The following is a 72,089-nucleotide window of genomic DNA, read 5'->3' as shown; positions in this document are numbered from 1 at the left end:
CATTGACAAATCATGGCCATAAGGTTTCCTTAAGAATTGTGTTGATCCTCTAGTGTGTGTAATTCTACCTCATATATTAATAATAGCAATAAACAATATCTTAATACGTGGTTTTAAGGGGAAGTTTTTTAAGTTACGGCATAGCTTAATTAGCTTCCACGTAAAAAATACACACTGATGGAATAAAAGGAACATTCATACATATCAACCAGGGAAAAGTCACCATAGATCAGGAAACATTTAAATCATTGAGAACATTTGCAGGGTTTAACTCCCTCGTGAAATGCTAATAAAATCAAATGCAAAGTAAAGAGACGAAATTTAAAAAAAGAACTGCCCGAGAGCAGAAATATTCATGCGCAAAATGCATATTTAAGTGAAAAAAAAGAATAGCAAGATACTGAGAACGAAGACATAAATGTGTCACGACAAGCGACCCTCAGATAACCTTATGAATATACAAATTTCGTGTATATCGCTAGGAAAAAGGAAGGTGCACCCCACCCTATTTCCGCCTACCCTTAAGGAGACTCTCCTCTTGGAGCCCAATTCAAGCTCCCTCCTGTTCGCGGTTCGTTTATATTTATCTTTCAGTAATCAAAAAAAGCGGAAGGCGCGAATAAAAGGTTTATGTTATATGCTGATGACCTCAATGAGTATATGCATTATCATTGAGAATGAAGAATTTTACGACTGCGGCTGTGCAAAACTATTTTGATACTTAAAATAATGTGTGAACTAGATAAATTAATATTAAAAATGCATAAGAAATTAATTTTAGTAGCATCACCAATTTAGAAGTTGAAAACATTTCAGTTCATATTCAAATGCCGTCCGTATTTAATAGATTTCAATGCAGAAGAATGCGAGTTTTTTGAAAAAATACAAAAAACTCAATTAAAAGAAACGAGATTCTGCTTCGCATTGAAACTCAAATACATATTTCACATTTTTGTTTTCAAAGATAATGCCGATCAAATCAGTAGTCCTCCATGCTTCTGTTTGTGGCCATTTTATTTAATGACCTCTTCAATGAACGAAATGAAAAGTAGAAGATTACCATCACTAGAAGACGCAGCGCTTTCTAGTGAAACAAATCAATTTACATCGTTTGATTTTTGTAAAAGTGCCACTTATTAACTGTAAAAGTGTATTAAGAATTATGTGTTCTAATACCATGCCTGTATGCCATCACCATTGCATAGTACTGCCAAAATTATCCCATAATACATATTAAAAAATTTAACAGTCACATTTGACCGATTATTACTACTTCTGACAGTTTCTCTCTCGTTTTATCATTTTTAATAGACTGCTTCATTCTCAATAAATATTTTTAGGTGAAATTGTGTTCAATTATATTTTCATCTCCACGTTGCAGATAATCACGTCATTTTAAAACACGCCATGATGTCTACCCATCATACATATTCATCCATACTTTAAAGGGTATTGTTCATAGAAAAAAACCTTATTACTAAGTTTAAGGAAAGACTCGAGAAAGGAAAGGAAGCGATACTAATGGTCGCCATGGGAAAGTTCGTAGTAATTTTATCTTTCCTCAACTTATTCGAAATAATCCCACCATAAATGTTGACAAACGGGATATAAGGGATTTTAATCTGTTTTAAATCGTACAAAAAATTAAGATAAATACATGTTATTAGCCTTCTCTTTATTATTTTTCTGGTGGATTATATGAATATATTCTGTCAATTATACTATAAATAGAAACAGTTAAATTTCCAGGAATACATTAGAAACAGTCTAATATAAACAAAATAAAAACTCCTCGGATAAAGTATAATGCCGAGATTATGGCTAAATTTGGAACTGTGAGTGAATTTTTGTCATTCCCAAATGCTACCAAGCTTTAACATGCATCAATAACATTGGAAACTGAAAAAATATTAAAAAATATAAAAAAATGCATGAAAATATTATTTAAAAGCTAAAGAAGTCATACCGATACCTAGGAAGAAAACAAAAATGACCAATTTAAATGTTGATCAATGCTTAACATTTGAAAAAGTGTATTATATTAAAACCTTATCTGGGACACCTTTTGTCTTAGTTGTTGATTTATTGTTATTCCTTAGTTGTAAATCCACTTATACAAAGTTCATCGCTGCACTGACTGAGAAAAGGCTTTCTTCTGGCTAGCATACATTTATGCTATGAAGTTTATGCAAATATATACTATGCGAGAAACCAATAAAGAAATTTGCCGGCATACGATCAAAATTTGAGCCTAAATGATGAATAGTTATTTAGTGTGAGTAGCCTAAAAGGCTATCAAGATATGCCACGAAAGGCATGTCCCTAAAATACTTATCTTTACCATAGTAATGAATTTACCATATTTGGACACGTGGTAGGAAATTAAAGTAAATCCGCGGAGGGTTAGGAAGCTTGAGGCTGAAGAGGGACATGTTCAAACCCTCCCATGTTGTGCAAATTAACAGTCCGCATTTATTTACCGAACTTTATTCCCCAACGAGGCCACAGAAATGTAATCTAAACTGGGACAACTCCGGCCTCCCGCCTACGGTTGAATAAGGGGATTAGCGCAGAGTTCTCGAACATATACACGTGTTGGTATGTATATATATATATATATATATATATATATATATATATATATACATACATATTCTATCTATATATGTAACTTTTGAAAATATATATACATGTATGTATGAATGTATATATATATATATATATATATATATATATATATATATATATATATATATATATATATATACAATTGTCGGAATGCATGTATGTATGCATATATATATAGAGGTTCATCCATAGATAATACAGATTTCCTATTGTACAAGCTCTCACCTCCTAAAAAATCCCGAGCGCCAAATTGAGTTCAGCAGTGATTTTCGTGTTTCCCAAATTAATTCATCAAAGAGGAAATTCTACTTTTGGACATTTCCACGTACTTTCTTATTGTCATGGGCGTGATTTAATCTTACTGTTGACCTCTCTCATCGTCCAGTATGCCTAAACGCTTAAAGAGTTATACCTTTTTTTAAGTGGCTCAAGGATGAGTTTCCCTTCAAATTATCTCACGATTCCTCATTTTTCTGTAACTTGCATTACTTTCATTTAGTATTAATCTATAGAACCTTTTTTTATTTAAACAAATCATTCATAATTTTTGTTTGATTTAAATGTGTATAATTCTTTCATAATGGGAAATTAGTGAATTGTTTTCTCGGGATCATTTAGAAAAACCATTTAATAAGACTGGAAGCGCAAGCAGAGGTATTTAAAAAATATTCAGATGGGTACAGTAGAAAAATGTAGAAGGAATAAAAATGAGAATGGAGAATTTATCAAAGCACTTCAACTGTTAGCATGAGAATTACGAGTACTCTGGGAACAGTGGAATATTTCTGGGCCACATGTGAGTGAATGTTGAGAACACCTTTGTTGCCCAGTGTTTAAGTAGTGTTGCTGCACCCTGCATATGCACCCCTAAAACCTACACAATGGGCGTTTGGAAAGTTAAACAACACTTAGATTTAAATATAAATCTTTCTTAAGAAAAAAATTGACGTTAAATAATAATTACAATTCTTTTTATGATTGATTGCAATCTTTCAATACACGAGCTCTGTTCAAAAAGTATCGCAAATTTTGAATTTTCGCGGGCTACGTATATTTAATTTTCGATTTTTTTATGGTGTTATGTTGTTACTTATATCTCTCACTAATTCCGAAAGGTTGGGCTATTTGAAATGTTCAGTTAGTTGTTGACAGCTGTTTTGCTTGGACGTGTTTTGGCTCGTCTTCGATTTTTGCTTGTTTCAAAATATGGATCAAAGAATCTGTATCAAATTTTGTGTGAAAAACGAAATTATGTGCGCGGACGCATTCCGAATGTTCACTGTGGCATATAGAGAAGCTACCTTGGACCGAATCAACGTTTATCGGTGGTACAAAATGTTCTCTGAGAGCCGAGAAGATGTGAACGACGAAGAGCGTGCCGGACGCCCGAGCACGTCAGCAACAAACTAAAAGATTGATGAAGTGAAGGGAGTGCGGCGATGGACGGTGCGTTGTATGTATAGTGTGTACCTAGCCCATGTGTGATGGTAAATGAGAGGTTAATGATCTTTAAGTGTCATTGTATGTAAGAGCATTTTGACTCATATCTGTTCTTCTTCTGTAGGTATTTATGTATATTGTACATCAGACTTGGCCGTTGCCACCGGGACAAGTGCCTAATTGCAACGAGATTATTAAATAATAATAAAAAATATAGCATATTCGTCCATAAGCAATTCAGGGCAACATTAATGAATTATGTGTAAATATTTTCAAAGAATTCCGCGATCTGTTTGGGTCATCATTACTCAGTTAATTAAAACTGATTGGTGGAGAAGTGTTACTGTACATACAATATATTGTTGATTTTTTTCGAATTCAAATAATATATTCATTCCTGTAGTAGTATATATTAAAATTGATTTAAAAATAAACGAGGTGAAAATACTATTGTGGTTTCTCTTCGATTCTTAAGTCTTTTTGGTGTCAATGCTAACTATCATTTCATCTCCTAAAACTATTTTAGATCTGTCGCCTCTTCGTGTATTCTCCAATATATCCCACTCGTCCCAAATTCCAAATTTCCCATCCCTTCGATAACAAGCGTCCGATTACACACCCTCGTGGATAAATCGGAGTTTGATGGATCGCAAAGGGAGATTTTTCCAGGCCAAGCGCTCGTCGGGGAAATTTAAGACTTCGTAAATGGTGACATACGCGTGAATGGTTCAAGGAAAAACACCCGAGTTGCAGAGAAAAATTTCCAGGGAAGTTATACAACTACCGTAATTTATGTTTGCATTAAAGAAGCAGGATGCCTTCTTCCTACCGACTAACCGTCATTCTTATCTGTACGCAAACATGACATGACGCGAAAAACAAGAAAAATGAACGTATGATTCGTTCGTAAACTAAGCAAACTGGGTTTCCTATTTTTACAGAGGCGAGCGAGTCGGGGAATATTCGTATAAACATACTTGTAGATCTATTGAAACTGACAACCAGATGTTTTCTCACGATGATAAACTGGGTACATCTGGGTACATTGATTAATTTCAAAATTCCAATCTCCTGATTTCTCAATTAATATTCCAACGAAGTTTTCATGTGCATTATTAGAGACTACCAAAAGACACTCCCAAGCATATCAACCTAAAATTTCTACACGGAATGTATTTGGATACACATCTGTTATTCATCAAAATATAGCAATATATGATCATGTAAACTGCAGACTTTCACACAAAATTCACTAATAAATCACGACCCAGCTTTCAATCTGAAAATATAATATAATAATCAGGTAATATCTTGCCTAAATAACGAGAGAATAGTGCCATCTGCCGGCTTCCTTATTTTCCAGAAAATCATGGTGTCTCCTACAAAGAGTCTAAGGATGCTGGTAACACGGGAGCTCAGTTTATTAATGAATAGCAAGAAGAACAGAGCATACGTATACATCTATCTACACGTATAGTAATTCGCTGCGGCACTCCTGAAGTTACGTCTACCTCTAATGACCTTAACCCATCGACAACTATTTTTTGTGCGGTTATTTGAAAATTACGTAATTCAATTGGCAACATTCTTTTTGATAACATTGTGTCATAATTTGTGTATCAATTTCTTGCGACAAATAATGCCAAAAGCTTTCTTGGAATTTAAAAATTGAACGTAAAAAAAACAGGATATTAGACCTATCGCTCATAAGGTGGTCTTAATCTTGGAAAAAAATACTGATACAATTGACCGTATTCTAGGTGAAGTATATTTTGTGTTGAGCTAATGAAATCGTGGTTTATCCAACGATAAATTTTAATGTCATTGATATAGAAAATGTATCCACCAAAGTGCTACCAAAATAACATACCAGTGTCATAATACAGAGGATGTTATGAATACAAAATCCGCTTCTGTGCATTCGATATGCGTTTCACTAAATTTTACACTTTTAAGTAATAAAGTTTATGGACAAACGGATAGCTCAGCTACTGCTCCAACGATTTCCCCGTTGCTAGGACATATAAAATATGAATAATCAAACAAAATTAATTATGAAACCAATTTATTAAAATCCGTTGCATAATCGTTCGTATAAAACAATGATATTTTTGTTTTATGGAAGGTCTTGGGTTTTAAGTTGGGTATTTTCCTTTACAAAAGTTTGAACATATCCATCCCATAATTTCGTTTTGCTATGAAATATATTCAGGTAGAACTTTATAATTGTTCGATTTTTTTAGATATCCTTTGTAAGAGTTTTACACGTTTTCTCAACAAACCGTAATTCTACTAATAATGAAGACACGATGCCGGCAGTTTCTAATAACGTTTTGTCCTTTAAAATTTGGTCATCATTTCTGAGATTTATTCTTATCAATTGTCTTTCAAAGTGCTATTAACTAACTAAAGTAAATCAGCAGGATAAAGTATTGTTCAAAATATTTGTTTCGACGAATGTAATCACAAAATACAGAAAAAATAATGTCACGCTCGCGAGACGAATGTGATGATGCCTATTTTGAACAAAAGAAAATTTGAATATTTTCCGGAACAATTTTCAACAAAGCAGTAATTTTTAAAATTACCTTATAAACGGAAATAGTATTTATTTCAAGGTTAATGTGCTACATTTTATAATGTCAAGTTGGAATTAGAGTTTCCATATAGTTTGGATTTTAAAGATTTTCTGTAATTGTGCATGTGTATATTTCATTTGTAAAAGTCTGCAGCAAATAAAATGCATAGCGCAATTGAAATATTTCAAATCCTTAATATCTCTAATGAAGTACCTAAGAACTATTTTTTCAAGCTTCCGACCATAGCCTTCATGGATATTTTAATGATTCTCTTATAACACTTTGAAGGCATAATTCTACGTTAATTTTGCCACTCGAGGAAAATTTTCCTTTGCGCTGTCTCGAACTCATCCTTCCATTTTTTCCTAGGGTTGAGATATGGCCGGTTAAAAAGGTAAATTAATGGGGATCACTTCAGAAAATATCGAACTGTATTATCCCAGAGAACTATTTAAGGACTTATTTTAAAACTTAACGTGTTTTGTCTCGTAAATGTCTTTTGATTCGTAAAAAGAGTGGTCCCGCGATGTATCTTTTCATTTTCTTCATCTTCACCGTTAGAAGTTAACCTTTTGACCGTTTGCTTCACTCGACTTGCACGTTCCCATGAGGTTTGCCCTATTGATGCTCATCCGAACCTATGTTTGAAGGGATTAAGAGCGATAGGAGAGGATTGACACATGGGAAGACTAATTTAGATTCAGTAACGGCAGGAGCTTTCGGCTGTGAGGGCTCAAATGAATGAGGTCATCCGAAACTGTCATCACTCGGAGAATGTCGTCCGGGCTACACGTAATCGATGGCCTTGAATAGAATTCGACATTCTGGCCCCTGGATTATCTGGCCAATAAGTCGGATCGTATGTTATTTGGAAATGAGTTCCGCATTACGTCGATTTGGCTAATTCCAAGCTTTATGTAGGTCGGAAAACAAGCTGTCTCGCATTACATGCTTGTTTTGGAAACCCCAGCTCTCCCCCACAAAAAAGCTCCTGCGGTAATCAGCTAGTTGCGATGATAGGTACGTGTATATTTAGTACATGTACTACTAGCCTAAGAGGCCGCATTAGATAACAGGCAGATTAGGACTTTTTTCCGTTAGGGCATTCCGATCTTGACTCAAAAATCGTATGGGAACGTAAATAGGGAACTTTGCATGGGAAGCACATCACCAAACAAATGGGAAATACTCGTACCTTCGGGCATTTACAGTGGATTTTAGCTTTTTCATAAATGTTATCTCGTTACCTATTTTGTAATTTCATTTATTCTCCTTTGTTTTAAATAATTTATTATTTTTATATGCTCTCTTCGCTGTACTGAATGTAAGATTGCGTTATGTAAGAGAGGCAGGATAACTACCGTTGCACTGTTGTGTACACTGTGTCCATCTGAAGTCTTAACCGAAATAATATCATTAATATTATTAAATAAATTCTCTTTTTGCACTTTACTATCTTATCAGTTTATTAAAATTTTCCTGGGTCTCCCTTTTCATTTTTTCCTCTAAAAATACAACACAATTGATTACACCACGGCGTTTAATTTAAACGTATATTTAAATAAGCATAATATGAAGAACAATTTCTGCCAAATAGCTATAACGATAATTTACCTCTTCTCGTAAGAGTTATGTCTTGAAATATATTTGCAGGGAAAATTTGATTAGAATTACAACCGAACCGCGTTTCTTTCTGCGTCCATCCTCTCTTAATTTTGGCAGAACTAAATTGTATAAAATTGGGCGTAAAGGAAAACAAACGATCAGTTCTATGCATGGTACGCGAAAGAGAGAGGTGAGTAGGCTGAAATTCGGGGAGGCCGGGGTAAGTGGATGCCGAAGATGCTTAGAGGCAATGAGGCTTTTAAGACGGCAGTAGAAGGGAGAATGCTACGGAAGAGGGGCAGAGGAAAAGAATAGACTTTTTGCATAAAATTAAGGGGGGGTAGAAAGTACGCACGGCTTAAAAATGAGTTCTTGCAATATGAACGTGGTGTGAGGACAAAGGATATTTTTTACAGTGTTAATTAAGGTTTAAAATTGCAAAAGTGTGTAGAGTCAGGGTCCTTTAAGATAAACGTCCGAAACTGGTTGATCATTGCTTGTAACTAAATATTATAAAATTCCATAAAAGACCTTGCGTTAGACTCATCTCCTAAAATAAATGCAACAGTAGAATGTTTATCCTCGGGAAAAGCGGACTAGGAAAATGGCATTTATGAATGATAATCCTATTCCTGGGGCGTGCCTACGAACATGGATATGAATAAAGCTACTTTTGTTGTTAATTATATTTGACGAATTCTCAATAAAAGTAAAACATATTTAATATTCACTGAAAACCTTAAAAATAAAGTCTTATATTGATTTTTAGTTGCCCCAATGCACTGTCGATTCTATTTCGTTGGCGTTTCGGCTTTAAAGACAGAATTAGGATTTTATTTATCACACTGAGGGCTGAACGATGGGAGAATTTTATTACAAAAAACTAGCTTTTTCTGCACTCTGAAAGTATAAACAATACAATAACGTTCAATTTTCTTCGTCGGCGGTGGTCTTAGATTGAATGAGCCGAAGAGTTATCACTAGGCGTAGCCGTTGTAGTTCGTAGCGGTACCAGAGTTTGCGGGCAAACGACCCGGGGCAGAGGTGGCGGTTGGGTGAATCGGACGAGAGGATCGCACTTCTGCGGGGGTCACCAAATCAGCGCTGGCCCGGAGTAGAGGCTCCGTAGTAGGGACACTCAGAATTTGAGTCTGGCAAAGGTGGATGAATGACGCATCCCACAGCGATGAAGGTTTGAAACCTGATCACAACAAAGGAATTGAGAAGGCGTAGAGCCTAATCAAGTAGCGTCGAAGAGTCTCTGATAAATACCCGTGAGCTTAAGTCTCAACAAAGGAGTCGATAAAGCATCATCTTAAATTCAAACGTCCAGAAACCTGAGTGATTTGTAATTTCATGAGAATTATATTTTTTCTTTCATCTCCAACTTTACCGTAAAAATCGATTGAAAAAATTGTATCAGCCAGTATCTTCACCCCTAAAAGTACTCACGCTATCTATTTTACTTATTGTTAATTTTTATTTTGGAGCAAAAAATTAAATTTCAGGAAGTCATTCTGAACAATAAATTTAGCTTGGCGATTTTTATTAATATTTGGAGATCTTCTATTACGATATCGAATATAATTGCATGGTAAAATGTATCGTTTTACTTATGCCATTTTTATTTTTATTTACCAAGCCAAACTGTGAAGTTATTTTTCTCATACTTCTTGCAATGGCGAAGGCAATGCACTGGGACGTAGATGGGAATTACCGTGACTACTAATTACTTCACAAGGATTCAAATGATTTTCAGATAACCAATAAATCAACAATTAGGTTTTTAATTTGTACGAATTGATTTCTTATTTTCGAAGGCGTAACTGATTTACCATTAGGAAATAAGAATAGAGAAATGCAGATATTCGGATTGAAATAATTATTTCGGCGTTTTTTCGATGTTTGCGACGATTTTGTTCTTGTAATACTGTTAATTTTTCGCTTCTCCTCCTCGTCAATATTTATTACCGTTCCTTTTTCTACTCACAGTATGTATTGGATTTATCGAGGGTATCAAAGGCTCAGTGTCCTTTAGATACAATCAAAGAAAGCTCATGTGAAACGATAAGTTATATTTATTCAAATATAAATAATTCTTTGAAAGGAATTTGAGTGAAATTTATAGTAATTAACGAGTTAATAATAGTTACTTTTTATTATTTCGCTTCGTAGACAGAATGCCTTTCAAAATTATCGGCAACAAATGACATTTTGAAACTTAAATGAAGCAATTTAATGATAGTTAGTTACCTTAATGGCCCATAAATAAAAATTTTCATAATAATTAACATATAATAGTATTCCTATTTTAGTTTCACTAAACTATTTAAGTAGTGGCAAAATATTCTCAATTATGTGCACCATAGTAGTTGATGAAGTGAATTCTTTCATACCTGCTAAAGTATGATTGTTTATTCATGAGTAGTGAGTGCATAGTTCCAAGATTTTCAAGGTTACCTGAGAACATCAACGTACATTTTCTCACACGTTTTCACGTGTTATTGATGAATCCTTTACTCAAATATTAACCTTACGATTTCTCCGATTAGCTGAACAAAAGGTTATCGCTATCGCATGGTGTTCCATTTAAATTTATTTAAATTAAATGCTTAATTGGCATTCAAAGTATTTAAGTTAAGGCATTGAAAATATTAGCTCTATTATTTACTCCCTTATTGTCAATAAGGTCCAAACATTGTAATAGAACTCAATTTTAGTGCCTGCATAAATGATATCGGCTATGTAGGCTATGATGTTAATTGAATCTCATAATAATTTTCATTATTTAAGCTGTGTATACTGGAGCTAGCTCACTGTGTTTCTTGTTGATGAAGTCGCCCTCATAAATCTTATTTCAACCTAGTAGTAGTTTGTTTGCCGGTTCAAAGTAATATGGAGCAGAGAAAAGAAACGGAACACAATTGCCGCAGTGCGCGAAGACTGTCTCTTTACATTGACGAATTGTTGGAGTAAATGAAATTCCGAGGAAAGAGGATCAATCCATTCCCACAAAAGGGGAGGGGGAATAAATTATAGGATTATACCCTGAAGCAGAAAGGAGAACTCTTTGTTGACCACTCAGAAAATCCCGAAAATTGAATACACGGGAGGGAAATACGCAGCGTATGTAGATGACATTTACAAGAGAAATGAAACTAGCTTGATTGGGTCTCCATTACGCCAGGAATTGAAAGGTAGCATTGCGTCACAGGAAGCATCCAATACAAAGCTAAAAACTATACAGCAGTAAATATTAATCCGGGAATCCGCGGATGTTGGTGGTCAGGATTTCAGAAATAGGGGGAATTGTAAAGACATTAGCCGCCTCCTAAATAAAGAGCCCGAAACGAATTCGAGATATTAATTTATTTAAAGCTTTCTAAGCAATTCGTTCAGGAGGGATTCAATTTCAACCTGAATAAATATACACATGTAAATGAAAGGATTCAATCCTTGACTAGTGGACAGAGTAGATGCGTGGGAAAACACCATCTTCCGCAGCACCATTTCCCGTTTTATCGATAAATTTAACCCTGATTAACCGAAATGTTCATGTCATTATTTTTAGAACAATAGAAATTTTGAAATACTAAATACGATATCAAAGCCGATGGATTTGATTACTAACTCATACTAACTATAAATTTCAGGATAAATCACAGTGTCTTTAAATAGTTCTGTCATATTTCAGTACATATCTCAGGATCGCTAAAACTCAGATTACGTTTTCAAGAAGTTCTCTCGGGTTTCCCACCGGGTCAGGTTGTAGTGCACCGACGTTTCGAAGGCTGACTCTGCCATCCTCTTCAGGGTGAAGTATTGAGCATGAAAAAGTCCTGGTATTTATACACTCCGCCGGGGCTCAGGTGTGCCCTGATTGGCCGGCAGCGTTAGTGTGCTCCGCTACGGCCAATCGGGTGCGTTCCCTTGCATTCTCAATTTTCTTTAGCACTGGCTTCCATGTTTTACTGATTTGGAAGCCGTTGTCTCTATTGAAAAGTTTGGTGTCTAATCTGATTTCAACGGCTTCTTTCACCACGCGATCCCAATAGCCGTTGGCGTGGCATAGCCTCTTCGTGCCGGTAAAGTTAATTCTGTGGTCGTTGTTCAGGCAATGTTCGGCGACCGCAGATTTCTCTGGGTATAATAATCTGATGCACCTCTCGTGTTCTTTCAAGCGTGTTTCTATGGTGCGGCCGGTCTCCCCAATGTATGCTTGGCCGCACTCGCAAGGAATCCGGTACACTCCTGAGGTCTTCAATCCCCGTTTGTCTTTCGCTGTGTCAAGGACTGATTGCAGCTTTCTTATTGGTTTGTGGATCGTTTCCACCTTGTATTTCCTTAATATCCTAGAGATTTTATTGGATATCGTAGAGATAAACGGGATGCAGGCTCTCGCAACAGGTTTTTCTGCCTCTTCTCTCCGGCCTTCAGGATTCGTGAAGGCCCTTTTAAGGGCCATGTTGATTTCCCGGGTTCCATATCCATTCTGCTGGAATGTCTTCCTTAGGTGTTTTATTTCCGCCTCCAGGTGCTCTTGGTCCGACACTGAAGTGGCTCGGTGCACGAGTGTGGAGATTACTCCTCTCTTTTGTGCGGGATGATGATGACTTCTCCCGTTCAGGTATAGGTCGGTGTGGGTCGGTTTTCGATAGACTTGATGGCCTAAGCTGCCGTCCCTTTTCCTCTCGATCAGAATATCGAGGAAGGGCAGGCGTTTATTCTTCTCAGTCTCCATGGTGAACTGGATGTTCGGGTGGACACTATTCATATGGCCGAGGAATTCGGTGAGTGCTTCCGTTCCGTGTGGCCACACGATGAAGGTGTCATCCACATATCTGAAGAAGTATTTTGGCCTTAAGGGTGCTGTTCTAAGTGCTCTCTCTTTGAAGTCCTCCATGTAGAAGTTCGCAATTGCCGGTGACAATGGAGAACCCATGGGGACTCCCTCCACCTGCTCATAAAATTTGCCATTGTAGAGGACAATCCTCCATTACTCAGCTTGAAATCCTTCATTACTCAGATTACGGTTTGAAATACAAGCAGTATAAAACCACCTTCAATCCAGGAACTGAATTTAACACGGCTACATTTCCTACTCTAAAAATCGAAGTCTTCAGCATGGGATACCGGTTTTTGACCGGGCTCTGGATGTTACACGGTGGTTCTGCAACAGTTTCACTCTTTTTAGTATTTTTTTAGCATTAAAAATAATGAATACCCTTTAAGATTTCTGGAAATATTTTAAGGTTCCTATTTGTCGGCTCATTAGGGAAAGGGATGTAGTATCAAAAGGCTTATGTTCTTACAATGATTACACCGCCAGGTTCCGGGGAAAAATCCGAGGACCATAAACCCTGAAGTTGATTGCTCTCCTTTCTTTGATTTTGTGCTTAAGGCGAGCACACACGTAAGGGTATGTCGACGGAAGGGATAAGACAAGGAATTTTTTTATCCGACAAATGTGGGGACGTTGAGGAGAAGTTGCGAGGGAAAGGGACGAAGATTTTAAAGCAGGCTTGTCATGTTATGGAACGAACCCCTTTCTCTAAATGTGGAATAACCTTTGTAGGATGAAAATGAGAGAGGAGGCGCAGAACACACAATTGTATTTTCATGGCGTGCACCATCAAACAACTTTAACTCGCTACAATATATATTTCAATGAATAATAGGCAAAAATGCACTAAGGAACGTTTTGACAATACAAGGAAATGGTACGTAGTAGAAAGCGGGTAGAAATGAATCAAGGAAAAGAAAAGTGCTTCGTAGTATTGAAAAATTTACGACCAAAACATCGACTGATTAAAAACATTTAATTTTTAAAGCCGGGATCAAATTGAAAGTGCATCTCCAGCAAATTAAAAACAATTTCATTTAAAAAAATTACGAATTTTAATACAAAAGAAAAATGTTTGGAATTGTTGGTCACATAACTATTGAAGAGATTTAATTGAAAAAAACAATTAGGCAGAAAGAACCAGCCAAAGCTTGGCGCAAGTTAAACGTTTCGATGGCTATAGGAAGATGAAAACTCTGAGCGGAAATGGTACTCAGAAAATCGATTCTGAAACAAGGATAGAAAATAAAATCCTACTATAATGGTGTGGTGCAATATAATTAGCCATAAGCGAGAATATTTACGAAACCTCCGGGGCTGAGGAAATTGCGATTAGTAAATGTTCTGCTCTCTTCGAAAGATTTTAAAAATAGCATCAAAATTTCGGCATGATTACGAAAAGTGAACGGTAGAATGGGTAGAAATAATTGAAGGGGAAATATGCGCGAGGACGGAGAGAAGCGGGCGTGGGCTGAATTGATGCGCTTCGCCGGGAAGAGAATGACACGGCAGGGACGCCTAAACCGTCGACGGGGGTGAACGGAATTAGACATTGGCACATCAATCATTATGGAAAATTTTTTCAGGTGATCATAATTTAGCAGGAATTTTTTCGGTTCAGAGTATTTCGCACATTATCCCCTCACGCTTCCTATCATTGTTCCCAGGGAATGTGGGCGAGGAAAAGAATTCCTTTAGCTGGTCGTCAGGCTAATCCATTTTCTCTAATAACTATATTTGTTTTATTGGGCAATTTCCTTTTCCCTAAGTTTTAATCAAGTATTAAACTTTCCAGAGTCGCACCCATTATACTAAGAGAGCCTAATATTTGAGATGATATTTATCTAATGCACAATAAAAATTCTCATTTAATTTGAGGGAAATAGTTTTTATCGATTCAACTCCAATGATTAAATTACAAATGGACAACAGGGTGAAAGCCCAAGCTATTAAGTTCGTTAAAAATTATTAAAACTTTTCCTAATGCTATGAGTAACTTGTATAACAAAGAATTTATATGGTGTATGCATGGTAATAATAGGTGAACCTTATTATTATTTTTAATAAGTTTTCGTCAATTTAAATAAAACTAAGACTCGATCGATTTAAACAAATTTAAGACAAAAATACGTCCTCGTTTTTATCTTCAAAACATGTTTTCATCGTTTGCAATGTAGAATTTCAGAACATTTGGATATCCTGATACGGTGAAGAATAAACGAGAAGCCAAAACATTGTTGATAGGACATTTATCCATTGGCTCAATGCTTTCGTCGGAAATAGTCAGTATTTTCAGGTTGATGAAATACGTTCCGTATTTGTCTGTAGAAACACTAAATCTCGCAGATAATCTCTAACGGTATAAGCGTTGTGCAAGGATTTTTCATTCTCTACCTACATACATCTTTTTGAAGTTATATTACTATGATGAAGTTTTCTCGGTTCTTCCACCGGGTGGATACTGGGACCGCGCCAGTGGTTACTGGGACCGCATCATCAAGGAATCTATGGAAATTAGAATAGCAGGACGGAATTTCAACAGGGATTCCGTCTATTCCCTCAGCCACACTAATGGAGGTGAGAAGAGAAAGGAACAGAGCACAACGACCCGGTGACCAATCAGGAAGCTCCCTTTCGTCGGACCAATCAGAGGTCACCTGAACCCGAGCGCGCATGTATATAAGACGGCCAAAAACGTCGCCAGTCCTTTACGGAAATAAAACCTTTTAAACGTAAAAAAAACGTCGCCAGCCAATCCTAAAACAGGGTTTCCGCATTGTTATTGTTATTTACATAAAATTTTATATATTCCTGTATTACTGTTACGGAGTACGGTGTACGGAAATAAAAAGCTATGAAATTGAAACTGAAAAACGAGTGGCAATCATCATCCCTGAAGACGATGCACAAGTCGGGCATCGAAACGTCGGCCAACATGGAACCCCTGACCTGGTGGAATATCCGAGAAAACTTCATCAAGCAAATACGCCGGGAAAGCACCAGATCTTACTTCTATAGTACTATCTTGAATATTCCAAAAAAGGGAGTTCATAAGGATATTTATAATGAAAACGGATGCATTTTGAACACTAATGGACTTTCATGTAAAATTAAAACCGATTCCTATCACATTAATAATTAATAATTTAAAGAGCACCGGGAATTCTAGATGCTTCATTAAAGGCATAATAGACCATTTTTATTATGAGGGCAAAAGTAATACTATTTTGTTGATTTATGTACAAACTTCATCAATTTGAAAAATGAAACATTATTACATGTAACTCTAACAGTAAGTTGAATAACTTGCTCATCTTTGTACAAAATGCAAAAAACAATGGTTTAAGTATTTTTAAATTTAATAATCCCGATCTATAAAGAGATATATTTGCGTAAGAAGAACTTTAAAATGTATAGGAACTATTTGTTTTAATTCAGCAACGGAGAAAATGCACTTACTATCCGCATAACTTGGGAATTTTATCAATAAATATAAAAGAATATTTCCATAAAATGTCGAAATGTATGATGTTATGAGATATGAGGTCCATAAGGTAGCACAATATATTCGTAACTCTTAAAACCAGATCATTATGCAAACATAATCGATACTCTATATTTGTTTGTCTCATATTTGAACTTCGGTAAAAATCACTTATTGCATTTGAGCGCCTAAATGCCAAAGCGCCTATCGCCAATTTAACTGCAACGCTTCCTGGAACCGCCATACGAGGTTACTGCAGCGAACACGATTCCTCCATAACACTACCTAGGAAAAGCTCAGAACTTGCTTGAGAAGAAATTTCTTATCCCCTCTTCTGGGCCCTAATTCCCAGGACCCCTCCTGCGGTTTCGTTATTCGGGAGGCCATTTCATGTGGAGGGGGAGTGAAGAGCGAGAGAAACCACACGCTACCCAAATGGACCGGATGCTCGAAGTCGTGGGGGACGGGGAAGTGGCCGGTCGGTCACCAGGCTCGGTTGAGGGACCGAATGTGGCGCCGGAGAGAGAGTTGAATCTGGTTGAAGAACTCACCGAAGGTGCGCGGTTTTGAGAGGGAATGGGAGAAGTCGTGAGGGTTCTCTTTGGCCGGAGGTCTGACGGGAAATAATATAGGGTGAGTGCGAGATTGATTTGCTGGAGCACACATTCAGGAAAGGGAAAAGACTTCACTGTGGTCACCCATCCTTGGGATAAAGTGTATGAAGTGAGAGGATCTGTGATGAGGAGTTAGTGGGATGGTTTAGAAGATGTTCGCCGTATGCGGGAGGGAAACATCAAATACATGAATAAAAAGTCACACGCACATATATACGTACACACATACGCATGTGTGTGTGTATATATATATATATATATATATATATATATATATATATATATATATATATAATATATATATATATATAGTAATATATGATAAAACTAAATAAGGCCGTGGGGGTGGATAACATTCCCGCGGAACTATTGAAATGTTTAGGAAAATGTGGGAGGAAGAGGCTCATATGGGCTCATATGGGCTCATTCGTAGTATTTATGAGGAAGGTATCTGGCCGGAAGACTTTCTGAGATCAGTGTTAGTTCCTATTCCGAAAAAGGTAAAGGCTACATCATGTGAGGACTACAACACAATAAGTTTGATATCCCACGCAGTCAAAGTTGTTCTCAGAATCATCAGAAAAAGGATAGAGAGTAGGGAATGATTACTTAGGGGATGATCAGTTTGGGTTTAGGAAGGGGAGAGGTACGCGTGATACCATTGCAGTAATGAGATTATTAATCGAGAGGAATATAGAACACAACCAGGAGGTATTTTCATGTTTCGTAGATTTCGAAAAAGCGTTTGATAGAGTGAATTGGGAAAACCTAATGAGTATATTGCAGAAAATAGGAATTGATTGGGGGGACAGGACGCTAATCCACAACCTGTGCTTATCTCAAACTGATCAGGTGCGAGTGGGGAATGGAGAGTCTGGACGGGCAGTGTTAGGAAGAGGTATAAGACAGGGTTGCCCAGTATCACCGTTGCTGTTCAACGTATATGAGGAGGACATGATTAAGGAGGCATGGGAGGAACAGGAGGCAGGAATGAAAGTGAGCGGGGAATACGTAAAATCAGTTAGGTTTGCTGATGACCAAGCTTTAGTTTGTCAGTCAACCAAGGGGTTCCAAGCATTGCTGAGTGCATTGGAAATTCAGTGCGACAGGTATGGGATGAGAATCAATATTAATGAAACAAGGTTTATGCCATTTACGAGTCTTTTCTTAACATCCTTACTCAACGTCCCCGTCATTAACTCCTTCCTCCTTGTAAAAGCCTCTTTGCCTAGCGCAATTCTTCTCCTTACGTCCCTACTACTTTGACCGTGTTGGTCCAAAACACTGCCGAGATACGTAAACTGTTCTACCTGCTCTAGTTTTGGCCCTCCTATTTTAATGTTAAATATTTGTTTATGTCTTCCTCCCACATTTTCCTAAGCATTTTAAAAGTTCCACGGGAATGTTATCTACCCCCACGGCCTTATTTAGTTTCATCTCCCTTAATGCCCTTTCTATCTCATTGTGTAGTATGCCTGGACCTAAGCTGTCTTCCTCTACGTCATTTTCTTTTTCAATGTCTAACTTTGTTGGTCTGAGTTCTTTACTATACAGTTCTTCTATATACTCCTTCCATCTCTCTTGGATCTTTCCTGCGTCAACTATTATTTTACCCGCCTTATCTCTAACTGTTAGCATAGCTCTTCCTTTCTTACTTCCCGATAAAGATTTAAATTTGCTGTAGAGGGCACCGATTTCACCCTTCCGCTGCAGACTCTCCATATCCTCGCACTGCGTCTTCCACCATGCTTCTTTTGCTTTATTTGTTGCCCGCCTAAATTTATTGTCTAATTCTTTGTACTTCATTTTGCCTAATTCTGTATTTATATTCTTCCATTTTCGCCGGTCATCCATCTTTGTAATCATCTCATCCGTGACCCATGGTTTCCTAGTCCTTTTAGCGTTAACGGTTCCAATAGTGTCTTTTGCGGCTTTAGACAACCCTTTCTTGATCCTTTCCCATTTTTCTTCGATAGTGATAAGCCCTTTACCATCCTCCATGATTTTCTCTACCGCCTGTTTGTATTCCTTCCTTTTCAACCCATTTAATGCTTCTACATTCCATTTTCTAATTCGCCGCCCCTGCCTTATCTTTTTGAAACGTACGCTACATTTCATAACAACTAAATTGTGGTCTGAGTCCGCATCCGCTCCCGGGAAGCTGTGGGAATTTATCACACTGTTCCTAAACCTGTGTCTAACCAGGATATAATCTAGCTGATATCTTCCTGAGTCACCTGGCATTTTCCATGTATACCTGCGTCTTTTGTGGTGTCTAAACCAAGTGTTGGTGATGACTAACCCCTGTCTTCTGCAGAACTCAACTGCTTTTTCCCCGCGGTTATTCCTCGTGCCTAAACCGTAGTCCCCTACCTCATCACCATCTCTTCCTTCGCCTACCGTCGCATTCCAAACTCTACCTGCTCTATGTTGACTACGCTTCTTCCTACCTCTTCATTTAATACTATGGCAACCCCTCGTTGCCTCTCGTCCCCACCGCTGTATATTATTCTATACTTATTACTCCAGTAATCCCCGCTATCTTTCCATCTCACCTCGCATAGACCTAAAATATCTATATTTCCCCTTTCCATCTCTCGCTTAACATTCTCCAATTTCCCTGTCCTCATCATTGTCCTAACATTCCACGTTCCTATTCTAACTAATTTGGTATTCTTCTCCTGCGTCTTCTGTCCTGCTGCTGCTGGTTTTCCCTTGCAAGGGTTTCGTGGGATGACGACCGCGGAAGCCTTGCCTCCCCCGCTGCCGGGCACGACACACGGCCGATTGAGCCGAGTTCCGTAGTTGCCAGGACTCAAAATCTCTGTTTTGTCCATCATGTAAATCTTGGGAATGATAATTGAGGTGGTTTCCCGTTGCCTTCCTCAATAGTGTTTTTAACGTGACACCATCACTTACTGGCCGCCCCACTGGGGTCAGACGCCATTGCAGCCGCCTCACTGAGGAACAGACGCTGCGTGGACTAACTTTCGTCTGGCTCCTAACCTTCGACCTATCTGGCATGGGTGACCCTACCAGGAGCAATTTTTATTACTCCCGCCAGCACAGCTCTAGGGGTCATCGGAACGCACAAGCCCTTCCACCACGTCAAGGTTGTAGTCTGGGGAGGGATATATATAATATATATATATATATAAATTTGACGGCAACAAATAATATAGACACGCATAAAAAGATCACTCACATTATTTCTTGACCATTTCGACGGAATGTTTTCAGCATTCAGCAAGATTTACCATATAAATTTGATGTTAGGTATGGAAAACATGGAAGATAAAAAAACTTCAAGGAGCAAGAAAAGTTATGATCCTTATTGATAGATAACTTTCATGTTCAACGACATGCAAAATACCGATAGCAGAATTATAATCGTATGTAATAACTCTTAAAATGAGTTATTAATTATTATTTAACTATATCAATAAAAATTTATCAGAAATAATTTTCCAAAGAAACTGCGGGAGATGCCGCAACAGTCCCAAAATTTCAGAGTTTAAGAGGACGCCTCGGTAGCTTAAGTGGCTAAAGCACTCGACCGGATATTGAGGGATCTGGGGGCGAGTCCCAGTCAAGGCGAATGATTTTTACGCTCTGAAATTGTTGCAGAAATAATTTTCATAAACTTTTAAAGGGAGAATTATATAAATTTTTGACAAAATGTGGTCAAATATTGTGGCATCTCCGTTTATAAAGTAGCGATTGGGTATTTGATTATTTTTGTGCCAATATAATATGTTCAGTATGTATAATATGCACAAATAATGTGAATAAAACGTAATACACTCTGAGGCAAGAAATAGTGTTAAATCATTGCCGCGTGTTCTTTAACACTATTAAGGTGAAGTAACAGGTCTGCTGCAAAGGTAGTGGATTTATATTTTCTCGTATAGACAGACGGACGGGCGGGCGGCGGTTTCAATGGCTGGTTTCGAGAGCTGGTCTCAGGAAAGACTGGAGGCCGGTGCCAGTTGACGCCCAGCCGTTGCGGAATCCGGATCATTCATTCGCGAAACCTCTGGATGGAACAGCGCTACATCACTAAATTTTGCGTGAAATTGGGCATGAGACTCGTAGCATGCTCAAGGCAGCTTATGGCGATAACGCTATGGGCCGATAGGATGTTTTTGATTGGCAAAACTTTTTTCGGGAGGGTAGAGAAAATGTTGAAGACATCGAAATTGCAGGACGCCCTTCGACTTCAAAAAATGAATAAAACCTTACAAAAATTGAACAGGGATCGCAGATTAAGTACTTGTATGTATGGCAACCCTAAGAGTGATATGCATCGACCTGTGACCGAAAATATGGACATGAGAAAGGTATGTGCGAAGTTTGTGTCGCGAGTGCTCTCGGACAAACAAAAGGAAACTCGCTCGCGAATCTGCGAAGAGCTTCTCGACCATGTAAGAGAGGATCTAAATTTTTTAGACAAGGTCCCACTAGACTTCTTTCTCTTCTCCGTCTCAAATCCATGCGGAAAAGACGTCACCACCGCTCGGTGGAATCGTTACAACAGGCCGTGACGAGAAGCTTATCAGCATTCCGGATGCCGCCTTCCAGAAGACGTACGAGGCGTGGAAAATCCGCTGGAAACGGTGTGTGAACGCACAAGGGAGCTACTTCGAAGAATTTTGATTTAATGTATCAATTCTGGCGATAAATGTTTTTAATCGACTCAGACGTACTATTTTTGGGACAGACCTTGTATGAATGATTAACCTCAATGACCATAAAATGGTCAGCTAGGTTAATAAATACCGATTCAATCAGCCGTATCCAAAGAGTAATATGGCTTAGGAATATTCTTGAAATAATTCGTTTAAATATTATGGAAAAAATTTAAAATCACCAAGTGGAGCATGAAATTATTTTATTTTACTTGAATTGACTATCAGAGGGTATGGCTCTTGAAAATTTGTTGATTTAATACTTTATTGTGCAACTATTTTTTATAATTTATGGCTTATAATAATGTTTATGTCAATGGCACTGTCACTTAAAATGAAAACTGTTGTACTCTCCATTTTCCATTATTTTTTTAATTTCTGGTTAACGTCACCTTTTTCTTTATCACGTGCGGGTGAAATGGATGACTACCATTTTGATTTCAGAATCATAATTCCAGGGTGGAAAACCCACGTTGCCTTAATTCATGCATTCTTATGAAATGTATTCCATTAATTTATTCGTCCATGGACATTCTGTAGATAATATCTCCTGTTAAAACAACTTAAATACGTGATTTTTATTGAAAGGTGATTATTATTCAAGTTTTTCGTATTCTTATCATCTGTCCCTTGTAGCTGTAAAGAGAAATCAATGATGTATACTCCACCACATTATGAAAGAAATGCATGAAGTAGCAAAGCGTTTTCACCCATTTACCTAAGAAATGAAGTATAACCTGTAACTGTTACATTTCAGTTTATTTCGTGGGATTAAGTTTTCGTTAGTTTTTCTCTTACTTCAAATACAGGTTTATCTTGCTTGTTCCCTAAAAATCACAAGAAATCGCAAAACCTTTTAAATTTGAAATCAAGTTTGTTTCCTTTGCTTTTTCATTTCGTCTAAAATATAATATACCACATTAGTCAACACGAAGGTGAGTTTTGACCAGTGAGGGTAAAATATATCTTTTTATTAAACCCTAATCCTTACGAAGTTCGCACATTCACGGCGCGGTATCCATTTTCATGCGCCTCCGCTCCGGGCCTTCCGACGAGATACCTAGCAACGTTAAAATCATACCCCTTGAATTTAAAAAGGCATTGCCCAAAGTTATAAGCGGGTATTTGATTCCGGGGCCCTCAATTCATCCAAGGGCTCTCCCCACTAGACTACCAAGCCGCAGTGTACGACACACGTTTTTTTTCAACGCTCCTGGCTGCGTCATATCAGCTCGCTGTGAAGATATTGTCTTTTATTCTACCACCAAACGCGATGGGGTAAAATAGTTTTTTTTTAAATTTAAGCCCGTTCTCGCTCGCCAGCTCGCTGGTTTTTGTCACAGTACCTCGGGTGTCCAATTATCCTCACTGGTTTTCATTCGAACGCCCGGCCGGAGAGTAACTCTGGGAAATGGGGCCAGTGTGGTAGTGTGTGTATTCCCCGTCGATCCGGCAAGGCCACACAGCGGAGAGCCCCCATCTGAACAGCAGACACCTGCTGGCACTCGCTCATTTCAAAGCCATATTGCCCTGGTTCTCCCGAGGCGTGTTAAAGAAAATTCTGCCAACACAAATTCATAAATACGCAATAGGCGAAGCAAGATGGGACTGCTGAAATGTGGTGTTGGGAAGCCAGAAAGGGTACTAGGGCGTTAGGATTTACTAGCACAGCGTACAGTTAACATTGCTCATTTCAGAAATATCTCTTTGTAATTTGAACGCATAGTCACAACAAGCGTAGTAATCAATCTGGAATTTGGCTTTAAAGGTGAGGTTCAAGCTTCACAAAGACTATACCCAATATGGAGTGTTAAGTTCTGGGTGACGTGGAGACTAGTTCTGGGCAATATTTTGTTTCCCGGGGATCTGGTACCCACAGAATCACACAGCTTTGGTGTTTATTCCCGAAGGCGTCATCGGGACTCGAATCTGGGACCTCAGGTCAACCGAATTGAATTGTCTACCAACTAGAACGATTAGCATAGCAGTTATCATTAGGTTGGGCGTTTGGGCGTTATTATTAGTGCATTTGCGCCTATTTGTTTGTTTTTTATGAGATTTTGATGTGTTATTAAACGAAAAAAGTTAATATATGATTGATAAGCCGAACTATTTGACTTCGTCAATAGATATCCATGTCATTTATGTTGGAGGGAGATATACAGTATTATAAGTATTTCCCTACAATAATAAAATATATCACTCTATGCAATTCATGAGCGCATACCCCAAATTTATGCTGTCTGCTGAAATTAATAAGTAAGTTATATGTCACTACAACATCAGACTCGGTAGCCCTACCATTCCCTTGATTTCCGATAGTGGTAACCTTAATGTGCTGGCCTATTTTTGCTCATACGAGTATTAGTCAGAATGCCGCAAGCGATACCAAAGTCTCGCTTCTGTTTATCCAGATTCTAGTATTATAAATGAGCTAGAAAAGCCGCCGAAGAATCTACCTCGACGCTGAAGACCGCCGCTAGGAGTTTAATATAAAATTAAAGAGGAATATAAAATTTACGAGAACGCAAAAACTCATCATGCCATGGGCAGGAGTAAATGGAGTAACATACAGGTACGTCGAAGTCGATACAATGTCATATTGCACCGCTCATGACGAAAATAGAGAAGAGATATTTCCAAGAGTAGGTAAGATTCAATTCGTCAACGCTTCCTTCTGATTTTGTGAGTGGGCAGAAGGGGTATTATTTTGGAATGATGACCCCTTTATATCTTACCTGTGTATGCAACAGCTGATTTCTCATTATGAACGGACATGCCAATGTGACGAGAGGGGCTTCATTTATTCCTTAAACATGCAGTTGACTGGCATGATTAATTCATTCCATTAATAATAGCATATGGCCTTACATTGAGCCTCCTTGACTAAACCTAAGTTTTTCGTCATTTGCTCGCCGCCATGTGTCCTTCCAGAGACAAAGCGGTTTTTCCCAATCTGTTCGATTTTTCGCACAGCAGTTCGTAAGCCGGGCCTCGAATTTTCACGGTAAATTCGACGAGGGGCCCAGCAAATATGAGATTTCATGTCGCCGCTGTTTTTGTAATGCTTTGATTTCCTAAAATTCGTAGTAGAAGTAGTATTTAGGGGAGCGACCGACAGATGAGGTCATTAGAGCTCTAAAATTCGCTTAAGACCCGACGGTTTCATCAAGGCGGACTCGTTTGCGCAACGAATGTGGTTTCAAAATTTTAGTCCGCCGTGAACTCGACGCCAATGTCATTTTTTTATGATGAGAAACAGGCAAAATGTAAGGGTAAGAGGACGATGGGAGCTTGTGTTTATCTGTGGGTCTGAAATCGTTCCACAAGTAGATATATTATGGCCTTCAAAGCCCCCGTAGGTTTTTCTGTCAGCTAAGCAGCCGACCGAAGTTGCAAAATTACACCTTTCCAGCACTCGGCAAGGAACGTTAGCACATGCAGTAAACAAAGAACCACTTGGAGCATCATAGATCCGGAATCAGAGTGAGAGGCGAGGGCAAACTCTACAGTAATACCATACGGCTTTATTCAGCGGAGGGAGTATGATCCCCAGGGATTTCAAATGGAGCGCAGCGCGATGTACTTTTCTTCCTAAGCCCACTACCAGGATCTTTTTCACCGGGATCTTAACGGGACCCTTGTATTTGGATAACGTCTCAGTGCAATTCGCCGTGGGACGGCATACGGCAATAATTTTAATTGTTTTGTTTTTACTCCACACTTGGGAGCCCACCGTTACATCTTGCTGGCGGATTATGTGGCGAGGATTTAAAGATAACTTTGGGTAGTATGTCATAGCAGAGATAAACCCATTATTTCTTACTACGTGAAAGCACGTAATACGCCACCTTGTGTGTCTATGAAAATCGTCAGAGTTAGAAAATACATGTCGTGATTTCAGCAAAAGATAACACAATCCTAGGGACAATTAACTCTAATAGTCACTTCAGTAATTATTATACTGCTATTTGACGCAATTTTAAGTTGACATTATTACATTATAAACAAATAAATGCCTGGAATTCATCGCCTTAAGATGTCCACATACGAATAGGATAGCTGAAATTGCTGGCGATTGTGAAATTACTGAGAAATGATTTCTGCGCCAAAATCTATTTTTTATATTTAATGCTATTTATTCTCTCCTTTTTCTTTTAATCTCATTTTATAAAAAAACTTCAGGAAAAAAGGAACAAAGTGCTGAATGTATAGCTTTCTTACGGTCTTAATTTTGAAAATGTGAAAATATTTGTAAAATAATCTTTTTTCCAATTTATTCAACTTGATAGAGAGTAAATACATATCTTGGGCTTTATTAATGTGAGACTTGAGAGAAAATACTCATCTATTTTCTGTAAACTACTGTAAGTGTTCATATTGTCGATTTTTATTGATGCTGGGTTTTTAATTGCTCCAAAAAGCTTTTAATTTCTAATCGAATTGGTTACAATTGCTTCATGCAATTAAATTTGATTTATCCCACTTGAGGAGGAATGATATATCAGTTATGCGAATTTGTTACGAAAATGTATGCATACAAATTTATTCTTGCTAATGGTTTTGATGCAGTGGAGTTTTAAAACCACACCAAGTTATGCTTACACAAAAACAAGTAATATGTAACTGATGAATTAATTGAAACTGAAGAAAATTTAAATTTAATCTAATGGCCAAAACATTCATTATAATTGATTCTCGAGCATTAATTTTTCATCCATTAAGACTGATACACTCATCATCTTGAGATGATTATTAGTCACTAAGAGTCTTGTGGATGTTAGAGGAACGTGGATTCTCATACGTCATGAACGCATGCCATTTATTTCATCGGGATACCCAAGCCTGCATGAATTTTGTTACTTTGCATCTGCTTCAGACCTGAGTGATATTTTTGCGGAGATATAGCATCGCACCAAATAATTGCTATTTGAATAGTGCAGGAACCTTCAGCGAATCGTTGGGACGGAATTGGTTGCAAAATCAGAAAATGGTGTGGATTAGAGCGGCTAACACATCATAAAAGAAAATATGATCACTAATTTTATGCTAAATCCACAGAGAATATCAATCAGGAGATAACATTCTACCATCTTAAGGGTGTAAATATCACTTCTTTTCCTCGGTTGACATCGGCACAGAGGCATGATATGAACATCACACCAGTTTCCGAATTAGTAGAAACTTTTAACACACAATAATTAGTAAATGTACAATATCCCATGCTAGTAATATGTTAGCTTGTCATAAAAATATATTATAGTCTTTTTGGCAATTTTTCAATTCACGCTGCATAATTAAATGGGCACAGCAAAGAATCGTAAATTCAGTTATCGCTTACCTATTCATTAATAGAAGTTGCTTTAAGAGACCGAACTTGAAAAAATCAACAAATATTTAACTGTTATAAATTTCAAACCTCAATTAATTTAACATCTATTCTACCACCGTGACTGTTGAAATTTATTCAGGAGTGGAATGACAGTTTTTTAATAATCATAAAAACAAAACTCGATTCTTATCCATGCATTAGCACACGGCAATTATTGGCTCAATCAGAGACCCGTATGTTGAAAATTAAACCTACTATTTCATATTTAAAATAATTATGCCTGGTTCATCGTCCATACGTTAAAACCTGACTTGATTGATGAGCGTCATAGGCTCTTGAAGCGAGAGTTTAGGAAATATTATAATAAATTATAAGCGATAGAACAAAATTGCCTCTAACATGAATTAAGAAGTAAATTGTTCGAAAAATAAGGAAATTAATTCTGATTAAGCATAATTGAAAGAAAAAAATAAATCTGGCAGAATAATGGCATTTGAAGTGAACTGATTTGAAAATATAGAGGGGCAGTAACACATTTTCGCATTTTACAAATGAAAATGGAAAATGATTACTAGGACCGGGAACGTATAATGGAAGTCCATTTTTTCACATCAGCTTAATATCCATTTTGGCTATGGTTCCTAAACTGTTTCCCTCCTAAACGGTTATAAAATAAAAATTCTTCTTTAAGGACAAATATAAAAAAGTGTTTCCTTTGACTTTAGAATTCTCTAGAATTATTACCTCACAGTGAAAACATTTCGAAGTGTAAGACTCGTTCGCCTTGACCGGGATTCCTGTCAAGGTGTACGATTTTTACCATTTGTAATTACTGCATTGTACTTCGCATTAGCGAATGACTCCGTTTAAAGTTACAGTCGCGGCGTCTGTCGAAGTTTCTTTGAGTTTATTATTTCACGACTAAAATTCTCATGACTCACTTAATAAGATTAAATTTTGCTTCTGAGAATGAAATCATCTTTTGTTTCTCTAGTTCTTGCTAGTAGTATCATCTACTTGTTTCACTCATGTAGAGTTTAACTGAGTTTGCAGCTGCTTAATTTTTTTAGTGTTCATCCTTCGGAGGATATTGGAGACTAAAAGGATTAAATGCCAGAGCACGTGCAGGCGAATATAGGCAGAAAGGACCTTTCTTTTCAAAGATCGCGTGCTAAGTGTAGTGTAGCAAATATCTCTCCATTCATTCTATCTATGAAATCTAAATATTTTAAAGTGATTAAAATAAGTAAATGAGCTACTTCTCAAAGAAAAGGCGGTTTCATTAGTTTTCTTGTAAAGGCTGGGATAATTAGATAAGTTAGTGATTATGGGACATACAACATTTGTTGCAGTCTCATAACGCGCATAGATGTATCATAAATTTTGAGAAGGCGTCCCAGAGTTTGAATTACGTAGAATTAGAAAATATACTGCAGAGAAATAGGAGTTGATTGAAGTTACAGGCGACTTTTCCGCAACCTACACGAGTCTCCAGATTGCTCAGGAGCGAGAGATAGATGGAGAATTGGGATGGGAAGTGTAAAGAAGAGAAGTGAGACAGGGGTGTCCAACATCACCGGTGCTCTTCGACTCATACGTAGAAGTGCTAAAAGAGACATATGAATATCCGGAGATAGGAATGAAATTCTGTGAAAAATTCATAAAATCAGATTTAAGGATGATAAAGCTTTATTGATCGAGTCAGCCAAGGCGTTACACACCTTAATTTGTGCATTAGAATGTAATTTAGTGTGTAAGGTATGGGTTGGTAATCAATGCAAACAATACAAAAGTTTTGCAGTTTTCGAGAAAGAGGAAATTTGCTTTAAACTTTAAAATATAGCATAAAATAGAGAAGGTGGAATATTTTAGCAATTACGGAAGTGTTATGGACTAAAATAGTCAAAGTGTTGGGGACATACGAAGAAGAATTCCGTTAGGCATAGAATATTTCAAAGTAGGAGGGATTCATTGACAGGAACGTCGAGTAAGGATGTTAAGAAAAAGCATGTTTAAATTCGATCTGGAAGTTAGTTATGTTCGGCACAAAAGCATTGCCATTGAAGAAGGATGATATGCGTAGATTAGTGGCTTTTGAAATCTGGATGTGGAAAAGGCTGAAGTTGGAAGGTAAGGAAAATAAATGAAGTTCAAGGCATGATGGGGGATGGGGATTGTTGGAAGAAATCAAAAGGAGTCAAGAAAGATGGATATTGAGAAATTTTATTGAAGATTTGGTAGTGAAGATCGACTTTGGAGTAAAGAACTTCAAGTAGACGAGGAAGAAAATGTAGGGGTAGAATAGGCATTTTGGACAATAAGAATGGAGGAAGGAAGTATGCGTATTTGAAGAGGGACTTAATGGTAACGTCGGGTTTTCAGTTGTTTTCATTAAGAGGGGCATGGAAATGTAACGTAACCTTACAGATTTGGATGAACACAAACTATACCATTATCTCAGTATCTCTTACATCCACTTGTCCTGCCCTCTTCAAATATCTTCTTACAACCTCCTCTCCCATATCAAACCTACAGGTTTCCCTTTAGGTCCACTTTATTATTTCCATTCTTTTACCTACTAATAGCTCCAAAGCTTCCAATGGACAGTCATTATCTTGTCGCAACACCCAACAAAAAGTTTCCCAACCATACAAAATACGCTATTAAAGCTTCAATATTGAAGTTTTCACCAGTTTTTTCCTTCAATAATTAACCATAGAGCCATCGAATCTCTTTTCTCTGCAAACCTTTTTAGCTAAATAAAAAATAAGCAATGAAAAATCAAAATTTACAGGATTCAAGTGCAATTCAAGTTCATCCCGTATGTTAGAGAAATGCAATGGCGGTTTTGTAATAATTATTAGACTGATGATATTCCATAAAATAAAGGAAAGATAGCCTGTATTGATGAAACAAAATATTCATAACCCTATGGCCTTCGGCAGGCAACGACTGTATTTCGTAGAAGATCAATGATGCGTGTTCAAAGTGTTTGGCTAACGATCGTTGTGCATGCTACGAGACAAACGGAAACCAAAAAAGAAAAACGACGTAGTTCACCCGCATTGGAAGGTAGGTGAAAAGGCGGAGGGCGAGTGAGTGCGTATAATCCAGTGAATGGCCCATTTCGGTGTGTGTACATCGTCCCGAATTCCGAAGGGTTGAAAGATAGAAGGCTTCAGTTGGCGCAGCGCGGAGACAGTGTGTGAGAGCGAGCGAGCGAGCCGGGAAGGAGCATGAATAAAGCATTGGTCCCCGAAGGACATGAGACGGCTGCCCCGAGGCCACCCATCCTCTTCCCAGCTATTAATTCCGGCGGGGAAAGTAGTATGAGGACGTTAAGGGGAGATGAAAGATGACGGCGAGCGCGTCGAGGGAGCCATGAGGTTAAAGCGGAATTCGGAGAGGGTTGGATTGCGGGATTCACGTTGAAAAAAAATGGGATATAAAAGGGAGGGAAGAACGTGAGGCGCAGCGCTGATTGATGAGGGGCATGACGCGCCGAATGAAACATGGTACCACCCCGTCCAGTCCCCATTGCATTCAATTTTCTCCGAGACATCGGATAATTAAAACATATTACACCTCCCAAGCAGTGACTGCTTCATCATGAATACATAATTGAATGACCCAGTGCAAGAAATGGCTTTGCACAAACAGTGGGCGTTGACAGTTCCCTCCGGGGGGAAAATTTTTGAACAAAGGTAATCGGTAATGACATAAGTAGCATACAGTTTTTAGGTGAAAGGTATGAAAAACATAACAGGATTACTCGCCTCTCGTAAGTTGCGAAATTATATGTCTTATACACGTATATATATGTGTTAGGATTGGACATAAATGAAAGTGAGTAATGCACAAATTTAGTTGAGAGGAAAACGACGAAGATAATTGCAATAAAGAAAACACCATACCGTGAGCTAAATCCACTGCAGTAGTTGTACGGCAACTGTGCGCCAACAAGATTCCCAAAAATCAAATGTATTTAAGAGAAGCGTAATGTAGAATCACGATGCACAAAATCATTTTCGATAGCTATTCAAATGCAAAAATAACGATGGGCTTCAAGAAGAAAACCATAGTTGATACCTAATCCTCTGAAACAATTATGAACATTTAAAATGTTTTAGGAGATAATGCTGACGGTTTAGTCCAGCAGATACCTGGAGAGGCCACCTAGATAATGATGAAATGTAAAACAGAAGATGTCAAAAAAAGGCTAAACTGAATTGAAAATTGGAGTAGGGGTTACAAAATATTAAATGCTTCGATCGAAAGGATGCGTATTTGGAATAAAATTGCAAAGAATAAATAATAATAAAAATGTGATTTGTTCTGGGATGCTCGCTCCCGTCCTTTATCATCAAAGTCTGCTTAGATTAAGGAATAAAATAAATGAAAAACAATGCCGTCAGACTATGGAACGGCCAAGAAACATTGCTATTTAGCGTTCTGCAAAAGACTTTTCAGAAGGTATAGGGTAACGGATCGGAGTTGGATGCGCAAGAATCTAGAAAGTAATTCTTGATAACCTCATCATATAAAAATAAAGTCTGAGGTAGAATAATATAACAGCAAAAATAATATAAAAACTGGAGAAATTAAAGTAAAATAAAATGAGAGAATTTTGAAAACAGAATTTATTTCAGATCTAGTAATCAATGTCAGTTAGTCATCATGAAATCATGACTTTCGCCAAAGAGACTGGAAATATTCAGTTTAATATTTTTGTCTGAGGAACAAGAATGAAGGAGGAACTGCCTCTCACAATTTCAGAAAGAAATTGGAGTCATATCCTTGTAATTGGTTTTAACTATACTTAAGCCTGAATGCACGAATTTCCATTTATACAAATATATTCATATTTATCCATATATTTCTATATATATCCATCCATATTCATATCCATATTTTCATCCATATCCATATATTCAACCATATTTTCATCCATATCCATATTTCTATATATCCATCTATATATTTCTTCTTCTCTCAAAATAATACATTTAAAATTCTTTGGCGTCAGTTTGAGGAACTTATGTATATTCTTCAAAGTGGAAATATTCCTGCATTGTCTATTTAAATATTTGTCTTTCGAACTAAATTTCGACACCGACTGTTATAATGGAGGGATAAAAACCTTGGAATTGACATTAAGTGCCAAAACTTAGGTTGCTTGATAAAACTTCAATTTTACTATACAAGATCATATTTTAAAAACACAACTTTTAAAGCAAAATTTTGAGAGAAAGGACAAGGTAACTAGGCGATCTTGTGGGTGATTCTGCTGGTATATCTTGAACTACTTCGAATTTATTGGTGGCTTCGTAAAAAACTTGTTAGGGTCCGATAACTTTTGGAAAGTAATTTAGTAATATTTTTTGTGATTGTAATCAAATTATGAGGAACCAAATGGGTTCTTTTTGCGTTTATATAACCAAATATGACATCAGCATATGTTATTTGGGTATAATGCTAGTGATTTCTCCAGTGATATCATTTAATTAAATTAACTCTATGTTTTAATTAGGAGTTGGTACTGCGTCTGGATCAGTAGTAAGCTCCAAACGGCAAGGAAAAGTGTGTAAGCTGGCGATCTCCAAAAGTCTTAAGATTTTCATCCATTATCTTTAAACAGTGATTATATTTTAAGTAACACGTTTACTGGAAAGAGCAATACATCCTAAGCTACTTCAAGCAGTCAGACTACTTGTTACTTCAAGAGCCAACAAACTAAGTAGACTATACTAATGCAAGAAGACATCTTTCATCTTTGTTCACCTCAGTCCTTAGGAATCCTGACGAAGAGGAGTCGGATAGCTATTTCAAGCATTTTTTATTTTAGTGTTGATATAACGTTAGTTTGAAATTGAAAGGTTAATATCAAATTATTTCTTAAATGCATTCGTTTGATAAGAGAAGGATATTTAAAAAAACAAATAAATGATTTTGTTTCTTTGGTGAATTAAGCCTTAAAAATAAAACCTTGTTTAAAATCGTGTGGATAACATTTTCGTTCACGAAGATACCTTTTTGGTTTAAGGTTTTCGGGGAACCCCGGAAAAATCCGCATTTGCTCAAGGATTGCAACTATTTGCGACGGACTTATTCATCGCCAATGGCGTGCTACTTAAGATATTGAATTAAAGATTAGACTAGACTATCACCATTTAATTTCTCTAAATGACACTTTAACGACATTATAGGATTTATATAAACATTCAAATTTAAAAATATGAGCCAAACAATAATTTAAAACAATAATTCATAAAAAGTAATAATACCTTGTTACGATAAATGAAAATAAGGGGACAGTTTTCACAAAAAGGTAACTCATGAGACAGAATGTCATAAATGGAAAGGTATTCTACATATTTGAATACCTGCAAAGTAAAAATTTTAAATACACATCTGCATGTAGAATAAGGCGCGGGAGTTATAACAACAAATAGTTTATTCTCAAGTATCTGAAAGTAGGTTCAGGAGTATATAGCCTACTAAATATTATCTCCTAGTTATTGTTTTAAACCAGGCAAAACAATAAATTTAATAAGAAATCCAATCATCTTTAGCAAGGCAAAGGACGAATCTAACTGTAATTAAGTAAAGGATATAGCTAAATTTAAGCCCTTCGCTCAGTGTCAAGACATCAGTACTTGCAGCCCTATACAATTCCTATTTAACCTCAATCATATGTAGATAGAGGATTCTTGTATATTCAGACTTATTGGCTCGAAGTAATCGACGAAAAACTTGTTTCCTGCATATAATCCTATGCATGGGATAGTGAGGAGGGTGTATTTGTCCCTTTAGTATCCTGAAGCCATTCCATATTTTTCCTCGTCTTGATAATGGTCCTTATTAATCTCGCGACCGCTAAACACGCAGCAGTAACACAGCAGTCATGCTCTTATGTTCAGCCGTAGACAAATACGCGTTTGGAAGTAAACCTACATGAGACTATTTGAGAAACTTCTCGTGGCATTTTGAGGGTTCAGCGGAATTTCCTGCTTGACGGCACAAAACTACCTCATGTGTTTCCGTACTGAAACTTATCAACTTCAAAATATTGTTTTGCTTTGAATAAATTACTCGTTTATAACACCACCTTCTAAGTCCGTCCCTTATTTTTGTCTAATGCCTTTTTTGTCACTCATCCAGGTTCCTCTTACCTTTCTTAAAATTTCTCTCTACTTCTCCAGTATATACGAACAAATAATTCCACAGGCACTGAAACTCTTATGGCACGCCCAAAAAATAGGATTAATTAAGCTTTTGCTATGCAATTATTTTGTTAGGATATTTAAGAGTAGAATGCACGAATATTAAAATTAATCATTTAATCCTCTCACAGCCTGTTTTATTCATCTCATTTTATTCCGTGCGCAGGAAACATTTAGACTGTCTTTGGTGCAGCGCTTTGTTTTTATCATTAATACGAGATCTTGTTAACAAGAAGAGAGTTACAGGCGTAATAAGGATTAGTTATTACATAAGAAATGATTAAAACCAATATCATTATTCCATCTTATTTGAAGTTACTTTATCTTTAAGCACGTATTGAAATGATCCACTATTTGGTCAAGAGTAATATAGTTATCGTTATTTGGTTTATCTCCGCTAGAGCTAAAAGGTTTGTATAAAAAGTATCGTGAAAATCCTGAAGTGTGCGTGAAGTACTGAATTTAGACCATCGGTTAAGCGTGCTCATGATCGCAGATATTATTGGCATTATTAAATGACGGTGGACGCCGTTATTATTGAAAATATGGCAATATTCTGCGCTAAACTCGTCCCAAAGGTCTTCATGTAGAGTCCAAAGGCCAAATGTAGAGTCGAGTGTCTGCTTCCAGGGACCTTCTATAACGCGACGCGATGATTCCCCAATAACTTGGTACCAGCAGACTATTTCCTATTCCCAAAGGTGAAATCCTCCCGCAAAGGATACCACCATGGAACACTTACCTAAGTGCCTTCAAAGAAGCTTGCATGTGTACCCTTAAGGACCTTCCAAAATCCGCCAACTATGGAGTCTCCGAGTCGAGGAAAAACCGCTATCGAAAGCGTGTCGATGCTCAAGGGATGTACTTTGAAGAATTTTGAGGCATTGTAGCAATCTCTGAAGTAAATCTAGTTTTCCAAAAATATTTCCGATACTTTTTATACAAACCATGTATGCACAGTCTCAATGATTTAATTGTAATCATTAAAAACGCTAAAATTAACGAGTACAGTGAATGGTGAGAGAAATAATGAAAATTGTTGAATAATTATTAATTATTCTCCATGATTATTATGCAACAAAAACTCCAATCTGAAAGATATAGTATGTAAGCATTAATTCTATGAACTCCACTTCTATGAACTCAGAAAGCTCTGAATACGTGAAATTATACCCTTAAGAACATTTTTTTTAATTACGAACAGATTAATAGAATTTTACGCAATTGGTTTTCTTGTGAAACCAAGTGTAAATATTCCTGAAAACCAAAACATATCACTGCTCCATTAAAAAATTATAATGGCAGGAATTCCATACCAAAGAAAAAATTAAATATGCAGAATGAACGATCGTATAGCCTCTTATTCAGTGATTATTTTTAACAATTAACGGGGATGGACTTATGCTTTCAAGCTCTACGTAAAACCCCGAATAGACGAACCTACCTCACCACACCGGGATTTAACGTTTGAGAACTCTACCCCACCTCCTTAAAGGTGAGCAAAATGAGAGTGGATATTTGGAATTATTTCAGGAAGCAAGAGTCTTTGTACCTGGCTCAATATTCCAAGAACATGGATGCATATTCAAATACACCAAGCCGAATACAAACCGAAGAGAAAGGAGCGGAAACTCCTAGTGTACCATGCAAATAGTTCACCGCTTTCAATTTAAGCGCGGATTTCGGGAAACAAAGAATAACGACAAAGGGAAAAGAAATAAAACTCGAGGGATAGTCTTCATCTGTTTGGGACCCCTTTTACATCACAGCATCTACGAGCCTCGTAGTAATAGTCGGTACGTAGGGCGAGTGGGAGGAGGTTGTGTGCTTCCAATTTCCAGGTTGCCTCTCTTACAGTTATATCATCTGGAGATCTTTGACGGGAAAGGATTTAGGACATATGTGTACCAGAAATAAATTTTATGACGATAGGGAGTTTGCCAATAGCCAATAAAAATGAAATATATATGAAGAAATGGAATGAATATGCTCTTTTGAGATATTTATATTTCCGCGTGTTTTTTCATGAAGTTTCAAAGCATTTTTATAGTAAAATTGTGTCTTGAATGTCAATTCACTTCAATGAAAATGTATTGTGATTTTTTATGAATTTCCTAGGTTTTCAGCATATTTTTAAAAATACCAACGATAGTTATCAATCCGAAGGTTGGCCTAATGCGAGAGGATAAAAACTCACCTAATGGTCAGTTATTTCCCCTCTGAATCTGTGATTAGTTGACAGAAAGATCTAGAACCTAAAAAGTCAAACGTCTTTGGTGAAGCTGAGTGTATCCTTTGGTATCCACCAGAATCAACCATTAGCCCTCTGGATCGTATCGCTTTACACATTCCATATTTTTAGTTAACTACCACATCCCATGTTTTTAGTGGTATGGATCAATCCACAATACTCGTGTGGTTCCGTCATATGGATAAGATTTAAAAACGATGTATGATTATCGCCATTGAAAATCCATCCCCAATTGCTGCTCAGGATGCAAGCTTGGAAACACATATCAAAATGTCTGATTTGTCAAACCACACCGATCTCTCCAATCAAAGCAGCTGACTACTCTTTCGTCGTTCAATGGAGCCCATAATTACATACAGCAAAATATATCATTATTATTAAGTACACATCAATAGTCAATATTTTCCTCATAAGAATAGGAAATTAGGTGATAGCATGAACTCATCGAGTGAACGCAAACAAATAAATAGCCATGAAGTTCATCATTCAAATAAAAACTCAAATAAAAAGTGAATATTTCAACAGTCTCTAAATAAGCGGTACAATATTCCTGAGACATGATACTCTGAAACTCATCCGTTATTTAGCGGGATTACCTAAAATACTAGCTTACTTGGCGCTTGATTTGAATTCGAAATTTATTCGTCCCCGTTGTTTATCGAAAGAATTTATTAAATGATTTGCACATGACGAGTCTACGTATTTCACTGCGCATTAAACATGGAACTTCTGGTGAGAACGACTATCATGCTAGAGTAAGGCCGTGAAGTGTTTAGAATTTCGGGAATTATTCACGCTGTCTCTCATACCATAGAAACCAATGGCACCAAATTCTGTTCATCTACCCAGGATTAGGATAAATAATTTTAAGGAAGTCATTCTATTCATTCAGTGCTCTCTTAACTCATTATACTATACGTAAATTTAAATAAATAGTGCCTTTCTATTTCTACAATATTTTCTTCCCATTCCTATCCATGTTTATATTTAATTTTTATTGCAACTACTTAATAAATATCTGGTTGCCTTTCTCCTTACTGGCATGATAATAATTGCATGAAGTTTAAGTTTACATATTTCATAACCTATAGGTCTTCTGATATATTCAACTATTTTTGGTGTAGTTTCGACGGTCCGATGCTACGGGATAGCGTTTTGCTTTCTCCTCCCGCTAGCATTAGAAATGGATGCCCATTCCACGACCCAAGGAAACGCGCCGGGTAAATAAAAGAAGTGGAAACGGAACGAAGGTCAGGAGAATGAATGGGCCATTGGGGACCGAGATAGGAATAAAAAGTCCTCGAGGCTCCCCGGGAATGCTCGGGTTATATGTTCTCCTTAAAGCTTCCCTTTGTCCCTCCCTCGCTTCTCTTCTCCCCATTGGTTCATCTCCATCTCCCTTCCACCGTGATCTTTTCCCATTCCTGATCCAAAAATCCTCACAGATATGTGGGTTTGTTCCTGATATTTCTTCAGGTCTTCCCTTCTCACTCCTCTGCTCTGTTTTTGGTTAATTCTTTTAATGGCGTCATTTCCATCATTCCTCGAACCCTTAAGAGGAATGAATATGCCCCGCCCTCCTAACGAGCGTGATTCCGCGTAATGCAGAGAGCGAATGGCTTTTTCAAGATGGAAAATATTAAGCTTTGAAGATGGACGAACTTTAAGGCACATTTCTGGAACCGGGTGCCGTACAGGAGTTTCGCGACCGCCAGGAGGCTTGATAGAGATAACGATCAAATTTGTTTTTCTTTCCTTATATCCGTATCGCATTAAATATTTGAAGTAGGCCTTTTTATGCAATCGTATGATATAACCATCCCACGTAGGCAGGACTGGATCCGACAAAACCCGTAATTCGACTCCAAAAACCGAATAAAGGAGCCCATAATTAAAGAAGATTTTTTTAATAAAATATTTTAGTAAATCAGAAAAAATATATTTTTGCACGTATTATTAATCCCTCCCATGGACTACAACCTTCACGTGGTGGAAGTGTTTTTGCGTTTTGATGACCACTAGAGCTGTGCTCGCTGGAGTAATAATAAATGCTCCTGGTAGATAGGTCGAAGGATAGGAGCCAGACGAAAGGTAATCTACGCAGTGTTTGTTCCTCAGTGAGGCGGCTGCAATGGCGTCTGATCGCAGTGGGGCGGCCAGTAAGTAATGGTGTCACGTTGAAAACACTATTGAGGAAGGCAACGGGAAACCACTTCAGTTATCATTCCCGAGATTTGAATGATAGATACTACAGAGAATATGAGTCCTGGCAACTACGGGGCTCGACCCAATCGGCCATATTCAGATATACATGCCACCGAGGAATCATAAGGAGAGAGAAGTCGATAGGATACACGTTCAATTAGAGGACATAATCGCGTGTGGTCCTGCAGGGAAACATTGGATATTGATGGGGAATTGAAATACGATGATAGACGGAGAAAGAGATGGCGATGAGGTGATGCAGACTACGATTTCGGCACGAGGAATGACCGCGGGGAGAAAACAGTTGAGTTCTGCAGGAGATAGGGGTTAGTAATCACCAACACTTGGTTTAGACACCACAAAAGGCGCAGGTATACATGGAGAATTCCAGGTGACTCAGAAAGGTATCAGTTAGATAATATTTTGGTTAGACACAGGTTTAAGAAAAGTGTGATAAAGTCGCACAGCGTTCCGGTAGCCGATGCGGACTCTGACCACAATTTAGTCGTTATGAAATGTAGCATCCGTTTCAAAAACATAAGTCAGGGGCGACGGACTAGAGAATCGAACGTAGAAGCATTAAATGGTTTGACAAAAGGAAGGAGTACCTGCAGGCTGCAGAGAAAATAATGGTGGATGGTTAAGAGCTGAGTACTATCGAAGAAAAATGGGAATGTATGGATAACGGATGAGATGATTACAAAGATGGATGAGAAGAGAAAATGGCAGAATGTAAACACAGGGTTAGGCAAAATGAAGTCCAAAGAGGTTAGTAATAAATTGAAGCGACCAACAAATAAACAAAAGAAGCATGGTGGAACACGCCGTGCGAAGATATTGAAAGTTTGCAGAGGAAGGGAGAAATTGGTACGCTGTACAGCAAAGTTAAATCACTATCGGGAAGTAAGAAGGGAAGATCTATGCTAACGGTTAGAGATGGGATGGGTAAGATAATTATTGACACAGAAAAGATCCTAGAGAGATGAAAGGAATATATAGAAAAACTGTATGGTAAAGAACTTAGGCCAACAAAGTTAGACATAGAAAAGGAACATGACGTAGAGAAAGATAGCTTAGGTCCAGGCATACTTGACGATGAGATAGAAAGGCCATGAAGGGAGATGAAACTGAATAAGGCCGTGGGGGTGGGTAGTATTCCTGCGGAACTACTGAAATGTTTAGGAAAATGTAGGAGGAAGAGGCTGTATGGACTGATTCGTAGTATTTATGAGGAAGGAATCTGGCCGGAAGACTTTGTGAGATCAGTTTTAGTTCCTATTCCGAAAAAGGTAAAGGCTACGTCATGTGAGGACTACAGAACGATAGGTTTCACGCAGAGCAAAAACTAGAGCAGGTAGAACAGTTTACGTATCTTGGAAGTAAAATTTGTTCTCTCAGGCGTAACTTTATGGAATTTGCATAACATATTGAAATGAAATGAAATAATTGACTTTGTGATAAATTGTGTGGAATTACTAAGTCAATTATTTCATTTCATTTCAATATCTTGGAAGTGTTTTGGACCCAATAGGAGGGCAAAAACTAGAGCAGGTAGAATAGTTTACGTATCTCGGTAGTGTTTTGGACCAACACCGTCAAAGTAGTAGTGACGTAAGGAGAAGAATTGCGCTGGGCAAAGAGGCTTTCACAAGGAAGAGGGAGTTGATGACGGGGACGTTGAGTAAGGATGTTAAGAAAAGACTCGTAAAAACTTTGATATGGAGCGTAGCTATGTGCGGCGCGTAAACGTAGTCATTGAAGCAGGAGGATAGACGTAGATTGGAGGCTTTTGAAATGTGGGTGTGGAGAAGAATGGAGAAGTTGAAATGGACCGAAAGGAAAACAAATGAGGAGGTACTTGGTATGGTGGGCGAGGAGAGGGGTTTGTTGGGACAAATCCAAAGGAGGCTGGAAAAATGGATGAAGGGTCTACTGATCGGCAGTGAGGGTACCCTGAAAAACTGCTAAACAGTAAAATCCTCAAACCGTCAACCCAATACACTCCCCTCCCCAAACCAAACCGCCCAAAATGGCCTAATCTTATCACCACTTTCTTCCCCGGAACACACAAAATTAAACATCTAATCCGTGACCTCTTCCCAATTATCAATAACACTCAGTCCACATCACTTTTATTCCCACACTGTCCCTCTGTTTCGTTTAAACGCCCGTCGAACCTGCGAGACATCTTTAAGTCCACAAATCCAACTTCAAGCACCCCCGTCTCTCCCCCGCCCCTATCCGCACCATGCAACCGCCCACGCTGCAAATGCTGTCATCTTTTAAGACCCTCCCCCTCACTCAGTACCAACTCCCAACCACTCACCACCTGTACCTCCAAAAATATTATATAATGCCTCTCCTGTAACTTCTGCCCTGCCTTCTACGTGGGCGAATGCACGACCGCACTTTCCCTCCGCATGAATAACCACCGATATTCCACCAAATCTCACACATTTCTTAATTATCCCATCCCTACTCACACCGCTTCCCACAACCAATCTTTTGACGACTGCTTCTCTGTTTCGGTGATTGAAATCCTCCCCAAATCTGCGAGTATAATAGAGGGGAGAACCCGCGAGATGGCGCATATCTGGGTGGCCCAATCGTTCAAACCGCCCGGGCTGAACCAAGCCCACTGAATACATCAATTGGCTGCCTACATATCGCCCCCACCCCCTTGTTCATTTCCTATTGGTCCCTTTACCTCTCCTTCCCCCACCTCTCCCCCGCACATCCTCTCCGCTCTTCCCCGAGAACGCCATTCTGAAGACGACAGCCGTGCTGTCGAAACGTAAAATAACAAATTGTGAGTGTCCTTTCTTTGTGTCTCTATATTCTAAAAATCTTCATCTGTGTTTTTATATATTTGTGTGTCGCCGAAGAGCGTTCCATTTCGAAGATATTTTATATATATATTGGAGAGTTATGTCCATCCAAAAACCTACTATAACCGGTAGATTACCTTATAATATAATATTTTTAATAGTATTATCCCACCGGCTAAGGTTGGTATTCGGTGAATACAACCCACACTGCGGTAGATTGATTGATATTGATTGATACAGATACATGCTCACCTATGAAAAAAACTACTTGACTTCAAAAATTATAATAAACCACTTTTCAATTCTGCATACTTCCTTCCTTCGCTCACTCCATCCTTAATGTTTAAGCCATTCTTTCCTCAGCCTCGTTTGCTTAGCTGTAACCCCTCTGTTCACCTTATATTGCCAATCAAAACATTCTGCATCCATCTTCCCTGTCTCCTTTGGACTTTTCCCAACAATCCTTCTCTCTTCCTCCACTGTGCCTAGCACTTCGTAGTTTGTTTTCCTTTATGCCCATTTCACCTTTTCCATTCTAATGCACACTCACATTTCAAAAGCCTTTACTACATGCTTATCACCTTGCTTCAACTGCCATGTTTCCGCGCCGCACAAAACTACACTCCAAATCAAAGTTTTAGCATGAGCATAGTGTATCAATTAGAGGTATAATGGCTTGTGTTTAATATATTTCCTAAGAGATTCCAATCCTTAACCGAGTGAATGGCCTCAATGATTCTTTTTAAACCCTTCATTATATTACATCAATTACCCGAAGGCTCATTTTATTTAATTGATTCCGAATTTCATTTGCTTTCACTACTTCCATTAAGGCTAACAGAGTATCATAAGTCTTTAGTAGTTGTCTTCTTAATATTTCTCAATCAACTGCAGTTAATGGACATCCCATCATCACTGAGAGGCTAAGCTGATATTAAATAAATTCGGCGTTTGCAGTTATCATAATGGTGAGTTAATATCTCTGTAATCGCAAAGCCCTTATTTCTGCCGGAAAATTTTCAAATATTTCTTACACTGTTCCCTGTTCCATGAGATTAATGAATCAAAAAATTACAGACAATAACGAAATGTATAAACTGATATGAGATACTTTGAACAATTTTTCATGGAATATTCAAACTTGGATTTGAAACCTGGATCTTTTCATTGATCTCAAATACAACCTCTCTTTTGCGCAGTTGTTTTTAGGATAATTTAACAGAGTAAAATTCTACATGATAAAAATTTAATTTTTTTTCCAATACGAAATGGCATACAAGTTTAAAATTGTTACTAACTTTTAATGAGTTTTATTATCTATGACAAATATTTCGATTCTTTCAAACAAAAACCTATTTTGTTAGGTTCTCATCAAAATGAAATACAGATAATGCTATAGCTGAATACTCCTTTTCCGGCCCATTATCCCTGGTTTCTGCACGCTTTAACTCACGATCATGATGTTTCCTTCTCCGCTTGGCATGTAAGAAAAAGGATTGGGTTAGTCAATGAAGGTTTAAGAAGGAGGAGGCAGTATGACAGGGACGTTGATTGAGGACTTTAAGAAAAGGCTCGTTAAAAATTTGATTTCGCGCGTGCTTTTGTACGACTCGGAAACTTGGTCGTTGAAGCAAGAATATAGGTATAGGGGCATATTGGATGCTCTTGAAAGGTTGTTAGTGAAGAAGGATGGAAAAGGTGAAATGAAACTAAAGGAAAGCCAACGAGGAAGTCCCAAGCATACCGAAGGAGGAGAGGGGATTTTTGGAAGAAATCAAGAGGAGTCAGGAAAAACGGATACAGGGCATTTTAATTGATGATGTTGAGGACTGTGGTACGAAGGGAGAATGTTAGGCAAGCAAGGGATAGTTAGAAATAGGATAGGGATATTCGACGGAATGAAGGGAGGAAGGAAGTATTCGTAACTGAAGAAGGACTCGATGCAGTGTTGAGTATTGTGTTGAGTTTTATTAGGAGAGGCTTAAAAATGTATCGTTGTGCATTTTATAGTACATAGGTGCCAATCCAAAGCGTATCTTTAACAGTAAAATAGCATTGATAATAACACAGAACTCAGATCGGCATCATCATCACGAGTCATCAATCTCGGGGTTGCTTAGATGCACCACTTCGCCCCATTATCCTATCAGGTAACCTATTTAGGGACAAACCTTCCTCGCCTCTCACTAGCTCTCGGAGTGACTCATTCGGGCTCTCATAGGACGGAGTTCGTGCGCTCCACCGCTGTAAACATAATGCAACAAAACTGAAATTGTGCTCGGAATCAGGCAATGCAAAGCCGAAGCTCTTGGCTCCTAAAGATGTAAAAACGTCACGTGTTTGCAAAAACATGATAAAATGCAGATAGAACGCATAATTTCAAAGGAAATTTCTAATTTTAGAGTTTGACGGAGATACAGAAATTTGTAAGTACGAGGGTCATCCGGAAAGTAGTACCCGTTCGTGCCGCATGAAGTGCTGACGACGCGAGTAGCCGCTGGACGAGGTCAGATAGCTTCAGTGGCTTGTCTGCCTTCTCTGAGCCAAGTTGCGTGACGCTAGCATTGCCTGTGTTGTTTCTGTGATTGTTTACAATGTTTAAAAAAATTGAGAACGCCGCCAGTTGTGAAGTGAGGGCAGTGATTAAATTCCTCAATGCAAGAAACGTTCGCCCATGTGATATTCATCGCCAATTAAAGGAGGTGTATGGAGACAATGTAATGGACGAGTCGTCTGTTCGGCGGTGGTGTCGCAACTTCAACATGGGGAGGGGGAACACACACGACGATGAGCGTTCGGGGAGACCGTCTGTCATTACAGACCAACTGGTGAGCTCAGTTGACGAATTCGTGAGGAACGATCGGCGCGTCACAATTGATGACATCTGTGAGCATTTTCCCAATGTTTCTCGAACAATTGTTCATGAAATTGTTAAACACCATCTGCATTATGCAAAAATTTGTGCAAGATGGGTCCCTCGCGTATCTCAATGAGCTGGCGGCGAAGGACTATGCAGCAGGAATACAGAAACTTGTCACACGTTATGACAAATGCCTTAATTTGCTTGGAGATTATGTTGAGAAGTAGTTTAAAGTATCCTCTTTCAAATAAAATTTTTTATGTTTGTTAATATTTACTTTTGTGTCTTTATTTCACGAACGGGTACTACTTTCCGGATGACCCTCGTAAAAGTAACCAGACAATAGAATCTGGCACAAGCAAAGTTTCAGAGGTATCAAAACAGCACACAGTGATAATGAGGAGCATAAAAAAACCAGGGTTCCAAAAATCAATCTTCACCTTTCTTACAGGAAACTGAATAAAATTTATTTTAAACGTCTCAATTGTAGCATCATAGTGTTCCTATGTTTACTGCATCAAATATGGCATGTGATATGATCGGCTGAAATTGCGGTCTATTTCTGTTCTTAGAATAGCATTAAGATCAGTGATAAAGGGGCCATGCAGAATAAAAATATTCATACATGACGCTACATTTGAGGTCTTATGTGAAAATGGCAGTGGAACGCAGACTTTGATGAGATAACTTTACGATAGAGCATGCGTAAAAGACTTGACATGCCGTACGGATGAATATAGCGTCGTTTAAGCTAAAAAGCCCTACGCCCAACCAGGAACAACGGTTCAAAGGTGGGCAGCCAGCTGATCGCGTATCCCGGAGGAATTCGGCGGGTTTATGCTGGGCCCAGGTATCTTCCCTAAACCTACGTATCGCAGCGTTATTACCGTTGGCTTATTGCTGCGTAACGGAACGTAATGAAAGTTGGATGAAGGTCAATTTCAATAAGGGAGTGGGAGTAACTAGACTCACTGACTCCGAAAGGTGACAGAGAAAATCACCAAGCTTAAAGAAAATACAAAAGCCTGAGTACAGTTAAGGGAAGAGGCCAACCTCAGCGTTTAAATAAGCTAAGAATGGCCGTTTTAAGAGTTCTACAGTTAAAGTAAAATCATTTTATCTTTAAGTTATGTCCGAATAATTTCCATCATTTGACTAATGTAACTTCTCCGACAGGAAATTATATTATAATAACATACCTATAAGTAAGATGGGAGCATGCCTCGGGCAGAGCCACCCGCTTTCGCGCATTCTATAGCTGGTTTCTTTGAGAAATAAAAATGAAGCTGAGTAAACATCTTAGATAGAGCTGAAACACATTAAAATAGCTCAGGGGAACGAGAAGGTGCGATGCAGTGTTAAACTGGTTGTTTTGCGTTCATACTGCGGTCAACAACATAGTCATATAGTTTAAAGTATTATTCATAAAAATAAAATTTAACTAAACTCGTCAAATAAAATCGAGAAAATTCTAAAAGAGTTTTCACGGACAATGCTTTCAGTCCAGTTGAATTATCAGCTACATGAGGAAGAAAACCTTAAAAAATACTTTTTTTGGCACAGCCAGGAAGTTGAACCTGTATAATCGTTATTGTCCTGCTTCCATTCAAAGTATTTTACCTATTGAAAAGAAAGTTTTGCAAGAGAAGTCAGGCTAGTAACTAAGTTATTTTCTACGGATCACAAGAACGTCCTCTTCTTCATCCTACATTTTCATTCTTCATTTCTTCGTACCTTCCACCCCCTTTTAATGCTATCTGGAAATCCCAACGATACTCAACGTTCTCCCTTCTATCAAGGTCTTTAACACCACCGTGCCTTGCCATATTCCGTTCATCGTCTCTCTCTCACTCTGTCTTTTTCAGATTTCAGCTCGTATCTTCCTCCCTTCGCCCACCCATTGAAGGTATAAAATATTAGGGCTGCGGTAAATGAAATAATGGCGCACAGTGCATATAACCGCGCGTATATTTGAGTTGAAGCTACGAAAATAAAGAAATCCTAGTCCTAATTCCGGGCATATTGAATCACTTTGTCATCATGAATCCCCACCCGTTTCTTATAATATTTTACATAGAATGAGGTGGACCCTAGGAAAGGTTTTCTGTTTTGACTCGGCGGAATTTCTTTAAATCCATCCATGGTATAGAGAATAATGTTATCGTGGAGAAAATATATAAGTATGGTTTAGGAATTCATGCGTGATTGTGTTGCATAGCATGTGGTCCGAATGTCAAACTCTTGTTTAATGACTAACAACTGTAAGTCTTCATATTTTAATGACGCCGAACATTCATTAATTTAATATTAACTATTTTTAATAGATTTTTAACATGAAAAGTAATAAAAAATGAAGAAATGGTCTAAAGAAATCCAAACAGGATAGGATATATATATATATATATATATTATATGTCACATGCTATTTGAAATATAGCGTGGGACTGCTTGCAATTCCCGAATCCTATTAATCCCTAATTCGACGCTAATAGCTGGTAACCCCTGCCACATGCTCTCGTGGCGTATTACTTCATGTGTACGGAGGATTTATTTGACAAAATTTCATTTCCCTTTCTTTGCCCGTAGATCGGTCTCCGTTTGCGCACGTTCTGCTGAGAATGGTGGACAGGCAATTTTCGGAATCACTCTTCTTCAAAGTGAGAGAGAGATAGTTCGGGAGGCACTCATTTCCAGAAAAAGCGATACAGCCAAGAAATTTGACAGTTGCAGGTGATCAAACTTAGTTGAATCCAAATTTGAGTCACGTCCGACAACGGCAGTGCCGTTTCATCGACCCATGGGCTTTTTGAGTCCCCTTTATCGCGGGGGAATCTTGACCGTCTTCGAGGACGCTGAGTAGGGAGAGGCACACCATTAAACCCACAAAGGAAAGTGGCGCTTGGGTAGGCGAGATGCGACAGCCCTCCCAAATTCCTCAATCCCCTCTTCCGGCGTCTTCATTTCGGATTCCATCTGAGTCCCTCCCTGCCCATCATTCCCTCCCTCTCTCAGTCTTCTCCTCTCGCCGTTTTGTTCGCCCATAACGAGCGAAGCACGACTCCGTTCTCCCACCGTTCCGCCCCGGTTACACTACCCTGAGCCCTGTTCTCGGTCCCTTGTCGGCCTCGTACGATCCCGTCGATATCCTCAAATGAAATTCAGCGTTTTCCTCAACATACCCATCCAACTTCACTGGATGAGCCTTTTCGATGGCAAATTTTGCGACACGCTTGATTCGCGGTTAAGACGTGAGTTTCTCTATTATACTTTGCTCGGGGTTATATCAACGTGTGATTCCTTTTAATTCATCCTCACTAAAGAAAATTTCCCCCTGGTAATTGGGTATATAATCACAGTCATTCCAACGGAAGAAAGTAAAATGCCCTCAAGAAGCCGTAGGCAGTGATCTTATTTCTTATCTAAAGATCTAAGACTAATCGTCTTCCTACAGGGTAAGATGCAGTAAATCCGCGCGAACCAAAAGCCGAACGTAGAGAGAAGCATTTTGAAGAACTGGCCGAGTAATTTGATTTAATTAGATTGTAAAATGCGAGAGCAAATCCGAACTTAAATCCAGAAAACATAACCACGTACGGTTATACTTTTATCCATTTTCCCTTGCGCGAGTGCATATACGGATAATCTCCCTGGAAAATCTAGTATTATGCGTAAAAATACTAAAAGGTGTGACATCATACACGCATATATATATGTTTGCATGAAAACAATATTTCATTTATTTTTTTATTATTAGGTGAATTTTTATGCATAAGGAGCTGGTGTTCTTTCAAATTCCGCCACACTCCTTTGCGGTATCTTGCGGTGTTTTGTGTATTTGTATTGTACACAATAAAATACACAGGTATCTAGTGCTGCTATTACTGCTACTGGGATTATAACTAAGAGTAATGCAGTGCATAAGAGTACCATAAGGAGCAGGGAGCAAGTAAAACTATAACTGTAATTGTAAAATTTGCAAAGCAAGATCAGGATTTTGTCGTTTTTAGATAGGCTACGGTTTAAACTCTATAGAAACAATATAAATGATTCGATGGACATTTGACATAAAGGAAAATTAATAAAATACTAAATTATATTGTTTCGAAAAACTACCTTGAAAAATAAATCATAATAACATAATCAACTGATTTTAAAAACTTGAAGCTTTCCTAAGAATTTTGAAAACTATGGAAATAATTATATCTATTTCTGTGCCTGATACATATCGAAACTCATTAAAAATTTCATAATGAACTCTCAACTAAGTACAGATGTTGGGAACTCACACTAGAATAGATAAGATATAATAATGAAAATTCCTACTGACGTGCCAAAAGAGGGTCATCTCTGGGTTGAAAGTAATCACAATTTTTAAGTGTAGTGCGATGTTTATGTATGACACTATTTGAAAGCTTATTATCTTTAGTATTTGCAAAATACATGATATTTTTACTCCAACAAATGCATCGAGAAGGCCGTAGAGTGATTGGCAAACATGAGGGAAGACCATGCTTGCTGGTTAGGAGTATAATTTCATAATCTTCATCGTATTCCCGCGTACATATACTTTGGTGCAACACCTCACTCTTAAAAATATCCATGCAGTCATTGGATAGACCTCTTCCATTCACGCCGAATATCACCATTAGTCAATTATCACGGATATTGAGTGTATACAGGCTTGATATCTCATTGCCAAGAGGAGCTTTTTTTGTAATACTACTATCTACTCACGGAACCTTCGAATAAACAACTTGCAAAAAGCTTGCAAAAGGAATAAACTCACATTTATTTACACATTCATTCATTTTCCTGCAATATATAGTTTGTAATTCCTCACTTATTTACTCGTTGGATTTTAAGAGGAGCGGATTTTCACTCCGGAGCTTTCACACTTCTTCGCCTTTGGTGAAAAATATTTGCACAGGGCCCCCCGACGGGGCGTCTCCCGATCTCTGGTTTCAATGAAAGCGTGCAAAGGGCGAGGGCTTCCTTTGTATTCGCAAAACTCAGCTCGCGTAACCCTCCTGGCACTCTGGTGGGTAACGAAAATGGCAGTGAATTGTGGGAAGGGGGAGTTGAATTTGAAAACACCTCCCTGAGAATAAGAACTCGGTGCCCTCTAGAAGAGCGAGCGCCTCAGGAGAGGCCTCAACAGAAGTCTTAATACTACTCTTCTCTCATCGGGATCGCTTTACTCTAGGCATAGAATAAGGTGGAAGAAATGAGAGGATTTGAAGCACGAGATGGGAGGAGATGTGCGCATTGGATAAGGGCCAAGAGAGGAAGAGAGAGGGTGAAAAAAGAAGGAAAGAGGATCATGATGATATAATCTCTTCCTCATTGTGCTAGCGGAAATGAGGGCGGATTTTTTCAACTTGACCGAAGAGCTAAAAATACAAATTGGTTCATACGCTATACTGCTCGTTTACCAAGATAAATAGCATCCATAGTTTTAACACCTTACTCAGAGCCCACTATAATCGAGGTCGACCCCATTTTATAGAGAATTAGGTATTTGCGTTATGTCCTTCAAGCCGCCACATGGGCTTGGAGTGTGCGAGGACCAGCCTCAATAACGCCCGCGCAAGCGGTTAGATGTGAAAACATAAGAGTAGTATGAAAAAATGAAAAGGGGGAAATATTATCAAAGGAAATATTTTAAAGATTATGATTCTGCTGTAACATAGTTTTTAAAGTCCACAACCTTGACTCTCATGGACTAAAATCTAAACGTGGTGGAAGGGCTTGTGTGTTTCGAAGACACATAGACCTGTGCTGCCGGGAGTTATGATAATTGCTCCTGGTAGGGTCACCCATGCCAGATAAGTCGAAGGCCAGGAGCCTTTTTATGCAATCGTATGATATACCCATTCCACGTAGGCAGAACTGGATCCGACAAAACCCGTAATTCGACTCCAAAAACCGAATAAAGGAGCCCATAATTAAAGAAGATTTTTTTTACAAAATATTTTAGTAAATCGGAAAAAATATATTTTTTCAAGTATTATTAATCCCTCCCATGGACTACAACCTTCACGTGGTGGAAGTGTTTTTGCGTTTTGATGACCACTAGAGCTGTGCTCGCTGGAGTAATAATAAATGCTCCTGGTAGATAGGTCGAAGGTTAGGAGCCAGACGAAAGGTAATCTACGCAGTGTCCCTTCCTCCGTGAGACGGCTGCAATGGCGTCTGACCCCAGTGGGGCGGCCAGTAAGTGATGGTGTCGCGTTAAAAACACTATTGAGGAAGGCAACGGGAAACCAAGTCAATCATCATTCCCAAGAAAATAATGACGGACAGAATAGAGAATTAGTCCTGTAGAGTCCTTGCAACTACGGGACTCGGCCCAATCGGCCGCATGCCATGCCCGGTAGCAGAATAGGGAAAGCTTCCGAGGTCGTAATCTCACGAAACCCTTGCAATGGAAAACCGACAGCAGCAGGTGAGAAGATGCAGAAAAAGAAGACTAAATTAGTTAGAAAATAAACTTGGAATGTTAGCATAATATTGAGGACAGGAAAATTAGAGAATATTAAGCGAGATAAGGAAAGAGGAAATATAGGTATTTTAGGTCTATGCAAGGTGAGATGGAAGGATAGCGGGGATTACTGGAGTGATAAATATAGAATAATATACAGCGGCGGGGACGAGAGCGAACGAGGGGTTGCCATAGTATTAAATGAAGAGGTAGGAAGAAGCGTAGTCAACATAGAGCAGGTAACGGATAGATTATTACTAATAGAGATAAAAGCAGAACCAATGAACTTGGTTATTATTCAGGTATACATGCCACCGAGCAACCATAAGGAAGAAGAGGTCGATAGGATATACGATCAGTTAGAGGACATAATCGCGTGTGTTCCTGCAGGGAAACATTGGATATTGATGGGGAATTGAAATACGATGATAGACGGAGAAAGAGATGGCGATGAGGTGATGCAGACTACGATTTCGGCACGAGGAATGACCGCGGGGAGAAAACAGTTGAGTTCTGCAGGAGACAGTGGTTAGTAATCACCAACACTTGGTTTAGACACCACAAAAGGCGCACGTATACATGGAGAATTCCAGGTGACTCAGAAAGGTATTAGTTAGATAATATTTTGGTTAGACACAGGTTTAAGAAAAGTGTGATAAAATCGCACAGCGTTCCGGTAGCCGATGCGGACTCTGGCCACAATTTAGTCGTTATGAAATGTAGCGTCCGTTTCAAAAAGATAAGTCAGGGGCGACGGGTTAGAAAATTGAACGTATAAGCATTAAATGGTTTGACAAAAGGAAGGAGTACCTGCAGGCTGCAGAGAAAATAATGGTGGATGGTTAAGAGCTGAGTATTATCGAAGAAAAATGGGAATGTATGGATAACGGATGAGATGATTACAAAGATGGATGAGAGGAGAAAATGGAAGAATGTAAGCACAGGGATAGGCAAAATGAAGTACAAAGAGGTTAGTAATAAATTGAAGCGACCAACAAATAAACAAAAGAAGCATGGTGGAACACGCCGTGCGAACATATTGAAAGTTTGGAGAGGAAGGGTGAAATTGGTGCGTAGTAGAGCAAAGTTAAATATTTATCAGGAAGTAAGAAGTAAAGATCTATGCTAGAAGTAAGAGATAAGTCGGGTATGTTTTTAGTTGAAACAGAAAAGATCCGAGAAAGATGTAAGGAATATACAGAAAAACTGTATGGTAAAGAACTTAGGCTAACAAGGTTAGACTTAGAAAGAGAACATGACGTAGAGGAAGATAGCTTAGGTCCAGGTATGCTCGACGATAAGATAGAAAATGTATTCAGGGAGATGAAGCTAAATAAGGCCGTGGGGTGGATAACATTCCTGCGGAACTACTAAGAGGTTTAGAAAACTGTGGTAGGAAGATACTATATGGACTGATTCGTAGTATCTATGAGAAAGGAATACGGTCGGATGACTTTGTGAGATTAGTGTTAGTTCCTATTCCGAAAAAGGTAAAGGCTACATCATGTGAGGGCTACAACACAAAAAGTTTGATATCCCACGCAGTCAAAGTTGTTCTCAGTATCATCAGAAAAAGGATAGATAAGAGAGGAAATTATTACTTAGGGAATGATCAGTTTGGGTTCAGAAAGGGGAGAGGATCGCGTGATGCCATTGCAGTAATGAGATCACTTATCGAGAGGAATATAGAATACAATCAGGATGTATTTGCCTGTTTCGTAGATTTCGAAAAGGCGTTCGATAGAGTTGATTCGGAAAACCTAATGAGTATATTGCAGAAAATAGGAATTGATTGGGGAGACAGGACGCTAATCCACAACCTGTGCTTGTCTCAAACTGATCAGGTGCGAGTGGGGAATGTAGAGTCTGGACGGGCAGTGTTAGGAAGAGGTGTAAGACAGGGTTGCCCAGTATCACCGTTGCTGTTCAAAGTATATGTGGATGACATGATTAAGGAGGCATGGGAGGAACAGGAGGCAGGAATGAAAGTGAGCGGGGAATACGTAAAATCAGTTAGATTTGCTGATGACCAAGCTTTAGTGTGTCAGTCGACCAATGGGTTGCAAGCATTGCCGAATGAATTGGAAATTCAGTGCGACAGGTATGGGATGAGAATCAATATCAATATAACAAAGGTTATGCGATTTTCTAGAAATAAAAAGGCTAAGATAACATTAAAATAGGAGGGCAAAACTAGAGCAGGTAGAACAGTTTAAGTATCTCGGTAGTGTTTTGGACCCACACGGTCAAAGTTGTAGGGAGGTAAAGAGAAGAATTGCGCTAGGCAAAGAGGCTTTCACAAGGAGGAGGGAGTTGATGACCGGGGCGTTGAGTAAGGAGATTAAGAAAAGACTCGTAAAAACTTTGATATGGAGCGTAGATATGCATGGCGCGGAAACGTGGTCATTGAAGTAGAAGGATAGACGTAGACTGGAGGCTTTTTAAATATGGGTATGGAGAAGAATGTAAAAGGTAAAATGGACAGAGAAGAAAACAATTGAGGAAGTACTTGGTATGGTGGGCGAAGAGAGGGGTTTGTTGGGAGAAATCATATGGAGGCAGGCAAAGTGGAAGAAAGGGGTATTGACCGGCAGGGGGGCGTTGAAGACGGTAATAGAAGGAGGAATGTTAGGAAAATGAGGAAAGGGCAGGAATATGATAGGGATGTTTGAGGGGTAAAGGGAGGAAGTAAACAGAGATGAAGAGGGACTTAATGCACAGCATGCTGCTGGATTGCGTTTTGTTGGGAGTTATAAAATATTTTTTTGGTAGCTTTGTCCATCCAAAACCTACCTTAATCGGTAGATTACTTAATAAAAATAATAAAATAACCTCGACTCTTTTTCAATATAATCTCGAATCATTCATGGGAAGAATGTGTATCTGAATCCGTCTTCATAGCAGTATATGTTTCTCTTTTTTTCATGGGTGACCTGATATGGGGCTTTAATTATTATAGAATAAAAAATTAAACTCAAAGGTTACGTCCTAATAAAATTATAGTCTTTCACACTTTCTTCTTTTTAGAGGAACTCCTGGTTCTTAAGTAACTCAATAACACTCTTTTTGTATAAGGTTTAGAGAAATATTACGGTCCTTTTTTTGAACATCATCCATTTACCTAAACCTGGTTAAAACTTTTTCCAAAGATCCCAAAATACATTTTACACCCAGTCTCATCAATTCAAAATGGCTCCCTCATTTTACTTTTTGTCTTCTGCGCCTCGTCCAATTAAATTTTGCTTCCATCTCTACCGTATATTTTTCTTTTGTTTATGAGCCATGATAGCTTGCAGGTAAGATTGACACCGTAGTACCTACTAGACCTATTTAAAGTTAGCTGATTTTATCCAATCTATTATATAATCAGTATACTATTTAGTATTTCCCTGCTTCTTCCAAGTATACATCAATAAAATACTCTGGAACTTTATTGTTTGAAATATATCGCCCTTATTTTTACTTTCTGTGAATCATAATGCATAATTTTCCATCTATTTAGGAAAGATCTACCAAATTTCCATGGACTATAAAACTAGTGAAGACCTTTGCGTTTAGAGTTATCCTAAGTCATTGAAAGATGCATATTTATTATTGAATGAAGGTATTTATTCAGAAAATTCACTTATTTTTGTTTTGAAGTATTTCGTAAATCCATTTAAAAATGAGATATAAGGCATCAAAGATCCATGTCCGTAAAGACACTACTATCCGATTCCTCGTGATAACGTTCATTTCTTACTTTGAGCATTTTAATGTCGTGCGCCCAAGTAGCAAATTTTATATTCCTCTGGCTTTCACTCATGTTTCCGTAAATTCAACTTTTTTTGTTTGTACATTCATAAATTTGTTTTTTGTAATCGATCTTTTGCTAGTAGCGAGTGCTAAGAGTGGCTAGTCTCATACGCAGGGTAAGCTTACGAAATGAAAACTGAAAATATCTATAAACTGTAGAAACTGATTTATTGAAAATATTCAAAAGGGTGTTCTTTCGACATCTTGACTACTTCATATGAGTAGCTACTAAGAAAAGGTGAAGTAACTTCAAGTTCAAATAAACAGCAAACTGTAAAGAAAGTATACCGAAAACTGCAAGAGAAGTAAACATCAAACTGCAATTAAACTACAACATAGATCGCAGGTAAAGAATATCACAAATCGTAGATAAAGTGAACCGCAAACAGCCAGTAAATTAAAGTAACCCGAGGAAAAATATGCCGCTATTTGGACGTGGTAGTCCGTTGGGCAGGGAGCTGAGCTAGTGACCAGTGTGCCCAGACTCGATGCTGGGTTACGCCTCCAGACACCGCAAGGAGAGTAAACCGTAAGTAAAGTAAACCACAAGCAAACCAGTATGCCTCTTAAGCAAGCCACTATGCCTCTGGGCACCTTCAGCTTCACCTGGGGTTTGAGGTTTTTCGGGGATCAGATCTTCCCGGTGAATTGTAGGTGGCGGAGAGAAAGGAAATTCCCAATTTCTATGTGTGTGCATTTCCCACTTCCTAGAGCTTAGCGGGGGATGGGCGGGTTCCCTCCTCTACATGAGTGGCAGGTACTTGTAGTTCCTTTAGAATATAAATTTACATGCATGCATGTTCATCTACATCTACATCTACATAATACCCCGCAAGCCGCCGCAAGGGCGTGTGGCGGGGGGTGTTAGGTCACCAACCGTAAAAAGGATAAATACCACATGCAAAAAAACAACACAGAAAATCACACCCACAGCAGCGCACACACTCATGCAAAAATCCCTTCATCCAATACTCATGCAAACACATATACCGCAAAACAACTAAAAAACCGCACCCCATGATGCAGCACGAAAGCCATCCTACAACACGGAAGCCAGGACACAGCAAGCAAGAAATTGAAACATCACTACCACATGAAAATGCACCACAAAACACTCTACCCCCAAAGAGTCTGTAAAGGGAATGGAATGCGACCCAACGTTGCAGGTAGCAGGAATTTCCCCCCGCGGAGAGGGACGAGGGATTGAAAGGAAAGAGACTTAAAAATAGATGAACGGAACACGAATGAGGTCATTCGGAAAGAATGGGTTATTATAGCAAAACACATAAGGTTATTGGAAGAGCATGCATTTAAATACAACTAATTATTTTTTAGACGCTGAGGGTGGAATTTTTGCTATCTATAACCCTGCAGTTGCTATCCCGTATTTTCCGTGGGAAGAAGGAGTCCTTTAGTCGGCTAGTTCTGGCATCTATTTCCCGAATTTTATATGCATGATCCAAGCGACTAATGTATGTAGGAGTACGAATAATTTGCGAGACCTCGGTGCTGAAACATGCGGATCTAAATTTATTTAATAATTTAAATCTTGCATTGAATCGTCTCTCAGCCAATGATTCCCACCCCAACTCCATGAGCATTTCGGTGACGCTTTGCGTTTTATCGTAGGAATTTTTTACAAAACGGGCTGCCCGGCGTTGAACCTTCTCAATTTCCCGAATGAGACCTTTTTCACTCGGATCCCACACGCTGCATGCGTATTCTAAATGAGGCCTTACAAGAGCGTGGTAACAACGTTCCTTGACCTTCGAGTCACTTTTGCCGACAATGCGTCTAATGAATCCCAATTTTTTATATGCTTGACCACAGACTTTACGTGAGTCCCCCAAGTTAAGTCTTTTGTGAATGTGACACCTAGGTATTTTACCGTATCAACTACTGCTAGGTCACCTCAAGCTAATTTGTAAGCAAATCCCGTTGATCTTTTAAAGAAATTTACCACTGAACATTTATTATAATTTAGAGTCAATCCCCAGTTAGAACACCATTTAGTAATGCAATCTAAATCCTGCTCTAGAATAAAACGATCCTCATCCCCAGATATCTCCCGATAGATCACCGTGTCATCCGCGAACATCCTAATTTTACTTTTCACTTCGCGGTTCAAATCGTTAACAAAAATCAAGAAAAACAACGGTCCGATCACACTTCCCTGAGGTACCCCCGATGTGACTCGAACGCTGTCGGAACTAGCGCCATCAAGGACTACCCTCTGTTCCCGCTCTGAAAGAAAATCTTTAACCCAACTTATAGCGCCCTTGTTTATACCCGCGACCTTTAATTTATGAATGAGTTTACCATGTGGGACCTTATCAAATGCCTTTTGAAAATCTAAGAAGATGGCATCCACTTGTCTACCTCTCTCACCAGATAAAAGTAAATCATGTGTAAATAATCCTAATTGGGTCTCGCAGGAGCGGGTTTTCCTGAATCCGTGTTGATTGTCACTTAAAAAGTTAATATTGTCAAGGTGTCTCATTATTGAACTGACAATTATGTGCTCTAAGATTTTGCAAGAGATAGAAGTGAGAGATATAGGTCTGTAATTACTGGGATCCTCCCTGTCACCACTTTTAAAAATAGGCGTTATTTGCGCGGTTTTCCAAATCTTAGGTACTTTGCACTCTGTGAGGGATTTGTTAAATATAAATTCAAGGTACGGGGCAATGTTTGGAGCTAAATTTTTTATCACCCTAGCTGGTATGTTTTCGGGACCCGGGGATTTGTTGGGTTTAATCTCATTAAGCAATTTTAGAATTCCTTGTTGGTCCACTGTTATTTTTTCCATGGGTGGAGTATGTATTGTTTCTTGGAGATATGATGATGTATTGGAGAGATGTTAATATATTAGTCTTTCCTGTATTCGTCTTTCATATGAGTTCCTACCCCTTTTTCCTTATATCTATTTCCATGTGAATTAGTATTAGTTAATATAGTATAAAAATATACGAGGCGTATTAAAAAAGTATCACGACGATGTGTTTTTTCAAAAATTACCTATTTATTCATGAGTATCTATTTTGTCCCCTTCAAAGTAATCCCCATTAGATATCATACACTTGTGTCAATGTTTTTTCCAATCCTCGAAGCACATCAAAAGATCATTTTTTGTAATCTTGCTCAGCTCCTCATTCGATACAGTCTTTATCTCGTCAATCATAGCGTAGCGTCTTCCTTTCATGGGCCTTTTCAGTTTCGGGAACAAGCAAAAATCACTGGGGGCCAGATCTAGGGAATACGGTGGCTGCGGCATCATTAGTGTGTTGTTTTTGGCCAAAACTTCGCGCACAAGTAACGATGTGTGAGCGGGGGCGTCGTCATGGTGCAAAAGCCAATTTTTGTTCTTCCACAAATCCGGGCGTTTGTGGCGGATTACTTTCTGCAAATTTCACACGACTTACAGATAATATTCCTTATTTATCTTTCTACTATGTGGCAGGAAACCCTGATGCACCACGCCCCTGCAATCGAAGAAAACTGTAAGCAAAACTTTCGACAGAACTTGGCGCGCTTTTTTCGGTCTTGGGTCGTGCTGCAGCTTCCATTGGGATGATTTAGCTTTAGTTTCCATGTCACAAACATAAACCCGTTATTCGTCACCAGTTATGACTCTGAAGCAAATTTGGTTATTAGCGGATGGAGTCCAACACCTCATTAGCAATGTTAATGCGTTGTTGTTTTTGGTCGAAATCGAACAATTTCGGTACGAATTTCGCGGCGACCCGCGTCATGCCCAAATCATTGGTAATGGCACGAGCCAATCGATTTGTTTAGGACCTCAGCAACTTCTCTAACGGTGATTCGACGATTGGCCAATACTGTTTTCTTCACTTCATCAATGTTTTCGTCTGTGGTTAACTGATGTGCTCGGGCGTCCGGCTAGCTCTTCGACCTTCACATCTTCTCGGCCCTCTGAGAACATTTTGTACCACCGGTAAACGTTGCTTCGGTCCAAGGTAGCTTCTCCATATGCCACAGTCAACATTTGGAATGCGTCCGCGCACTTAATTTCGTTTTCCACACAAATTTTGAAACACATTCTTTGATCCATTATTTGGATCAGGCAAAAATCGTAGACAAGCCAAAACACGTCCAAGCAAAACAGCTATTTTTGGCGTGATAGAGATATACATTTTTGGCATAAGAGAGAGAAATAAGTACCAACATAATGCGACAAAAATATCGAAAATCAAATGTATGTAGTTCGCGAAAATTCAAAATTTGTGATACTTTTTGAACAGACCTCATATACTCTAAAAGAACTATATCATTATGTATATAATAGGCATTTCAAGAAGTAGGAGCCGTTTTTTAAATTTAAATATTAGCGGTTAAGAACAAAGTTTCGTGTGTGCAACGCAGCCTATTGATTTTTTACGAAACTACTGGATTTATATTTTTTATTTAATAATCGTTCGTCTTTTGATGAATGCAGATACCCGTAACAATATTTGCGACAGTTTTTGCTCCCTCCAGCTGCCAAGTACGTGGTGCCTGTACGTACGCCCAGCACGAATTTTGACGAGGAATAAACAGAGATAGCAATCAATTATAGCGAAAGAAGCGTGGTGGAAGACGCAATGCGAGGATACGGTATATCGTATTAACAAATTTAAGGTGATATGGGTGCGCTATATGGGAAGGTGAAAGCACTGTTGGTAGTAAGAAGGGACAATCCATGCAAACAATCAAAGATAATTCAGGAAAATTATTGATTCAACGAGAAAAGATTCAAAAGAAATAAACAAAATTTATGGAGGAAATACATTGCAAAAAAATTCGACCATCAAGATATATTTGGAAACTTAGTATGCCATAGAAGAGGTTGGCTTCTAGGAAGTCCAAGGTTTCTAGATGGCGAGATAGAAATGTAAATAAGAGAAATTAAATCAAATTCGGCAGTGGGGATAGAAAAAAAATCCGCAGAAGTACATAAGGATTTAGAAAAACTTGGGAAAAATAGGTATTATGGATTAATTTGAGCATTTATGAGGAAAGAATGTGGACGGAAGAATACGTCCGATTAGTTCCTGCCCAAAAAAAGGGAAAGATAGCCGTATGTGAGAACTATAGAAAAATAAGTTGCTGTCATGCGTACATAGGGTGGTTCTCATGATCATCATTAAGTGGATGGAGAACATGACAAATGATTATTTAGGGGATGATCAGTTTTTGTTCACAAAGGGGAGAAACATTACTACTATGACATGCAAGATGCCATAGTACGAGTACTATGCTCGTAGTACTGAGTTAACTAATAGAGAGGAATATGGAATACGATCTGGATTTATTTGTATGTTTCATATAAATTGAGTGAATTGGTTGAAATTAATGAATGTATCAGGAAGGCTAGGAGCAGGTAGGAGAGATTATAGACTTGTCCGGGACCTATACATTTCGCAGACTTCTCATGTACGAGTGATGGCTGGAGATTTGGGTAGGCAGGTTAAGGAAGAGGATCAAGAGAGGGAGTGCTATGCTAATCAACATTTATGGAGAGGAAATAGTTAAAGAGGAATGGGAAGAACTGGAGATAGGAATGAATGTCGGCGGTGGGCAATTCATAAATCAGTAACGTTTACGGATGATTCAACTTAAGTTTATCAGTCAACCAAGGGGTTGCAAGCATTGATGAGCACATTAGACAATCAGTGTGGTAAGTATCTGATGAATATCAATTTAAACAAGTTTGAGGTAATTTCAATAACTTTGAGGCACGTTAAAAAGCCCTTTAGATAACTCTATATTACTTACCTATTGAACATGATGCTTATTCATTCCAATATTTCGATAAAAACCCCTTAAAACGACATGTTTACATTTCTCCTGATTGGAAAATATTTTTTCCAGATTTTGCCTACCAATATACACTTTTAAAATTATGCACAATTAATTATTGTAGAAAATATGTTTATCTCATATTCAGCGAACTGAGCATAGACGTTAGAAAGCGGGTACTATGAGAGCAGTATAAGATGTGGTAGTCCCGAAAAAATGTTATTTAGTAATTAGTTCTAATTGATCGGCAAGATAATTTTTAAAATATAACATAAGCGAATATCTGACCCTTACTTTGATCAATTTTGAACAGTAATAGGAAAATCCTATTTTACAGTCTATAAACATTCAAATGAAAAGAATGAACGCCATTTTGGGCTATTTGTTATGTTGGGATATACCAGAAACAGAATGCTTAATAAAAGAGGAACCAATGTTAAGAAGCCACGCGTCATTAAGATCCCATTTCCTGAACCACTCGGAATTCTTCATTTTAAAATATCGGCCCTGTAGAATAGGCTTCGTATTGTCCCCTTGTCATTTTTCTTGACGATGTCACGAATAACACGACGGTACACAGCTGAAATTAGCTCATTTCTCAGTAGCGTCTCGTTCTTAAATGGACCGCGAAAGAAGCCGGAGGCTTCCTCTTTAAAAGATGAGGAAAGGTTGGAATATCGTGGAATATTCGATATCGGATACTCTTGGTCTAAATGCAGAGGCACAATTATACCCATGCTCGTTAGGAGGAAAAGACAAGAGATAAGGAAAGGAGGGATGTAACCGGACGTAGATGTGGTTTAGGAGAATACGAAGAATGGAAGGAAAATAAATTGCCGTAGAAAGAAAAAAAGACAGGACGAATTATGAGCCGACATTCAAAAAGATACGCTGACACTGCTTTCAGCTTTTGTCGTAAACTTTTCTTTCGATTATTAATAATGAAGGTCAATATGATGGCTGAATAATTGCAGGCTTAAGCCCCCACGGTTACGGTCCAAAAAATTATTGATGGAGGATACACCCCAACCTTTTCCCTACGGGATTTTCCCATTGTTACCAAAACCGAATGCGTCATATTTTTGGCCTTTCAAGACCCATTTTCAGTTATGTCGTAGTTTGTCACAAAGTTTCAGATCCCTACACCAAACATATCATTATACCAGTCACTTCTAACCCGTAAAAAGGTTTAAATTTTAAACCATCTTGTCAACTGTGAGTGAATCATCGTTTCCATCGAGTTATACATTAGCCCAAGCAGCAAAAAACTCACCCTATTCCTTCAATCGCCAATACATAACAACATGAGACCCTCCAGTTTTATTCTTTTGAATGATAAATGGAAGAGTTCAGCGCAAATAGGGACCTCAATTAAGTTGACAACAATCTACAATGGCTTTAAAAGTCAGCGGTGATATAAATCATTAACAATTTCGAAAAAATTTCATATAAAGTAATTAGTTTAAAGGAATTATAACTTTACTCTGCAAGATGCAAATAGGCGCGTCTACCTGCGTTTATAAACATACCGGTATATATTAATGTAAAATATGTAGAATATTTGTACAAAAAAGGCTGATGTTTTAAGATCTTCCGTCAAAGCGGCGGCTTGCGGGTCACTGTATACATGAGGATATCTTAATTTTCTCATTGAAGGGACTACACAATTTGAGTGAACAAATTGAGTATATCAAATTATCACCATTGAGGCCATAGGTGTTTCCAAGTTTTGTGGCAAACCAATTTCCGGACTATCCTAGTTAGTGAAATTCTCGCTACGTATTCTTGTTCGCTGCCTCATCCAAATCCACTTATGGCACTCACGTAACTTCGGAATTGCATGTTCATGTGATGTCCGCGTGCATTAGTTTTATGCGTTTGAGAGTTTGGTGATAAGCTTTGATGGATTTGTTTCAACTCTCTCTTTTTGACAAGGAAACCTACTCACTATAATGACAATTCTAAAACAAATAGGTCCGAGTACACACTGTTTAATCATATAGAATGAATACACATATTTTGACTATAAATGAAAATCTGCGTTGTGATGTCATTGTATCCACAAAAAGATTGGATCTAATGAGGAAAATCCATCAATACTTAAAAATGATCCAATGTTATACAGAGGGCGCACTTCATGAATTACATCGATACATATTGTGTTAATCAAGAATTGGAAAAATTGAAAGGACTTGGAAAAAGTTTACAGAAAATCCACTAGTTACGTGAAAAATCGCTGAGTGAAAAGAAAAAACGTGACGGGTATGCTGGAGTGTGGGTACCCTTTGAGTCAAAAGAGTGAGAATGACCTACTCGTTAAGAATGTTAAAACTGTACACACAACTGAGTTGACAAGTGACGTCGATTGAATAATTATGGCCCCACAAAATTGGCATATTTGATAGCCAATATACAGTGAGAAAGGATTAGATATCAGGCCGGGCAAATTCGGCTAATTGTTATTTCCTCATACGATGTATAGTCATGACAAAGTACGTATTCATGGCTACTTTCTAATATCAAAAAGAAAAATTTTAAACTTTAAAAACTTATGGTGTAAATAGGTATGTATATAAGAAACTATAGGTTTATCCATATGTGTGCAAGAAATTATTTATATTGCTGCAAGAGTTAATATTTGTCCACAAAAAGCTGGTGACCTAATAACTCCTGCCACCTCCCCTTACATACGAAGTGCGATGCATTACATAGTTGCAAGAACGCAAATATTTATAATGTGCTTAAGTGTTTCCTTAGTATAAAATAATATGAAAATGGATTACGTTGACTATAAAACTTAGAATCACTTGGGAAATAAGTTATATTACATGGACGATGAAAAAAATGACCGAGGGCGAAGTCGTATAAGAAGAGTGAAGGTAAACGGAATACATGAAAATGCTGCAAAAAATAGGAGGCCAACTTTTTGGATGTGCTCCAAGGTGGAACGGGTTCCTGATAAACATAATGAAAGGTCGATTGAATGGGAGGGGCAAGAGAGAGAGGTCACTAATTAGGTTGTCGAGATGAAACATGAAGTTAAGTGTGAGAAGAAACGAAGCAAAAAAGGAGCTTTCTGTGGTTGGAAAACTAAGAGAACTACCACTCGAGCTCCCCACATTACGATTCACACCGGTATCACTACGATTGTTATCTCTTGCGGGGTGAGTCCTAAACGACCTCGTCACTAACCATTGGTCCGTCACTAACCTTTATTAAATTTAAATTACAAGTAGTACTTGTATTATGAATTTGATGCTTATTTAAAATAATGGTACATAAAGGGTCACAAGCTTTCGATGTACCATGCCACGTGTATTGATAGCCAACTGTTTTTCGATTAATTATTGACTGATTTATGCGGAATTTTAATATCTTATTGTTTATCTGAAGACGCAAATGTGTAGTATTTAGACGAGTTAGGAGTTCTAACGGGTTGGTATGATTTATTTTATCAAGTAAAATATTAAATTAGTTTTAAACTTTACAAACTTATGGTGTAAATAGGCATGTATATAAGAAACTATAGGTTTATCTATGGATGTGCAAGAAATTATTTATATTGCTGCAAGAACTACCCAGATTTAAAGGTTGTTCTAGATAATTTCTGTAAATATTTGTGATTAAATGACAAATTAATGTAAACAGAAAAATATAATAATTCGGAATTTTTTGGACCAAAATTGTCAAACTGGTAGGGATATGAGAAAAATAATTGCGTTTGGCAATGCTTTCACAAGTGGGTGGGAATTGATGACAAATATGTCATTTCGTTCCCGGGATACGGTGCGAATTGATAACGCTGCTCATAAATCTATGCCTAGCTATTAAATAGTCAAACTGATATCTTCCTGAATCCCCGGGCATTGTGCTGCATAAGCTAAATGCTCGATATGGTTAACACCTGTCTCCTGCAGAACCCTGTTGCATTTTCCCTGCATTCATTTCCAAGTCCTAAACCGTAGTCCACTACTTTGCTGCGATCTCTTCCTTCTGCTGCCGTTGCGTTCCAAATCCATAACTATCAAATGTTTCCTTCCAAGAAAAAAATTACGCCCCTAACTGATCGTATACCTTGTCGGCTTATTTCTTCCTGTGATTGCTTGGTGGCATGTAGGTTTGATAATTTAGTTGATTCAGCTTTTACTTCTACTAATAAATTCCAGTACCCCGCTTGCTTTATGTTTACTAGATTTTTCCTGCCTATTGTTTTAATATTATATTCACCATCGATGCCTTTCTTCCCTTTTTCTATGTATTACTCTTTATCCATTACTCTAGTAATCCCCCTTATTCTTCCATCTTACCTCGGACAACCATAAACTATCCATGTTTTCCCTCTAAATATATTTATTTATCCAAATTTCACTATCCTCAACATCGTCCTAACATACCAAACCTAAATTATTCTTCTTTTGGTTCCCTTATGTGTTTTTTATGAATCTGCTGCCAAATCGCAGTGTAAGGATTTCATGTGAACACTAGGCCGCTGGTATCCACCTTTCCAGCTGCTGGACACACAGGGCCTAGCGGGCTGAATCCTACAGTTCCCAGGACTCATTCCAATAATTTTGTACATCATCGGTTCATGGGATAATAGTTGAGGTGATTTCCCGTAGTTTTTCTCAATGATGTTTTTCAAATTCATTTTAATAACGCCATCACTGAAATGGAAGTGAATATTTATACTAAGGTTGGTGTTCAACCCCCACCCCCAGTCAAGAGTCTTGCGACTGCATGTAAACTATAGTGTACATGAAGATAAACCATTCCTTCATTTGCATAAGTATCGTACATAATTTCATCGACAAATTACCTACCAGAAACTTTATCTAGATAAATGTAATACTTCGAAAGGTTAAATGTTTGCAGCCTATGACGAGCAAAAATACGCGAACGAAAGATGTCTCTGGATTTCAGATCTCAAACATTTATTTTCAAATTGATTTTAAGCGATACTAAGTTTTTCCGCTTGATTAACTTTTGCCAAATCTACTAGCTTCTCATATACATATCACATTTAAAGCAAATAAACAGATTTGAGAATAAACCCTGAGAAATCAATTTTATACTCTATGGTCTCGAAAGATAGTATATATGCACTGAATTAAATTTTCAAATAATAATGGAGAGTGATAAAGCCTATCGACCGTAATTAAACCCTTTAAAGCATATCATGATTTCCAGTGATAAGTGAAAAAATATACATACACTCTGCCACCCTATCGAAAATCATCTATCAGTAATTTCCCTACATTGTGATTCGTACGAAGAGACTATATATAGCACAGCGCTGTCCAAATAAAATATCTGGATAAAGCTCCCTGTTTAGCAGGAGCACTAATTAAAAATTATGCATAGCAATAAGAACAATAACTGCAAAAATTTACATGAGAAATGGAATTTAAAACGTTTTGTAACACAAATTAAGCATTATACGCCTAAAATTATAACTCAAGAATTCATAAATAAAGGCAGTACACAATACTTTTTATAAAATCTAGAGATATATCTGGTGAAATGGCGAGAAATCGGGAGAAATCTCAACACATGGATATTCACGTCAAGTTTATGAAAATAATATCTAACTTTTACAATTGAAAAGAAATTGAACCTTGGTGACCTTGGATAATTTTTTTTATTGATTTAGGCGTCCTTGAGAGTAGGCACTCTGCAGTTGCGGCTTTTTTTCAATTGTACCATTCCAAATTTTATGTTTTCTTCTGGCTACAGTGACTTCTTTTTTACTATAAAATCAATATTCAGGAGAAAGGAAGGAAGCTATTTTTTAAGCAGTAGGAAAATCACAAGCAAGCTAAAAATAAATATCGCAAAATTTATGAATTATTATTAGTGGAGGGGGCATTTTTAAACTGTGCTCGCACAACTCCCAATCAACGAAGGAAACTTTCAACGCATTTCCCTAGGGTATGTAAAACAGATATGTATATATTCCGGCATACCTATCCCTTTCACTTGTGTGGAGCATTTTGACTCTCAACGTTTCCCTCCAATTTGCAGGAAGCGCCTCAGGGGAAATTCAATGGCAATATTAGATATTTAAAAAATACTTGAGACTGACAGAAAGACATTGGTATTGGTATTTCAAACCCCCTCCTGAATAAGAAGGCAAATGACCTCTGCTGTCGGTCGCCTCCCCTTAAACTACTGCAACTGAATAAGAACCCTGGAGAGAAATATTCCCTAATGTATATTCCACCGTCCAATACACACCCAATTCTTTCCTTTCTATGCTTTTTACATTGGCTCGAGTAAGTTTTTTTGCCGACTGTCATCACTCTTCACATTTTTTTCGAGCGAAATCACCTCTATGATTTTTTCCAGGGTTGGTGTGATTCCAGAGCGACGTCCATTTTCCGTCTATGGACAGTGTATGAAAACAATGGAACGTATCGTCTGATTCGTATCGTTTGTACATTGGCAATGATTTCTCCATGATAACTAAATAACATCACCGATTCATAAACAATGAGAATGAATGAATTAGGTCATGTTATCTTAATGGATAAATACAATTTTAAAAATCTTGACTATGTTTCAAGTTAATAATATCCATCCACCAATTAGCTCGTGTGCTGATATTTTCCCAGGGTTCACATTGAGTTTTACCTCCATCAAATAATTCTCTATAATGCCGCAGTGTGCTTTTCAAGTTATGTAATTTTTGAGACCACTCGTGACCACTGGGTAAACCGAGAAATAGAAAAAGAGAATGCGAAAAACTTTGATTTATAATCGGTTTATTACGACGGCCCTTGTGTTAACACATGAGCGTCAATGTCTAGGTTTTCTGTAGAGAATTGTGTGCTTATACGTAAATATATATTCAAAAATAGGGCCAGGGAGTTAGTTGGCAGATCGGGAGAGAGTGGGATTGGAACATCATGGATAGGAGAGTAGGATGTGTCTCAGATCACAAATTGTCTGGAGTCCAAAAGAGAATAAAAGAACCAGCATGGCAAGTAGAGACAAGAGGAAGTAAGATATTCTATCTGTCCTTGTTCCTGATCATTCAGGTTAAGGAAGGTAAACGATAGGCATTTTGCACGAAATGAAAGTAGAAAGAGTTAATGCGAAATTGAAGAAGAGTTGAATGTAAAGCGAAGTCAGGTTACCTTTTCAACGAGGCTAAGAATCGTAAGGGTGTTTGTATTCATCCAAAACCTACCCAAACGATAGATTACCAAAAAAATAAATAATAACCTATATCCTCTTACCTTAGGGTTTAATTTAGCTTTTCAAAAATCTTGAGAATCTCACTCCTTCCATTTTACCCCGATTGCAATAAGCCCATCCCATACTAATACAATTCACCCCATAATGTGCTCAGCATAGAATGAAATCCCTTACTTAGTTGACTAGCAAAACCTTCCTTTCTGTCGGAATTCCCTTAAAAGCAACTAGGACCCAATTGCCACCTTTCTGGGTCTTCTTCAAGCGGGAGAAAAATATTTGAGCTTATATGCATAAAAGCAATCTCTTTTATGTAAAGAGATAAATATTTGAATGACAGTTGATGCATTACCTTAATTCTCGGTCACCAAATCAACGGGATGAATATGTTTTCTTACCTGGAAATATAATAAGAAGCACTTATCAATTATATTATTAATAGTCATTTGTACAGTTACACTGTTTAACACATATAGCACGGCTTGTGTGGATGGCAATGTGTGAATAAAAAACAGGCATGCACCGTCAAAATTAAATATTAATCAATTGCTATCAACTAATGGAGTAATATAATCTAAAAATGTAAATAAAGTTTTATTAAGATCTTTAGATCCAAAATGCTAGATATCCATATTTTAAATAATGCTTTATGAGTGCGATATAAGCGGCTATGAAAGAAGAGTTAAACAATTGATACAACTTGGGCTACTTCGCATTAATTGTTTCCTGAGCGCCATTATTGGGAATAATTACGATCTTTTATCTTTCCGGGGGGTCGATGAAATTTTTAAAATGTCGGTTCTGAATCTCTTCTACACTTATTATTATTATATATTCTACAGTAATACGACGGGTTAAATATTGCATCTTAAATTAATTGAACTTAAAATTAAACCACTTGGCTTTTCCACATAAAAAACTTTTATTTACGATCTAGGTTTCGTTATGGTATAACATCATCAGGCCTGGCGATGTTATACCATAACGAAACCTAGGTCATAAATAAAAGTTTTTTATGGGGAAAAGCCAAGTGGTTTAATTTTAAGTTCAATGTGAAGAATTTCCACCAAGTGACGCCAGAAACTGTTTTATTCTTAAATTAATTTTTAAATGGAACTGATTCCAATTTGTCTGACTAAAACTATTCGCAATGTAACCTCCGATTGGTGAGTGATATTCAACCGTAGTCTTTTAATCTAGTTGCGCTACTAAAGCAATCATAGTCTCTACCAATCTAGCCTCTCTGCTGCCCACGAAATCATTCCACCATCAAATTTCGGTAGAAATTCTTATACTGTAAATTCTAACTGAAGCCCATCTAGCGTTAGATCACAACGTCACATTACTCCAGTACGAGTATTCTTATACATCCTAATTTACTAATGGATCTTCCTCATATTTTTCGTTTCTACCTATATATATAGTCAGAGGTATAAGCATTCAATATACTCTAAATTTGCAATTTCCGTACCTTGGATACAGAAAACCTTTGGAGAAGAGATATTCTCTTTCGAAAATTTCATTACTATACATATCATTTTACGCCAGTTGCAATTTCAGTGTTTTGTGCCAGTTTCTTATTGAATTTAAGTTACAGCTGATTCTGGTCTATGCCCATGATGTCATATAACCCGGTAAGCAACTTTTACCATCAACCGTTGTGGTGGCGTTTTCTTTCCAGAAAAAATCATATCCTATGAAACCTCAGTGCGAAACATTTGATGTGAATTTAGTCTTATTATATCGTACACCATTTATTACAACCCTTCATACGTAAAAATTAAATAAAAATCTCATAACCATTTAACTTAGTGATTACTGCCATCAGTTACTGTGTTGAAAGCTTTGTAATGTTTAGAAAATACTTCAGAAACTGCAATTTAATGTCCACCACAATTCAAATCATCATCAAATAAAAAAAAATGTTCAAGCTAGTTATAGACAAGTCTACCCTTGCGAAAACCTTGCCAATTTTCCATAATCAATGCAGGATATAGAGATTCCACATTGTCAGTCTAACAATTACGTGCATATGCCCATGTAGCATGAAACCGTTGACTGGAGATAGGTTTGTCATAACTCGGTTCTTGCCTATCGTCACTTTGGCGACAGGCGAGAACCGAGTAATGGTTCTACAGATGGTGCTACATTTTCTATTTTCCAGTAATAGATGTTATATTATCTGTTAGATACTTTACAAATAATGTTTACACAAGGCTTATTTTTCAGAAGCCAGCTCTTGGAAGATGAAAATTAATGGATTCCGAATATTTTTCTTTGGCGTAAATAATTTCCAGCGCACGTTCCATTCCTTCCACTAATTTTTACTGCCGATCATTGCTTGCGTGACGCCGGACAATGGTATCATGGCATTGTCTAGACAATGATATTGTCACATTGGCAAATCATGACGATATGACGTCAATGACATTATCATGACACCATGGCAATGTCATGGCAGCCACCGGAACACACTAGTAAGCAGTAACATAACACAATACCCAAATATCCGGACATTTTTCTATGAAAATGTGGGCTTGTAGACAAAGTAACTGAATTCCGTACAAGCCCACAACCACGCGTTACAAAATGAAAACATAAAAATGTTCATTTTTTTTTCGGGCGAGACACAAATTAGAATTAAAACCAAATTACGCAGAGCGCTAAGTGGTGGTGGGAGGTCCATTATGTTCTTTGCATATTGCTCTCTCGGGCGTTTTATTTTCCTTCCGTGAAAACAATAACGCCCATTTCTCATTTTCACTCTTTTCTTTCCCTCACTGTCAATTTTTTCCCCTTTACTGTTGCTGCCGTCCCCTCCGCGAGAAACCCTCCTCATCTGCCAAAGGTTTATTTTATTTAAAAGACAAAAAAACCTGTCCCTTCTTTCAGGATTCGCATTTTTTCCCCATTACCCTCTCCTTTCTTCTTTCGCGCACTTCCTTTCCGCCATTTCCCGTTTCCTCCACTCAGCTAAAGCTTTCTCCCCATTCTCCTCGGAAAGCTTTCTCACTTCCATCTTGGTTCATCCTGCATCTTTGCCGAAGCATTTTCTCCGCTGTGCTTTTTCATTATATTTTAATCACTTGAACGTTCACCGAATCACGTTCACCGTTGACGTCGGCTTACTTTTTCCTTGCCTAAAATACCTTTTCCATTTCGGTCACGTCTAAAAAGTTGTCTTCTTCGGCCCTAAATCTTGCTGGACGCTGTTCCAAAATATAAAAAGGACTCCGAAAAATAAAAGGACTCCAAAACAACTCTACGCAAAAAGTTTAACTTTTAAACATTTTTCTGCATATAATGGAAGTGACTTTTGCATGATAATTTTTTTCAAAAACTAACCTATCGTTTAGTGATTTATTTTATTTGACATGCAGCCTTTCTGTTACAATCTTTCTCACATATTTCAAAGAATCGTTTTCCATTTGCCATTCTTATTTTCCACTGGATACTATTTTAGGTTTTTTATGTGCATTGTCATAATATAAAAAAAAGTAAATAGCCTGTCGAGCCATCATATTTGAGAGTAATAAACCTAATCCATGTGTAACATTGTATTACTACAGGATGGAGCGATCTCATTATTATAAATGTCATTTGTACTAGGAAATAATTTTATTCTGAGGGCCGAATATAGGGTGGAATAGAGCTGACATGGCTGAGAAACTCAGAAATAATAATAAATAAAGACAGAATTAATTTTCATTTTTCCGTGTTGACTTCTACAATGTATTCTCTCGTTTGCATTTTAGAGAGCTAATTATATTTTTTATTACATTACCTAATAAGATTCTGAACTCTATTTTAAAGTATTTGTCTGATTTACGTTAGTCGGTATGATGGCTTTATGAATTTATATGAAATTTAAATAACTGCTGGTTTGTACTTTCGTCTATGCCTTAGCTTGATTTATAAACCTCGAGAAACTGTCGCAGACAAGGTAAACGTGTTCAGGCTACCGAAATTTTGAGATTTGAAGACTTTATTAAAACCTGTCACTCCAATGATCACAATGATGAAACTCCGTTCAGCCTTCTCATTACCTTTAAAGGGGTCCTCTCGGCTTTGTGGCTGATGTCGCCATTTTAAGGCAAATTCGTGGAATATGGGAAGAATTTAAAACTTAACTTTGTTACTCGTGTGTGAATATGTCCCTTTTTACGGAGTGAGGTCTTTTGATAAAATTTAGCCACACCGGTGAACTATATCATGAACCGCAAAGAGCGATAAAATCCAT

The sequence above is a fragment of the Hetaerina americana genome, unplaced genomic scaffold (assembly GCF_022747635.1).
Source record: "Hetaerina americana unplaced genomic scaffold, ioHetAmer1.1.p SCAF_5, whole genome shotgun sequence".
Taxonomy (NCBI): domain Eukaryota; kingdom Metazoa; phylum Arthropoda; class Insecta; order Odonata; family Calopterygidae; genus Hetaerina; species Hetaerina americana.
This window is presented reverse-complemented; position numbering follows the sequence as displayed.